The sequence below is a fragment of the Amyelois transitella genome, chromosome 7 (assembly GCF_032362555.1).
Source record: "Amyelois transitella isolate CPQ chromosome 7, ilAmyTran1.1, whole genome shotgun sequence".
In the NCBI taxonomy this organism is placed as follows: Eukaryota; Metazoa; Arthropoda; class Insecta; order Lepidoptera; family Pyralidae; genus Amyelois; species Amyelois transitella.
In genome coordinates this window covers 4,561,779-4,617,365 of record NC_083510.1, presented here as the reverse complement: position 1 = coordinate 4,617,365, position 55,587 = coordinate 4,561,779, and the positions used below count along the sequence as shown (strand labels likewise).

General features: G+C 33.6%; 3 protein-coding genes across 6 annotated transcripts; 1 reads left to right on the top strand and 2 right to left on the bottom strand.

Moving 5' to 3' along the window:
- The first annotated feature begins 13,669 nt into the window (after positions 1 to 13,669).
- Positions 13,670 to 35,390, top strand: LOC106134028 (elongation of very long chain fatty acids protein AAEL008004). Of its 3 annotated transcripts, XM_013333994.2 has the most exons (11): positions 13,670 to 13,903; positions 28,959 to 29,018; positions 30,338 to 30,406; positions 30,703 to 30,785; positions 30,949 to 31,056; positions 31,642 to 31,722; positions 32,019 to 32,102; positions 33,084 to 33,140; positions 33,440 to 33,682; positions 34,032 to 34,184; positions 34,450 to 35,390. In XM_013333994.2, exons 3-11 carry the CDS (start codon positions 30,349 to 30,351, stop codon positions 34,576 to 34,578), a joined length of 996 nt encoding a protein of 331 aa, XP_013189448.2. In that variant the 5' UTR covers positions 13,670 to 13,903; positions 28,959 to 29,018; positions 30,338 to 30,348; the 3' UTR covers positions 34,579 to 35,390. The 3 variants fall into 3 exon arrangements, with proteins under 3 accessions (XP_013189448.2, XP_013189433.2, XP_013189440.2); XM_013333979.2 differs by lacking the exon at positions 31,642 to 31,722 and having other exon boundaries at positions 13,671 to 13,903; XM_013333986.2 differs by lacking the exons at positions 13,670 to 13,903; positions 28,959 to 29,018; positions 31,642 to 31,722 and adding an exon at positions 30,083 to 30,239.
- Positions 35,391 to 35,550: 160 nt separating this feature from the next.
- LOC106131845 (traB domain-containing protein) lies at positions 35,551 to 46,364 on the bottom strand. Its single transcript, XM_060944991.1, has 11 exons — positions 46,069 to 46,364; positions 45,577 to 45,746; positions 44,989 to 45,113; positions 44,700 to 44,826; positions 44,261 to 44,403; positions 43,541 to 43,698; positions 43,221 to 43,323; positions 40,103 to 40,196; positions 39,719 to 39,890; positions 37,476 to 37,635; positions 35,551 to 36,499 (listed from the first exon to the last, which is right to left on the bottom strand). The coding sequence occupies exons 1-11, from the start codon at positions 46,154 to 46,156 to the stop codon at positions 36,484 to 36,486; spliced, it is 1,356 nt and encodes a 451-aa protein (XP_060800974.1). The 5' UTR covers positions 46,157 to 46,364; the 3' UTR covers positions 35,551 to 36,483.
- A 347-nt stretch (positions 46,365 to 46,711) lies between these two features.
- Positions 46,712 to 54,783, bottom strand: LOC106134115 (traB domain-containing protein). 2 transcript variants are annotated; one of them, XM_013334085.2, is made up of 11 exons: positions 54,637 to 54,783; positions 54,113 to 54,329; positions 53,849 to 53,959; positions 53,375 to 53,505; positions 52,500 to 52,624; positions 52,121 to 52,247; positions 51,824 to 51,963; positions 51,193 to 51,344; positions 49,988 to 50,093; positions 49,533 to 49,661; positions 46,712 to 48,587 (listed from the first exon to the last, which is right to left on the bottom strand). In XM_013334085.2, the coding sequence occupies exons 2-10, from the start codon at positions 54,318 to 54,320 to the stop codon at positions 49,547 to 49,549; spliced, it is 1,215 nt and encodes a 404-aa protein (XP_013189539.2). In that variant the 5' UTR covers positions 54,321 to 54,329; positions 54,637 to 54,783; the 3' UTR covers positions 46,712 to 48,587; positions 49,533 to 49,546. The 2 variants fall into 2 exon arrangements, with proteins under 2 accessions (XP_013189539.2, XP_013189546.2); XM_013334092.2 differs by having other exon boundaries at positions 54,137 to 54,329.
- Positions 54,784 to 55,587: the final 804 nt, after the last annotated feature.

Genomic DNA, 55,587 nt, shown 5'->3' with positions numbered 1-55,587 from the left:
GTTTAACTTCTTTAACAGAAAGTAAAAAAATAATTTTAAAAGGCATACTCCCAAGTAGCACCGTGAAAAGAGAGATTATATCAACAACAAGGTACAGATGCAATTTAAAAAAATACTAAATAGCGCCCATGACTCCGCACACCTTTAAAAAACCCTTTAGCTTTTGTTCCGCGGCAATTTCGGTAAATCTTCTTTTACATGTTTATATTTTTGTATTTTTATTTTACATGTATGTTTCTTATATGGTCAATGGGTGCCCCATGAACCATATAAGGTAGGTACATGTCAAATTTCAAGTTTCTAGATTCAGCGCTTTTGTTTGTGAATTTTCTGTCAATCCATCAGTCAGTTTTATATAAATAGATGTACTCATTATATTCAAGTCACTCAATCAATTTTTACCAATATTTGCAAATAAAATATCTACTAGGCAAAGCTCCAAAACAGGATAAAAATCAGTTCTGATTACATTTCCGGTCTCCGCTTCCTAACTTCGATGCGTATTCTCATTGACAAACCTTGTATTTTGATGACACATCATCAAATTTTACATAATATAACCTCCATGTGAGCCTTCGTGAGTTTCGGTAGGTTATATTTTGAAATTCATTTCAATAAATACTAATTTCTCATACAATCGGAACCTATACATAAAAGGTAGAGTCATGTACTTATGTACTTATATTTTTTAAATTAGTTTTCGTAGCGTCTCGAATTTTATATGCAATAGGTATATAGGGTATCGATAAATGACGTTTCATATTTACAGACATAATACTCGTAAATCCCCGTAACTAACTTAACTTTGGAATTCCCTTCCCGGATCTCTCTTCCCCGATACAAACAACTTGGGGATTTTCAAGGCAAGAGTAAATAAGCATTATTTCAGCTTGCGTATCACCTTAGGGTACCACCACCACCTTACAATCTGCCTGGTGGTGCAAGATGAGGATCTTGCTTACCACCAGGCAGATTGAGGTCAAACGCACTTAAATTATTAGAAAAAAGAAACGATACACAAAAATCCAACAACATACTCTGTAGGTATTAAAAATCAATACATAGATTCCTCTAGATAATCTAGGCAAGGTAACTTGATTAACCGCCCTGACCAGAACTGTGGATAAACCTAAAGAAACACTTTTTAATTAATCCTAACCACATCTACCCACAGATCTTCATAATAATCTTTGCGGTATGATTCTAAGTTGTAATGTAGATGTATAAATAAAGTACACTTCATTTTAACATAACAAATAAACTTGCAATAATATTTACCTAAGCAGTGTAGTAAATAGATTTCTTCTTTTCCCTTTTAGAGTTACAAACATCCATGATGTTATTTTATATGTGAAATGTTAACTTTAAATTATATTTTATGGTGTATTTAAAAATTACATAACTTTTATGTAATTTTTCTTAAAACAAAAGTTTAATATATTTTTTGTGTAAGTATGATAGGGAAAATTTTCTTTCAGCGATCAATAAATTCATTACAAAAAGTATCCAAGATATTTTAATAACAATAACCACACTCTCATTTAGTAATAGGTACACATCCCACATGACGAGAGGGATATGGATTAAAAAAGACTATCAAAAGTAAACAATAAAAAGAAAGAAAGAAATTATGACGAAACAACATTATAAGAAAACAAATGACATAACAATCTTAGGACTAATTTTACTAACTGAAAAGTCTTTCATTCTCGAATATTCGTGGATCTTTCTAAGTAAAATTTTTCGTAGTGTTTTTAAATGCATGCATAACAAAAGTCATGACTAGAATTAAGGTAATTATCTAAAACAAGTATACAAATTCAAATTCACTCTCATCATGAACCTATCTATATATCTACTTTTTTAAGCGCAAATCATAGTTACCTACTTGTTGCGCGTCCTCAGTATAAATTGTTTTTAATATATTTTAGTTGTTACTTATGTAACAGCCATTTTTTAAAAGCATCTATTGTTTATTTGTCTAGGTGATCTAAAATTAGAACATTTTTGTTAAGTGTAAAAGGTTATGTAGTTAAGTAAATTAATCTAAAATAAACATGAGTGGATATGTTTTCCTCTTATGTTTCTTTCAGTTTTTCAATTTATTTTCAATAAATTACTGCCTCTGGTATTATTCTAGAAAATACGCTGACAAGAAAATACTTAAGGTGAAACATTTAGGTAAATGTTAGATAAATTAACTTATACCATTCCATTAATTGTTTTACTCTTTGATAGGGGTCAGGTCAACAACCATGTAGGTTAATGTGCCTAAATGTATTTATAGGTAGGTATCCACTTATCAAAATACCTCTAGTTTTATTTTGCAAGCCGGCTCGTAAACTGGATTGCTGGATTTCTTATATATCACAAAAATATGCAAATTTGACCTAGATAATTGAGCCTGTCGTGATCACCTACAAGAGTATATCAAACTTTTAGATACGGTTAGTGTCTTTTATCTCTAAGATCTACTGATTGCTCATATTAAAATATTTATTTCATTACCAAACTGTTCTTAAAATATTGGTAGAGTCAATGTTAGATCTATTTTTAATATAATTTAAAAAAAAGTCTAATATCCCTTTCCACTCGTCTTAGTAAAGGTATGAAATCATAATATGGTGAAATGTGATTGTGATGTGATGATGACTATATTCCCGATTCCACGCCCAAAATATCACACTTCACCATATGTTGTAGATCATTTTGAATTAATATTACGATATCATTTTAAAGATACTTTACGTACCTGTTACCTACCTTGGCCTTCATAACCCTTTCCAATTGAAAACGGGAATAAGCCTGCACGCAAATTATAAACTAAAGGAAAAAGTTCGTCTGAATAGGTAAATATAATACCCCTTCTACTTTTACCATTTATGTTTCTAAATAAGTTTGTATATCATACACACTGGAATATCTCTTTTTCCCTTAGGGTTAGACAAAACCCGGAAACCTCGAAAAGACTGTCATACATGCTTATTTCGTATGTTTGAGGAACGGCCTATAAAAAGCATTTTTATTTATTTAAAAACAAACATATGTTATCCAAAGCAATAAAAATAATTTAATTAAGTAGACATTTTAACATTAAACATAGGTAGAGCAACCCTCCCAATTAAATTGATCGTACGTAGGTACATAAGAAAAGCTCTCGCCTAAAAACGTGCCGTTGAAATAGTAAATGTTCTTCACGCAAACTAGGTTACCATAATCCCAAAAAAACATGTGAGTTACTAAAAAAACAATTATATATAATTTATTTTAAGGCATTACTGATTCTAAATCAGAGAATTTACAGAATAATATACCAGTCTTCGTTATATTTATCCAGATAGTAAGTAGTAATTGATTATGTTTTTATTATGTATTCGTCATTGACATTGTCGGTGGGGTTTTCCCTTCTAGATGAGACATCCAACCAAATTAAATTATTACTTTACAATATTTTATTTTATGAAACATTTACATCAACAGTGTAAATCATGTAATGCACAACCTACACCTGTCTAATTAATAAACATATAATAATCGTAGGTATTAAATCTTAGCGGTCAGTTCATAAAGTCAGGTGATAATATACAGCTAAACTGCCTAGCTGTAGTTGGGTATTGTTTTTATTGAATACTGAAGGTATACCTTTCCTTACTCTTAACCTTCTTCTCTCCCAATTTTCTTCTTTCCTCTTACTAATGTATAAATTATATTTACTTTGACATTCATCCCTTAACTAATAATGATAATTTTAATAATGAGAATTGCTATCAATATTACCTAGCCTTTAAATTGCACCCGCATTTTATACAGCAATTAAAATATGATAATAATGTTTTTAAACAAATTCTTATTCTATAACGTCATGGAAAATATTGGTAAAATGAACAAGATACATACTCGTATTAACATACATCTACTTACTTATTTTTCCATTAAATTCATTCAAGTCATTGAAGTAAAAGACATAATCACCGTCTTATTTATTTAAATATACGAGTATTTTTGAGTAAAAATCATTAGAAACTATGTGAATTTATATAAATTTGAAGATAAGCCGTACAGATTTAAGTTGAATCTTCTTTCTCCTGGCGTCAGTCAAAGAAGAAGAAAAAATGCATTTTATTTGAACGCATTTTATTTTCTTACGCTAAAAATACTGGTTAGCCGATCCCGAGAAATTTTTAGGAAAACTGCTGTGTAGCTTCGTGCTAGCTCATTTCCAAGAGAGATTATCCCAGCTAGATATATTCATGTTAAATTAATTAATATGGCCAAACGTTTATAATTCATCGAAATTGTAGTAGATTACCGAAATATAATTGGTAATTGGTCTATTTTATAATAGTTACAAAGCCATGCTCGTAAAACAATTCCCTAAATATACTGGGTTAACTTGAAATCTGTGCCCATCAATCTGAGTTATTCAAACTTAACTTCGTAAATAAACATTGTGATTTTCACACTTAAAAAAACCTCAAAATTATACCACACACCAACAAATCACAAAGAGAATTTAAAAAATCATATAGATGTTATTTTCTGTATCCTAAGATCCTTTAAAATATTACTAGAATTATAGATATTTTGTCTCAACTTTTCTTTAAAAAAAGACATTTACCTTCTTTTCTCATGTATAAAACTCGTTGATTTAATTAATTCATCGGAAAATGAATGGAATAATTCAACGTCATTGAAGGGACCCGACCTATCGCATCGTAGGACCAGTTTCTTTGACGTCATTCGTTATTCATAGTCAGAGATAAGTATTTCATACCTTTACTGGAGTCCTATTTCTACATTACTTTTATTTATTCCTACATCATATCTCATTTTCGCATGTCACTAGGGCCCTTATAAAATATTGACAAAGTTACAAATAAAAATTTTGTATAATTGCCCTTTTTTATCACTACAACTAAACCATAACAAGTTGTCAAAGATTTATGTTCCTCCTGAAGGTGAACAAAAATATAAACAACTACGGTTTTATAATAAAAATAATAATTTTTAGATAATATATACATAAACCTTTTAGGGTTTAGTTTTGACGGGTTTATCATTAGACAGAAATATATTGGCAGGTCAAACAAAAAAAACACCTTAAACGTATTATTTATCGACGATACCTAATAAACGTTACCTTGCATAAATACCTACTTGCACAGGACTGTTGTATTTATCAGAATTATCAATAGTACTAAATACGTAGTTTAATCAATACAGAATTAATGGATGATTCATTTCAAAAACAAATGACACATTTTCCTCATTAATTTATCACAACTTAAAAGGACCATATCTGATACGAGCCTATTCACCACATTCACCACAAAAACAGGAAGACTATCTCATTTCTGTGGAAAAATCCTTGACAAAATGCTAACCCGTAAATGAATGGAATATTATGATATTTATATATAACATAATTTTATGTTTGTATGAATAGGTTATAAGCTTCGTATTTTTCCACGAAATTCTTGGAAAAAAGTTTACTAACTAAACAAAAATGAATAACAGAATTCCACGAATACTTAAATTCGTATAAAGTAAAATTCTAATAGCGGGCTTGCCCTTGCCCTTAGCAATGAATTAATGGTAATGTGGTTGTGCGTTTCTTGGCTCCCCGTGTTGGTAACTTATATAGTTGTAGATAGAAATAAATACAAAACATGATTATTATAAAATGCAGATAACAAGGTGAAATCTTTAAAAATGAATATTTAAATTAGCTAAATTAACTCGTATAGTTAAATGGAATCTAAATTCTAACTGCTCAAAAAATATAATGCACCACCAAGACACCAATAGAAAAAAGAATAGGACCACTTCTTCTTTTAGGCGATGGGCAAGCAACCTGTCACTATTTGAATCTCAATTCTATCATTAAGCCAAACAGCTGAACGTGGCCTATAAATCTTTTCAAGACTGTTGGCTCTGTCTACCCCACGAGGGATATAAACTTGACCATATGTATGTATGTATGAATGCAAAAAATATTCGCATGTTATTAAATCACGTAAGAATCCTATGTTCTTCAAATAAGTTAACTACCCCTTTTCACCGTAAATATTTTGCCTCTAATTATGGCTGTTAGGATAGGTTGATGTTTGGAATTAGTTAGCTCTGGAATTCAATTACCGAGTCCATCAGGACATCCCCAAGTCGTTCTAGTTTTAAATCAAGAGAAAACCGTATGCATACATACATACATAAAATCACGCCTCTTTCCCGGAGGGGTAGGCAGAGACTACCTCTTTCCACTTGCCACGATCTCTGCATACTTCTTTCGCTTCGTCCACATTCATAACTCTCTTCATACAAGCTCGGCGGTTTCGGGTACTTTTGACCTGACCCTTTACCAGGACGTCCTTAATTTGATCAAGATACGTTCGTCTAGGTCTTCCCACTCCGACCTTTCCCTCCACACTCTCCTTGTATATCTGCTTAGTCAACCTGCTTTCATTCATCCTCTCCACATGACCGAACCATCTTAACATACCCTTTTCTATTCCTGTAACTACATCTTCTTTCACATCACAACATTCCCTTATCACGCTGTTCCTTATCCTGTCACTCAATTTCACACCCATCATACTCCTTAACGCTCTCATTTCCACTGCATTTATTCTGCTTTCATGCTTCTTTTGCCATACCCAACTTTCACTCCCATACATTAATGTCGGGACCAACACGCCCCTGTGCACAGCCAGTCGAGCCTTTTTGGATAGTTTCTGACTGCTCATAAAGGCATGCAAAGCTCCATTCACCATGTTCCCCGCGTTCACTCTCCTTTCAATATCACTATCATACTTGCCATCTGATGTAAACTTTGATCCTAGATATACAAACTCTTTCACTTGCTCCACTTTTTCTCCTCCAATCAAAATATTACATGCTGTCATTTCTTTCTCCATTTCAAAAACCAGTGTTTTAGTTTTACTTACGTTCACTTTCATTCCTTTCTCTTTTAAAGCTTCATGCATACAGTTTACCATCTCCTGTAACTCCTCCGCTGATGACGCCAGTATAACCTGATCGTCGGCATAGAGCAGACATTTGACGAGTAACTCATTCATCCTTAATCCACTTGTAGACTCTTTCAAATCTGTCAAACAGCTATCCATAAATAGGTTGAACAGCCACGGTGACGCAACACATCCTTGCCTAACGCCTTTCTCAATCTTAAACCACTCAGTGTGCGCTCCGTTTATCCTGACACAAGCACTCGAATCCTCATATAAGGATTTCAGTGCTCGTATTAAGAGACTGCTCACCCCATGCATAGAAAGTGCTGACCACAATTCATTCCTCTCAACTCTGTCATAGGCCTTTTCCAGATCTACGAATGTGCAATAGACTTTTTGACTCTTGGCCAAAAACTTTTCGGCTATGCATCGCAAGGAAAAGACCTGATCAGTACATCCCATTCCCTTTCGAAATCCCGCTTGAGCATCCCATATTTTGTCATCAGTTTCATTCCTGACTCTATTAATCAATACCTTAGCATACAATTTGCCGACGACGCTAAGCAGGCTTATACCACGATAATTTTTGCAGTCCAGCTGTGACCCTTTTCCTTTGTAAAGTGGCACGATAACAGCCTTACACCAATCTTTTGGTACTCGGCCGCTTCTCCAACACAAATTGAAAAGGCAGTACAACTGACTAGCTACTACGCCTTTTCCTGCTTTAAGCATCTCGACCGACACTCTATCACACCCAGCAGCCTTTCCCGCTTTCATACTCTTAAGTGCTTCCACAATTTCGAACATTTCAATTTCGCCTTCCATCTCATTCTCTTTTTCTTCGCTATAGCAGAAATCTTTCTTATTTCCTTCCTTTTTTTCAAATAAACTTTCAAAATAGTCCTTCCATATCTTTAGTACACATTCTTCTCCTTTCACAACGCTACCATCCTGGCATCTGATCCTAGTCAGCTCTCTGGTTATAGTATTTCCTCGGGCTGACCTTACGGATTTCCAGAATACTTTCAGATTTGACTGAAAGTCTTCTGATAGCCTTTTATCAAAATCCTCTTTATACTCTTCTTTCTTTCTAATCACAGCTTTCTTAACCAAATCTTTCATTTTCTTATATTCCTTACGTGCTTCATTCACATCTTCATCTATAACCTCTTGCATTCTTAAGTTAGCTTTTGCTGCTAACAAATCCAGCCATGCTTTCTTCTTTAATCGCACAAGTTCTTGCACATCTTTACTCATCCACGCATTTTTGTGATTTTTTCCTTTCCTTCTTCTACTTACACCACACACTTCAACAGCTACTTTCACAATTCTTTCTTTAAATTCCTTCCATCCATCTTCAATATCGCTCATTTCCTCTAAATCTTCAAATTCATCCTTCAGTCTATTAATATACTTCTTACCTACATCCATATCTTGCAAATTTTCTACTTTTACTCTTTCCAAAGCGCTGGTTTGCTCCCTTACCCTGTGCCGCCAGCGATTGAAGATACCCCTTATCCGGGATATCACCAGTAAATGGTCCGAGTCAATGCCAGCACCGCGATATGCACGGGTATCCAGCACTTTGTTCTTCAATCTTTCATCTACAATCACAAAGTCTATCATACTTTTTAAAATACCTTCCACTCTTGTGTAGGTGTGGATCTCTTTATGTTGAAACATTGAGTTCGACACAAAAAGATCCCACTCTAGACAAATTTCTAATACACTTCTTCCATTATCATTCACCTTTTCGTCACCAAACGCACCAAGCACCTTTTCATATCCATCACGCTTTACACCCACCCATCCATTAAAATCACCTAACATAATAATCTTCTCATTTGGCTTGGTAACTTTCAATACTTCTCTTACACTATTCCAGAACTCCTCGTTTTCGCTTTTTGCTGATGTTGTACCCCTCGAACCCACATCCCAAGGTGCATAAACACCTAGAACGAAGATCCGAGTGATTCCAACTTTCAGCCTAATCCATAGAAGACGAGGGCTGACACACTCATACTCATTCACGCACTCAGCCATTCGTGCAGAAAGAATTAGACCGACCCCTTGACAGCCTCGGCTGGTACTGGAAATTCCAGACCAATACGCCGTGTAAGGGCCGTGCTGCGTCGCGTCGCATCCTTTCCGCTTCGTTTCATTCACGCACAACACATCCAAACGTCTTTCATCCATCATCTGGCATACTTCCTCAATCTTATCCTTCATTCCTCCTCTTACATTCATCGTCGCAAAGCGGCTTTCAGCAGACCGCATACCGCTCCCGCCGGGAACGAGACGTGATGGGGTGCGGACACCATCGCCGCCATCTAGGTGCTCTTTCAAAAAATTTGCATCCATGCGATTCCCACGAGACGCTAGGGAAAAATTTTGTCCGCCCCAGCAGAGCCCCGCATGCCAGGGTAAGGCTAGCCATTACCTGGGGGTCGCCCAACCCCATGGCGGAAGTGGCACGCTCGAGACTAGGCTCGCCCCTAGCCATGCATCCATCGGCGCGGCAGACCTTAGATTGGCAGGGATTTACATTAAAGAGGAATCCCAAGTCTATCCCTTAGTCGGCTCTTACGACATCCGTGGGAAAGAGATGGAGTGGTCCTATTCTTTTGTAATGGTGCCGGGAACCACACGGCAACCGTATGGTTTTCTCATTTCGGTAAATCGTTGCACCTAGGTATTTATTTATGTACATTGTTTATTTATTGTAGTTTATATGTATCATAGATACATATTATAATTATTTTATTTTATATTTTGTGTACAGACCCAATGGTTGACTGGTAAATAATCTTTCTAGCATTAAGTCCGCCAATTGTACTATACATTTGTATTTTGTGCAATGATAAACTCATTGCACCAAATGTATAGCACAATTAAATATAGCATAATAAATAAATAAATATATGTTAAAAGTAGAATAATAGTAAAGTAAAATATATATTGTAATTTAATTAAGAACTTAAAAAAATAAGGTACTAAATTATTCATCTAATTGTATTACGGATCGTTCGACATATTATTTTTGGTCGGTCGTTGATGTCTTTTTCAGGAAGAGTTTGGGGTACTACTAGCGCAGCAGGAATTTTTTTTTTTATTGAAATTAAGAATCTATATGTTTTTTTGAATTATGATACAAAAACATCCATTCGTTATATTTAAGAGTGAAAAACATTATTTTAACAATAGCAGGCAAAAAGAGTTTTGAATTAAATAGGCATACATTTTAACCAAACTTACGGCGAGTTAAATTTTGAAATTCTCTCTCTCGTGCTATATTGATATGTATTAATTTACGTAACGTTATTCAAGGTAAATACAAGAAAGTATATTTGATCTCAAAGCAGGTCTAAGCCTTAAAATAGGTGTAAAAAATATCCTTATTATAAAAAATACTAAGGTAAACATACATTGAACTTTGGACAAAATTGTATTCTACTTCAGCAACTACATACGAGTAGGTAGCTATTAGGTAAACTTGAACCCACAATTAACTATAATGGGTACCATAAAACGAGACCATAATCACATTAAAATTAATAGTTGTACTATATTGTAATATCATCATCATCCGTTGCTTCGTTCCTGGCCTGAACTTGCTTCCGATCGTGGCTTCGTTTGTACTCTATACATTATTCTGATATAGCTTTATAATAAACTTTATTATTATAAAGCTATATCCAAATTCATTCATAAGTTTTTAAGAACCCAAACATATTTACATATAGTAGCTATTTACCCGCGACTTCGTCAGTATAGGACAGATAGGTATATAAGACAGTATTTTAGGGTTTCGTAACCAATGGCATTAACCGTAGAAGCTTAACAAACAGACAACATTTATAATATTAGTTTGGATACTGATAAACTTTCGCATTTGTAATATAGCGGTAATTGTAGAACTCTGAGTTTGTATTTGCGCGCTGGTAAACACCAACACTGCTTAGTGTTTAATTTGTGACTGTTACCTGTTTTAGTAGAAAAATATACATACATACATATGTATTACTAGAAAAATATGCATATATATATATATATAATATATATAGTTATATCTTAATCCCTTTCGGGGTAGATAGAGCCATCAGTCTCATATAAAATATAGTCTATATATTTAATTTAATTTTAAAACAAAATCCGGTGTCACAAATGTGATTCCTTCGCAATTAGGCTATCTCAGATGTTTACGGAAATGTTCATAAAGACTAACGTTATAAAACCATTAGCAATGATATCAATAAGCAGATACCCCTACGTCAATATAAACGACAGCGAATTTGTCGAATGCAATTGGTTTTTTTTAATTGACACATCCGTAGTTTTGTTTTGTGACTGTGGTGAGGTGATAGACTAATTGGCTTTGACTAATCGTTTTTTCATTTGATGTCATATTCCACGAAGAAAGCGTCACTTATTATAAGCTTGTGTCCCTATTAATTAATTGCAATCAGATTAAATCAACAACATGTCTAGCTATCTATATATGTCTATCTAGCTAGTCTATCGTTGTTACACCCACAATGTGTTTAGCAAATCCTTCAAAAGATATCTGGCGTTCAAAGTTTAAGTCGATACATGAAAACAATTAATCTTGCAGAGCTATTGTTTCCCTCAGTTTAGGATCAATCCATCAAAATCAAAAGTAAACACTTGATACTTTTATTTGTTTATTTTTATTTATTTATTTGGAAGACCAACAACCATTTACAAAAAATTGCGCCACACATGTAAAACAAATGGTCAATTATAGGTCCTTACAAATACAAAACACTAATACAATAAAAAAAAAGTAACATCAATCTCTAAACAATCAACAATAACAATTTATGAGTTAACGTCTAGTTACTAAATTTAAAAGAACCTAATTCTGTCAACAGTTAAATATATATATATATATATACATATTATTGTGATATCATGTATATACATTGTATCCAATTTTGAAAATAAATCTCTTCTTTTCTATTCATGATGATAACGATGTACCTATGTATGTTTGAATGTTATCTAATAATCAAAGTAATTCTTGTAGTTTTTGTACGGCAGTTTTTTGTAATTTTACGTGCTTTTCACTATACATTGAGAGACGTACGACTCTTTATCTATATCACGCTCGTTCACGCATCAATCCTCTTTTAATCAGCGGTTTAATATAATATGCATACAGTAGCTGGTTTAGTCCGGTTAAATAACTTGCGCATTAAAAATCAAAATCACATCAAAACAGACAGAAGACCGATAAAGTATTTGCACAGATTTTACACATTTTTGAAGTGCAGTCTTTGGCAGTGCCTAGGAATGCAATCGAAAGCACGTTATATGACAAAAGAGAGATTATAGATAGTCTGAATAGAGATAATATACTGTATATTATCTCTATTTAGACATACAATATTTAATATTTTGTGTTGAAAATATCTCTCAACCTTATTTCTATTATCCAGCTAAACGTGACCTTATCAATATTAGCTTTATCTACTCTCATCATCTTCCTGGTATTAGAACCGGTTGCGTCATCACCTCTCTGGAATCTGAATCTGGAGTGGACCCCGATGTGCACCAAAGCAATCTTGGATTGGGGAAAATTCGATATACGAAGCGACTCCCATCTGAGTTACGCAACCTTGTACTGGGTTAGGGATTAACTCGTGATGTGTGTTTTTGTGTTTACCAAATTCATTTCTTCATACGCATATTTAATAAATACAAACTTATTTGTAAAAATAAAATGGGAGCTTGTTCCTCTTTACATAATATTCTGTTTATAAACAGTACGTACATAAATAGTTTCCTACAATAGATTACATACGAGTATATTAATTAATTAGTGACGTCGCTAAGTGAAACATGTATCCTGAGAAAAATCTCAAGATCAACTATTGTTTTTATTCTTTGTGATAATAGGTATTTGCGTTTAAATTTATTTTCGTGTTTTAATAATTGCAAATACTTGTTTCTATATTGATTTTACTAGAACGTATTTTTTTGTTCAGGGCAAAAGTCATAAAATGTACACAAACGAAGTCGCGGACACTAGCAAGTTAGCACGAAATACATGGTTTTCCGCATTTGTTTATCCTATATTGATATATAATTTTCATTTTAGAATAGGATAAATTCATAATCTCTTTCCTGTGGATAAAATGCGATAAGGGACACACAGACACACATTCATCTAGAGTGCAAATTTTTACAGGACTCAATATGGGTGAGGTTGCGAAGGTCTTCCATGTTGTTCTTGTAGCGAAGATAAGCCATAACGTGTGCCAGCTGTACTGTCAGTAATTGAAACTCAATTTAATCACTTTCAGTCTTTTCGGGACCTTGCCATTGCCTTCCCTGTAAGGGATACAGATGTTATTATATGTTTGTTAGTAAGATATTTGTATGAAGGATTGTAAGTATATTCATGCGCCAGAACAATAACCTTAAGGATCAAGATACGGTCAAAACATTTTGACTATTCCAAATAAACAATTTTACATTTTTGCAACCTTCTTCAATTCGCTAAATAAATTCAAACATAGTAGGTGCTTACACCATTACGGAACTAGCAATTCACACATTTAGAACCCATCCAAAATCGATGAAAAATAACGAGGTTTTCCTGCGATCTAAGTAAATACTTCATGACGCGGGAGTCAAGTTGAAGGCGCGTGAATAGCGATGTGATAAAAGCGAAGTGGTGGCCGCCGCACGGCCAGTACTAAACTCACCTGACAGACGAGCGCAGGCGCTTCGTCCGCGCTCACGCCGCGTCTATTCTATTATAAATTCACACGATAAATAGCGCCCCCACTTCGACTATAAATTAATTCCGAAACAGCAGTTGTTCAACCCTCGGGAGTGCTAGTGTTCTTGGACTGAAGCTGACGTGTAAAGGAAGATCACCAAAAATCTTGTCTGAGATCTACTCCTATCAGGTAAGACCTAAGATAAGTTCAGCTAACTATCAGCGGCCTCTGAATCATGTGATGAACTTTAGAAATTGACTTGTCAATAAAATTTTATTAGAGAAGGGATAACAGGTAGCTCTTCTGGTAGCCATTGATGATGAATTAATAACCCTCAACAATCAATGTTTTGTAATCATAAAAATTACTGTTTGAAATTATCAAAGATCATGTCGTCAAGTCATAAAAAATAAATTTTGAATACATGCCATTACTTATGTAAGTTTACATACAAAAAACGCAGTCAAAAAATTTGATTTCCTAATATTTTATTATAACAAATTCAGCAAAGTAATGTATTCATTTAACTCGGCTAATTCAAATAATAGTCATGATTGAGTAATTAATATTAGATAGTAGAGTAGCGTTTCAGGTTAAGTATTATAGTATTACAAAATGATTGACACAAGTCTTAAAACAAACATAAGTACCTAGATAACAATTTCCTTTACTAATAATGATAATTCACGGCAGGCAGTGCTTGGTGGCACACGGCCTCGGGCCAAATATACGAGTACACAGTTTTCCGTAGAGCCGTTAATGAATGACCACGCACTTGATAAGTTGATAGATGCGAGACTCGCGATTAAAGGTCGGATGATAATCAAACTGATTCAATCACTAAGAGGATAAACAACTTTAAAACATCAAATAGCTAATACAGCCTTGAAACTTGATCCTTATATTCCAAATCGTTTAAAGTATGTGATCAAATGATACATCCGCAATATATGTATGTTTATACCTCGTAACTAACTTGTATACGCTTTTGTCAACATAAACTGATAATCGAATATGTTTATGAAGACGGCCTTGTTTCACACGATTTTGACTAGTTTCCTGTGAACATCCAAAACGATGCAGCAAACGCAACAGGCCACTAAGAAAGGAGTTCGGTTTTGAAGCCAAGGATCCACCAAGGTGCCTGCGGGTGTTAGTATTCTCGGCGCGTGGCGGCGCGAGGCGGTGGCCGAGTGACGTAAGGTCGCCTGCCGCTGGACACTGACTTGACGTGAGATTAACATTACAACTCACTATCGCCTAGACACAGTTACAATCCATTTCTAAGTAATTTTACTGCATAATTTAAAAGTAATTTTAAATTTTGTCAACGCCATTCTAAAATAAGTATTCATTTGACTATAGATCGTTGAGTTAGTATGTCGAAACATAAGTTTTTTTTATTCAATATTGTATAAGCTATTCGTCTTACCTGATGGTAAGTGACGATGAAGACTAAGATGTTAAATGTTATTTCAATAGTAGAATTGATTCTACTTTTGAATGTTCATGTAACATCCTCGTCTTCATCGTCACTTACCATCAGGTAAGAATTGAAGAGTTGAATGTCATTTCAATCAAAATTATTGGGCGCTTTTTCAACATGAATTTTATGTTCTGATCTTTACCCATATTAGGTTACCATAATGATAAAAATATACTTGTGAATGAAATTGACCTCGGATTCGGAATCCTATATTTAGCGGAAATCGGATCATCTGACAGTATTACCTACTACCAGACCTATCATCATGATGTCATCTGGTTAAATTTAACATATGATAATCAAATAAATAATCATACATACCTGTTAGAATATCTAAGCGTCATATCCTAATCTTTTTATCTTTTTGAGGCGTCAAACCTAATGATATAAACAAATTAAACAAAGAAAAATGCAAAATTTCATCTAAGTTACAAGTACGGTATCATAGTTGTAAAATGCAGCGACGCCTCAAATAACTCGCCTAGTAAGTAATCAATTAATGCAATGTGCAAATCATCAAACACTCTGACATATAAATCTACATACATATATTGACAAATCGATTTATCAATGAAACGATACTTGATAGGTATAAGCTAATGCTTTAGCTAACACATATTCATGTAAATTTTATTTATGTAGGGAACCTATTTAACTATGTAGTATATCGATAACATCGTACTAATAATTCAAATCACATGATTAATCGGAATGTATATACCTGCTAACTTTATAGACTAACGTTAAGATATTTATTTACCGTTTTATGGAGAATACAAATTAGTTTCCATTAATTTTAAACTACTTGACATCTAGAACTGTAAATAAAAAACACACCGTAAGATTTTATAGTTCATTGAAGAAGTAAGTCCGCGTTAAATTCTACTTATAGGAAAAAGGAAAACACTCCTTTTACAAAAAAAGTGATTCTTCCTTATTCTTAATAATAATAATTTATATGGGATAATAAGTAAGAAATATTTGACAATCTTTATTTAGTCAGTAGCAGAGATCTTTCGCTGCTCTTTATATGTTTTCATATGTTACCTTCTGTTGCAATCCCCGTGAGACTTACACGAAGGAATGGAATAAAACCAACTCATCCGTCCATCAACCAAGACTGGATATTATTACATCGAACCAATAACGTTGCGAACTTGATAATCATTTCCACGGCTATTCGAACCGATGAATTTACAGGCATTGTTCTGTAATCAAACAAACACACGCGAACCATTCCACCACAATAGATGGGCATTGTTTCGAGAATTAAATTATAATGGCCTGGCTAGTGCCTCTTACGGTGAGGGAAAACACAAACAAACAAGAAAACGCAACCTGCACATTCAGGCAACTGCAAGTGTAATCATGATCCAATACAGGTTACTAAAAAGGTTGCGGAGGTCAATATGAAAATGGCTTTGTGTAAAAACCTGACTTACCCAATCCAGGATAATAATCAGAAGGCGTAACCCAGCCCGGGTGGTGAGGATATAATATAGCCAGGAGAAATAGCGCCCAGCTGGTGGGAAGAAGTAAGTAACGCCCTAGATACACATTAGGTTTTCCTAGAAATAAAATCAGGCAGAAAAGTCAATCAAGGGAAAGGCAAATAAACTTCGGATTCTTCTTTTAAGCGATGGGCAAGCAAGATATCATTAAACCAACTAGCGCGTGGTCACAGAAAGTCTCTTTGTAAGACTGTTACTCTGTTTGTACAATAATATATGTTAGAATGTATTAATATAATGTGTATTAATACAAGTGGCGTGGCGTTATCTTGACCTCCTTCGAGCTCCGGAAGGCACGGCCGTTGGTCCCAGCTCTTATCACTTGATGTCAGTCATTAGGCATCAGTCAGTTACCCTAACAATACGGAATTTGTATTTTCAAGACATCCATGTCTAGTCACAGAGATGTAAGGCGCACCTGACCGTAAAATCTACGATAAATAATTTGGCGTAAATACAAGTAAACGTATTATTACTTATATATCCCTTGCGGGGTAGACAGAGCCAAAAGTCTTGAAAACACTGGAATGCCACGTTCAGCTGTTTGGCCTAGTGATAAAATTGAGATTTAACATAGGAGACAGACTTTTACAATCTACACGAGAAGAAAAGCAGCTGACACATACTATGTTTTTCCCGCGCTACCAGGCCAGCATGGAAGCTTTCGCAGACTTGTAGCTTTTAAACCAATAACTCAGTAATGAACAAGGCATTAGGAATTTATAAAGGCTGTGTTATTCTTTACCATTCATCATCATTATCCTACTAACACTAACATTAGTCCCGATCACGCTGATGGTAGGCCTACCTAGGAACCACAACTTCGATAAATTTTAAACTTTAATATCAGCATTTTGGAAGTGTCTAAATCCAGTTCAATATTCAAGGGACTCTATAAACTTAACCATTGAAATGTTATACTAACAGAATACTCTGGAACCTCAAATGGAACCGGTCATACAGAAAGCATTTTGCATTGACGTCAAACGGATAAAAAATTGTGAAGGCGCATGTTTGGCTACCTTTTTTTATTTATAAACATCCGAGTTTAAGCAATGTTATTTACGTTTGTCTTAATATCAGAATAGTAAAATCTTGGAGATTTATTTATTTCATTAGTGCATACCTAAAAGTGCCTTTGCATTGATAAGCCCTTGAAATTTTGCCATCACTTTGCATACAAGTGATACCTTACTTAGGTACCTACAAGCTTTCAGCCCTTTTCTTTTATCTTAAGAAACCACTTAAAAATACATTCTAAACAAGAAAACCTACTTTGAAAGATAATAGAGCGTTTTCTGACTAAAATTATAAAGTTGAATTAATACAGTTACTGTTATTGATACGGACCAGAATATTCAAAACATGGACATTTCTATTGTATATTGATAACTAAATAACGTACTTGGTGGGTAAAAATAGATAGGGTATTCTCAATATAAACTTGTATTAAAAAATATACCTAAAAAAAGTGGTTTCATAAAAAGTAAGCACATCATAACATGAGAAAAAGCAATGTAGCAAGAATTACAAAATTAAGTTGCGAGATTACCTAATACGAAACAACTATATCCTCTCGCAAACCATTAGCATAGTTCAGAAGTAGCCATAAGCACATACAGGATATATTATATATTTCATATCATTGCCATTACACGGAAACGACATAAGTACGTCATATTGATCATACATCAAATATAGTAGTATGTACTCGAAAATTACATAGGTAAACAAACTTAGCTTAGCCGATCCTTGGTCAACGCTGGGAAGTACTCACGCACGTTCTTTTGCCAGTATTTTATGTACATAAAATATATTGAATCAACATATGACGGACTATACTAACAGATTGAACGGTGGGATAGGATTTTGTGAATAATAACTACTACATGTTTGCTGAACTCTACACTAGAATTGAGAGAAAATGGTATGTTCGCACTGTTAAAACTATTTGAACATCGCCAATTTGTTCGACAGAAACGCCAACCGTTCTTCAATATTAACATTGTTGTAACAATATATATTTATAAATTACTAAAAGTTTTACCGGGATAAAAGGAATCAAAATAAAAGGTCCGTCTCCGTACTCCACTTTTAAAAATCAAAAAGTTCGAAAATTTCATGCACAGTGGTAACATCAATCAATGGTTTAACATTGAAGAGATAACAAACACACATTCGTATTTATTATATTAAGTATTGATTTGTATTAGTTTAGCAAAAAATAATTGTTAAGATTTTCCATATTACGTCCTATTATTTTTTAGAAGTTTTTAGGTACAGTCATACATAAAGCCTTGACAGACGCGTAACTACATAAGAATGTGTAAATTGTACGAATCGTGGTGTGAGATGTGCTGGCCCCAGGGTCGCTATGTATGGACAAGGATAGTGGTTTGACGGTGAAGGAGCACGTCCGTGGCGGCCTCGCATGTTCGGCCAGTGCTTGCAAATGTTTACATTTGCGCCGGCGCAGAGCCGCAGGCAGCGCTGCGGGCGGCGATTAGTTGCAAAATGATCGCGGTTGAATTGAGTTCAGGGTCGATCTGCTTGCCTCCGGGTATTGCGCAAACTCAACGCGTCGACCACTGTCTCACCACTACGGTCAATCAACCAAGCTCAACTGAAACCCTGCATCCTTAACTTCCTATAAAAAATCATATTTCTTCACAATTTTGCAAATTGTCACCCAATTTCATTTTAAAGATCTTTCAGTCAAAAGCCTTACCAGCATCTAATCAGACTTATAAACACACAAACATATAAAAAATATTTCCCCTTAAAGTGCGTGAAGTAACAATTGTCTGACATATCAATAAATCGCACATTTCGGCTAATGTGTATAGTAAATCTGGTAAACAGATTACGTCAACATTAAAGTAAAGAGATACGCACATTATATTCTTTATAAGTTCGAGTTCAACATACGTCCGATTCAAAGTCCAACAGCAGACACGTTTTTTGTCAGCGTGTCGTACCTGATACTGCATTCGGCTGCCTCTTCAGGATTTCGTATAAAAAACTACACTAACTAATCTCATGATAGGGCGACTATGAAAAGATTACTTTGAAACGGGTTACTATTAAAACATATGCAAGTCACAATAATACTTTATATTTAGCAACTTGATGGTAATTGCACCAAGCAAGTATGTATAACAAGGGGATTTCGGCAATAGAAACTTTTCGTAACATTTCGTTGTAATAACTAATCGGCAGTGTGTAACAGTGGCCAGTGGCCGAGCAGAGCTGATTCATTAGCTCAACGCTCTACTTTCGGGATGCAATATTACGTATATACGGTCAGACACAAGGCGTACTCGCTCGTCACCGCAACATGCAAGAATTAACATTATTTCATATTTTCGTCATATGAAATAGCCGAGCGAGTCGCGGAGATTTAATCTAGCATGTACGAACTAGATACCAGAAGATGATCATCAACCAACTATAAAAAGCGTTCGGCGGTCCTGACGAAACTTTTAATAATATTTAAATGCTACATACGAAATTATTCGATAGATGACCACGTCTCGTCTGCGATTTCTTATGCTTGCAAGTTATATTACATATTAATCGTCGCGAAAATTCATATCTCAAGCAATAACAGCGTCCAATAAATTTGAAACTGTAATCTAGTGACCCTTAAGTCAATTAAGCAACTTCTAAAGATAGATTAAATTATGGAATTAACACCATTTATGCGACATAAACAGAACTATGATGCGTTATCTAACAGTTGGGTAATCGTATCGTGTTCGCGTTGCTTCGACGTTCCACTCCAGCTGTTATTTCACGGACCCTCCATTCTTCATTCATGCTATTACGATTACGATGTTTGTTTGAAAATACATAAGGTCACGGGCGCACGAAATAGTTCGTAGCGCGCCGGCTACGAGCTACGCCGTAGACAGTAGGCCTACGAAATTATATATTTTTCAAATATTTTGGACTTAAACCGTTTTTAAGGAGTTAACTTTGTATTTTAATGATGCTTTAGAACAATATTCACTAAAAGTTATATAGTTATTTTTAAATATCCGCGGTTTATTATACAACAGATTCATTCAGAAAAAAACAATTTATTAATATATCCATCAGTTTTGTTGTGTATAAGTAAATAAAGTACAGTAATTACATTATTAATAATTATTTTATTGTCCTTTCTAAGTTAAGGTTTGTTAGTAATTAGGTATAGTTTATTTTAATAAATGTTTGATAAATGTTTATTATTGTTAATAATTATAATCAACTGAAATAAACATATAATAGTTTAGTATGCTTCATAATCAAATAGAAGAGCACATTAAAAATATAAAACAGTACAGTAAAAAACAAATAGTATAGTGACTAAAAGACATCTTTAAAAAAATAAACATAGAACCTCAGAACATTACATTTATTTTGACAAACAGTAGAAATTATGTTGCTCAAAAAAGTTTTTAATATATCAACAGATATTTCAATTCACAACATTTTAGACAAAGCCCCCATTCCAGTGATTAATACCTTTGAAACTGCAAATTAATGCGAAAGTCACATGAGTGGTACACCATATGCTGGCCGCGTGGGGACCTTGATCCACCACATTAACTCTATTCAGATTTAGTTAGCAATCACATAGTAACAAAACGTGCTACTGCAAATTACAGAATCAAGGTAGAGATATGATATGAAAACTATGGTTCGTTGTATGAACGGCCTACAAAACAATGTTTTATAATTTTTAACACAAATAATTTATTTTAAAATACATGTGCAAAATGAATTAAATCTATATTTTTTTGTCTATCAATTAGTTTTGTTGACTGTACTTGCTCAATGTACTCGTGTTTCGCCGTGGTTTCACTAGTTATGTTATATTTTCATGGTTCCGTGGATGCGAATGCATAGGCGTACGATTTATGTAATGAACACGCAAGAAGGACCGCAATGAAACATTTTGAGCACAATTTCTGATGAAATATAATTCAAAACAGATTTTGCATCGCTTGGCTTTCTTAATTAAAGAAATTTAAATTAAAAAAAAAACAACTTGGGCGAATACACATTTTTTGTATGTTTGTAACTCTGATATTTATTTAATTTAAAGCGTCTAAGCATCATTCTCACCTCCTCACTTCAAATCGAGATAAATTTTATATCTTTAATATAATACTGTACATAAATTAATATATTCAGAATTTGGTTTGTCACATACCTACGTTTGCCGTAAAATTTTAAATTACATAGTCGTTAGTGGAAACTACTTCGCACATCGATACGAGTAATTACGGCAGTAAATAAGAACAAAGCGATCTAGGAGGAAGTCACCTGCAGTAATGTCCCGTCAGGGTCTGTCATCAATCCTTCAACAACGTTAAACAACATTAGTACCTACCTACATATAAATTAATAAACTGTGTGAAGCCAACTTTATCGTAAATAATGTATTCGCCATCAATCAGTTGCGTGTTTTTTTTAAGTGGCATCAATCTTTATAAAAATATATTGACTTATATCTAAATATTACTCTTACCTGGTACTAGAATCAATAAATATTCAATATTCGTCTTAAAACTGGTCAACTTAAAACTGCATATTACTGCAAAAATGACCTAAACTTACATCCCACATAAGTATAATTTGTGAAAAGTAGAAAGAAATGTCACTAAGCCAAGTTAAACTAGTATTTGACCTCGGAATTTAAAATAAACCGGCTGAAATCTAGAACCTAACGGCCTTTGATTTGCCATTTCATATAGATCTATGAATAGATACTTTTTACCCTTGAACTAATGCTCATTACGGTGAATTTACTTGATTGATAGAGTGGGTTTGAGTTTTCCAAGGCCGGTTGGTGTCAGGCAGGTGGCCAACCATAAAAACATTTGCCAAATCTCTATTCAGTATCTTAGGTTTGATAACATAATAAATATATTAAAAGTTAGTTATTTTGGGTTATCAATGAAACCATGATGCAGGGAAACAAAAAATTACATCACGACGATCACTACTTTAACTTGTTTTACTAGCGTTTGCTTTCACGGTTACTCTGCCGGCGATTCATTCCATTGAAAGTGGATTTCAATAGCAAATTGGAATATTCGTCGCAATGGCGTGCAGGCATGCGCTCTGTTGTATATGACAGAGCGTTATTAGCTATTGGCTAAGATTAAATTTTATTTATCGATTTTATTTTAATTATAAACAAAATAGGCGTTTAATGAAGCTTTTCTAACTTCCTGTAGGTGACAAAGTCTTTTAGATTATCTTTGCGTGTTCCCAGTTGCGCGCGCTACAATGCTGCCGGGCCTGGGGTCCGCTTCCCCTAGCATAGTCCTTGTAAGTAATTAGACGCGTTCATGGAAACCATATGTGTGAAAAATTTATTTGCAACTAGACAACAGCATATCGATATTATACTGAATTGGATTATTTATCGATGACGTGTATGTAATTATTTACTACATATCACCTATTAATAATTACTATACTACCGACAGTTGTAAAGAGACAAATCTAATCTAGTGTTTGATATCATACACTCCTTCATAATCCTTATTTATTACACTAATACGTAGCTTAGTGTTACTGACTCACTTCACTTTATCTATTACAGAAATCTGAATGGGTAATCTTTTTGGTGTTATCGTATGTAGCATCTCCGATATTATGAATATACCTATTTTTAGCCAAAAAATAATATATATATATATATATTCCTTTGTATAAACTTTTAATTCGAGCTGTATTTATTAGTTTATCCCTGCCCGATGTATCTACGGGTACCTTAGAGTAGTAAAATAAATTCATAAATTCGTTGTTCATATACTTTATAAAGAAACCAAGCTATCTATATTTATGTAGATAAATATAAAATTATTTTTTTTTTGTTGGACATATACTTAAGTATAATAAATTGCGTACATTTTCTGCAAGCTTTCAATTTTATTACCTAGTTATTGATTTGCGTCTATCAAACTTTCTACAATTCTCTTTACGTGTTTGAAATTTTTGCAAATTGAAATTAAATGAAAACCAAATAAAAATAAACAGATATGCATTTCTCCTGTGTTTTAACATATTGATCATAGAACTAATTAACTGGAGTTATCATGATCCTAACTAAGTAACATTACCATTATTATCTAATTTTTATAGACATCATTGCTTAAGATTCATCATGATCGCAGTCGCAGGGTACTGGCTCGATGATTTGTGTGGCAAAATGATTACTGAACATGCCGTGCTATAGCATTACTTTAACTGATCTGTTGCAACTTGCATCACACTGCAACTAGCGAGATGATCGATGTTTGCTGATTTCCCTTCTAAATCATACTTGTTTTGGCAACACATTTCAAATTGGCTAGTTGTTTTGCGGGGATTCGGCTTAAAGCAAAAAACATTTAAGTAGTGCCTACTTTATTAACCACCTCTGTAAAATTTAAGCGAAATCAATTAATCCATTTTAACAATTTTCTATTCAATATACAATGAACAAAACCAAACCATATTTTTATAACAAGAAGGTTAGCAGGTGCCCTGTGATTCCCTGCACCAATAGAAAAAAGAATAGGACCACTCCATCTTTTTCAGTGGATGTCGTAAACGGCGACTAAGGCTAGGCTTATAAACTTGGGATTCTTCTTTAAGACGATGGGCTAGCAACCTGTCATCATTTAAATCTCAATTATATCATTAAGCCATACAGTTGAACGCAAGGAATATAGATGTCGTGCACAACACGCATGCCTTGCAAGTAGTTCAGAATTCGCAACAATAGCCACATTTTACCTACAATTTGCTTGTGACGAACTTTTGTTTATCAATAAGTTTGACAGTAAATAGTAAGTTCAGTAGGTACTAATTATTATCTCATCATTATTTTGTCTTCTTGAACGAAGGTCAAAACCTCGATAAATACAATCGGTACATTTTAAACACCAAATACTTTTACATGTTGCTATCAAGTTTATAATGTTTTTGCAAATGTGTAGAGAAAAACTTTTTTAATACATCTACTTGCAAAGTCAGTTCAAAATGACATCATATTAAATAATATTAACCAAAATATATTTTCGATATGTATCGTAACGGTTTTGCGTTAAATGAGTGTATTCCATTCATATTATGTTTGAGTTGATATTATGTGAAGGAGATCTTATCATGAAAATTTATCCCAGTTACCAACTACCTAATGAAATTGCATGTTTTTAATTGAAGTGAATGCTCTAAAAATTTTTCGTTTCCAAACCAACAGTCTGCCATTTATGACGATACAAATTCAAGATAGAATAAACAACCTAATTTTATCAGAACTGTAGATAAAGAAACAACGTCGAGAGTAGAAATTACCTAGTATCGAGTAGAGTGCCGATCGACCTCGCGAACACTTATTTTTTACATAATTGTAAATATCTCAAATCCTACTTGACCGACTTTAATCCCTATGAACTTGAAAATTCTATTTACAAGTCCTACATACAATTTAAGTTGATTGTGGTAAATATTACTGTATAAGTTGGTAAGTACTAATAAGTAGTTAAGAACGAATACCCCTAATAATGAAATAATAAATAAAAGTGCCAATTTAATTTCTATTCTTAGCTACAATTGAAAGCAAAATTATTCGTACATTCCCTAAATTTGTATATTAGACACATGTAGGGTATAAAGCTTAAACTTTGTTCTCGGTTTACGAGATCGATGTTATGTTTAAAACTTAGATTTGTTAAATTAAATGCATAGTTGAGTATCGAGTGAAGTTTTTCCTCGACGCTTTGCGTGTCAAGAATGCGTTCCTTCTTTGTATTTTATTAATGCTACTCGGAGGTACGCACCAGGGACGCCGTCGGAATGCAAATACTAATGTTTCCCTGCGTGTTTCCCCATCGTACATGGTTATTGTTTCATGACCTTGCGACAAACGGCAATTAAAAATAAATTAAATTTCATGATCTTCGTAATTATATAAGTAGATGTAATTATTTCTTGTACTCTGTAAAATACAATAAGGTTACTCGACTGCAAATGGAGAAATTCTTCCGCAAATATTTAAATGGAAATGCATTCAGTGGAATGAAGTGGTCTTTACTTACCTCTCAGGGAAAACCCCATGATGTTTATAATGTAAAATATATACATAGATGCTACAGAAAAATCATATGGGTATGGACATTACAGGGTACACATTCTTGTAACTTCTTAAGTAGGTACCTGCAGTAGTAAAGTGTAAAGTAAATACATGAAAAGTTTACCAGAACAATGTATTCCCACGGGGCGACCTTGATAAAGCATGCTAGGCTGTATACGATCTTTATATTTAAAATAGTAAGTAATCATAATTGTAGTAGTTCTGAAATTTTTCCGCTCATATTAGGTATCATAATGTGTCCCTTAATCCCCCTCATACTCTGCTGGAAACCACACAGCTAAAATAACTTTAAAATAAATAACTTTGCCTTGAATGATGAAAGAAAGATAAATTATGACTCAGCTGTTTAATTGTGGATCTCTACTTACAAGCAACTTACCATACCATAGACTGTAGATTGCTTTGATCTTCGTTTTCGTAGATAGATCAAAAAAGTTTTTCTAATTAAGTACCTATTACACGTGTTATTTCTGAAGAGAAAACTATGGGCACAATGAGCACGAAATTTTATAATTTCGTGGTCATCTTAATCTTTATTTTTTGTAGGGAGGGTATTGATAACGCATAAAATCTTTATTTTTTAAAGTTAAAAAGCATTGTAATATTCTTTAATCATATAAATATTAAAAAATCATTTACTTAAATATAATAAAGAGTAGAAATTATTAGATTGACATAATTCCCTCCTGATTGTGGTGTTATTGTTCACTTTCGATTTCGACGAATAAGCTTCCAACAACTCTGTTGTTAAACACACAACATTGCTGAGAATTGCAACGATAAAAGAAATGTTACATTGATATTATTCCCTTCAATGCTACCTATTTAGATGAATTGGATATCTTAATTTTAACATCTTAAATATTACAGTTTACATTATTACGGTCACTGGCCCAGTAACCACCATTCATTGACCGCATTCTTACTTACATCATACAGAAATATCGAAATTATGAAGCCAAACTTGTCTTATAATCATCTGAGCCTTTGATCGCGTAGAATTAAGGAATTAATTGGAAACCTGAATTTTTGATTAGAGGACATTAAGGATGCGATTTACCTACGAGATGAACGGTTTACGCTTGGCTCTTACATAACACGACGTGCAGCCAATGACCCACTTAAACACAACACGAGGCGATTGCTCCAGCTAATGACAACAACAAATTATATTATAGGTACATAGACTAGGTACTATAACGTGATTGATAACGAAAGTTAAACAACTTTAGATAACAATCTCAGATTACCAATTAATTAATCAGAATAGAAGAAAGTATGGTATGTGATTAATCAGTTTCCAATGAGATAAGAATTATATCTAATGATAAAGATACAAAAAACGTGAATTATACATTATACACACGAACGTGCGAATTCCTTGTTTTCAAAGTGAGCCAATGTAAGTACTAAATATAATACATGTGTGCAACACGTACTGTTCAAATCCTGACCGACTCATCAACTCCCAATCAAAGATCAATTTTATCTTATCTAAATTTTTTATCAATATTTCTTTATACTATTTTCAGGAGAGTTCTAGCTAGCACTAGGGTGGCGTCCTAGTAAGCAATCGAAGTCTATCAGCATTAATTCAAATCAGTTCTTAAAATAGTAATCGAGGGTACCTATAAGGTGGCAAGAGAGGCCCAATCTTACAACAACCGCGTTGCGATTATTGCGAAACGACGGTAAGGTTAACTTGCTACGTGTGTATTCGCGACCAAACTACAGGGTCAGCATAGTTTCGTATGAACGTATATAACGTACGGTCTTCAAACATATCGACTTTGAAATCCATCATTTGGAAGTCGAGTGACGACGGTTACCTTGTACTGTGGAAGGCATTCAACTTGAACTTGAATTTGGACTGCGGACAAATATTACATATTCAATGTCTATATTGCCTACGAGCCTACAACAAACACTCTTAATAGGGTATCTTAAAACTTGAAAAACGTGTTTTTTTCATTCCTTGACAAAAGGAACTTTTAAATATTCAATGGGTTTACTACTACTTCTTTATTGAATTTATAATGAGATTAACAAAACTACCACAGCCACAGCAATGTCTCTCAGTCAATGTAGCTGAAACAATTAGTTAGCAGTTTTAAACACGAACAATCTCTGTTTTTATTTTATGAACTTTTCCGCATTAACGACAACAAATCAAAAATAGTCAATTAAATTTAAAAGTTACATGACGCCACATTCGACTTCATTTCTCCTTACAGTATCTTATCAATGAAAATGACTATCTACATAAAACTTGTATCTTGGTTACCGAAGTCTATCCCGCATTATCTTATCATTAAGAATGAATCCACATGTCTGAAGTATGTGGGTCATATTCCAAATGTCGTGCTTGATCATAGCCAAAGCTAACTCCCAATTATAAAAGCAACTCTATGTCACAACTACAGAAACGTAACTCAATTAAACTATCCTGATTGACGAAATTGTAAATTATTTTCTGTAGCTAGATTCTTTGACAAAGTGTTTATAACATAACAAAACCTATTTTACTAGAGGAATTTTATAGGTACTTATTGCTAATGATTACCAATCAATGATTTATATGACTAAGCACGATCCTGAAGAAAGTACTTTACTTGGCAACTACGGATATGTAAACCATTATTATTTGGCATGCCTTATCATATGAATAATCTAGATAACTACTCACGTCGGTGCCTAAATGTAACTTGTACCTTGTACCTAAAAATGATGTAGGTAAATAAAAGCTATCAAGCCAATGCAATGTACGTTATAACGACTACTTTAGTATCAAGTGTCGGCAGGTTATCTGAAATATCCCATTTACTTTTAAATGTATCGTTTTATTATCTTTATGATGACAATGACCATCGGGATTCAAATTAATTACTTAACTTGTAGATATTTGCCGCCTTTGTAGATACATAGGTACATATAGTGGTTAAACTTGGACCTACATTTATAGTAAAATACCTTAAAGGTCGTGCAACCTATATATGTTTTAACAATAGGTACCTAATTGGGATTCTATGCTCTTTTTTAATTATTTTTCCCTTTTATAATAAAATAATGTAAATAAAAATTGTTAATATTTTTTTCTGTTTGTTTCAGAATAAATTAAATTTCGCTGCTCAATAACAACTTGCCCTTTGCCTCGCGAAACATATTTAGGTAAGTTTATAAATATTTATGAAATTAAAACTTGGTCGTTCTTCCTATAATTACTTGCAGGCCACATCAGTTAAAAGATTTTCAAGGACCAGGCTTTTCATAAAACTATTTAGATAGGAAAAAAGAGAAGTGTAGAGTAGCCAGACACTTCTACTTTGATAGCTAAGCCAATTAAACAAAACTTGAGATATTTATATAAAAAAAAATTCACACAAGGAATGTAGTAGGTACATTATTATCCGTGTGGTATGGAAATAAGTGTCATGAGGCCAAAGGCACAACCCCAATACTAGTCAAATCCTTCCATCCGTGGTGATCCATGTATAAATATCCATAATTACCAAATAATAGTTCTTTATAATTTAATTTGTGCGCCACAAACAGAAGTTACTATCAGAACACTGTGTGCCAGTGTATACTTTTAGCGAAGGATCCTTCCCATTTTTTCGCCATGGATGCCTATTAACCACAATAAACTTAAAACATACAAAATAACTAAGACACTATATTGAATTATGTAAGTATATTATTACAGCGGCTAAAATAAGTCACACCTAAACACCTGCCGATTTTTAATAAGGCAGATTATTGACCTTGACCCAAATACATAGGTTACAACATTAATAAAATAATAAATATTGTTCAGAAAGTAGGTAGGTAACTAAGTACCTATTACCTAAGTTACAAGGTGCTATTATGACTGGATACTTAGCACGGGTACAGCTACCAATGTAATGCATTATAGCTGTTACGTGATAGCTTCCTTTGTGAATAATTTTATTGCATTCTAAAAATATTATTATAAAAGCATCCGAAAGATTCACTTAGCCTAAACGGTCTCTTTGTGGCAGGACAGGACACAGTCAGAATAGACCATCGTAGGACACATGACAGAGATCTTGCTTGTGTAATATCTAATATTTTCACCCTATTATTCCTTTCCCTATTAATATATTTCCTGTTATTATTATTCCTACTCTCCTCTTGGTTTCTTAAATTTTATATCAAATAAATCTGAAATTTACCTTTTAATCTTGAGAATGGCAACACTGTTCAGTCTTGTCTTTAGTAAGATTCTAGTTGGAGGATGTCTAACCTATTTTTTCATTTTAATATTTCCTAACATCCAAATTTGTATATTTATTAATTTGATATCAATTAAGATTCACAGTATTAAAATGTTTTGATGTAAATATACGTGCAGAATTCTTTTTAACCTAGGTAACCACCTATTATAGCGCCTGAACTGGTTACATTTGGTGACAACCTATTTTCTCGTTTTATTTCTTTTGAAACTCATTTAAATTTTGTTTTTTTAGGAATCATTACAATGGCGCTAATACTACAGTATTTAGATGACATGCACGTTTTTATGGACAAATATGGAGGTAAGAATTAAACCAAATTAATTCTAGCCTAAATAAAGTACCTACAAGGTATTTCCTATTTAGTAACTCCCATGGAATGTCTTGACATTACTATTATATGAACCCTATAATGTTACCTAGCATCAGAGATAGCTTTATGTTAAGCTAATTTTTAGGTAATGAAGTAAATGATTTAAGTTTATTGAAACAAGATACCTAAGACAAAAATGCATTTATTAAATATCAGATCATACTTTATAATTGATTTTTATTTTATTTATTACAGATGTTTATGCTTTCCAATTATTTTATTTCAGATCCTCGAACAAACCCTTGGTTCCTGATGAGTTCCCCGTTTCCTACACTCATTATTTGCCTTTCATATGTATATCTAGTCAAGGTAAGATGATATTTTTAATATTTTTACATTTATTATGTTTGAAATGTTATGATTTATTATAATTACACAATGTAGAACTCAATATTATTTTACAAATAATGACACACTATTATTTTTAAATCTGTACTAAAAATTTAACCTTTTTTGTTTTACCTTATTTCAGGTTTTGGGCCCTCGGCTTATGGAAAACCGAAAACCATTTGAATTAAAAAATATTATTATAGGATATAACTTTTTACAAGTAATCTTCAGCGCATGGCTGTTTTATCAGGTATGTAACTTTAAATTATAAACAACTGTTGATACATTTTTATAGTAAAATTCCTGTGCAAAGCTTGACTGATGTTAAGCTTGTTTAAAAGCCTGTGGAATTGATTTCAGTAACATAGCTAAGGTATTGCAAAACCTTAAAACAAGGCTAAAAACGACAGCAAAATTTATTTAACATGTTATAATTTTCTAAGAGCTACTAAAACATTCGTTAATTTAAAAATAAGACACTGCTTATCCCCAGAATATCCCCAAAATAATATTATCCCTTAAAAGAACACATTTGATGCACCTCATATTTTTAGAACTGATTATCTTTAACTAAGTTCACAAAATGTTAAATTTATGGTCATGGTACCTACCATGACCACATATACCACATTACCTACCAGCCTATTATCAACAGAAAAAAGTAAAAAGCCACAATAACATAGTTTTCTTTCTTCTTTGTCAAAAACTTTTCTCACTTTTTCCTTTTTTTAAATAAAGAATTTTTTTTATTTTGATGATTTTAATTAATTGAAAAAAAATTACAAATTTTTAAATACAATATATATTTGATTTAACCTTAATATGCCTCGTCCAGAGTTTGATGGGGGGTTGGCTGAAACATTACAGCCTAAGATGCCAACCTGTGGACTACTCAGACAATCCCGTAGCCACTAGAGTAAGTGAAGAACGGGTATTTCATTTGCCCGAAATCTTGAATGGGACTAACATAAGCTCATTGTATATATACACTATTTAATATTTCAGGACTTGTATATAAATACATTGTGTATTTCAGGGATAAAATTATAAGTTAGAAATGCTGCTTTCTGTTTTACTTAATGATGTGTAGTTTATATACCATTGACACTAACATTTAGTGACATGTATAGCAAAACAGAAGAACTTCATCTTTACGTCATGTTTGTAAATATAGTTAATTAATTAGGGTTTGGTGATGGTGTATTGTTTCAGATCGGTTGGTCAGGCTGGTTCACAGGCGAATATAGTTATCGGTGCCAGCCGGTCGACCACTCGACTAAGCCACAGACAATGAGGGTGAATTACTTGTTGTGTTTGTTGTTATTCCAACACTCCCATATACACATTTTCAGAATCACTATCTGTGAGTGTTTCCGGCTCCTCATAATCTTATTTCACGAATTTTTCCTCACTTAAAATATTTTTGTGTTATATTAACAATGATCATTGATTAACTAACAATCTCATTTATCAACTTCTATAATCAGTACATACTACCCTTCAATTAATCAATTACCCTAGTCCATTCATTTGGGTACATTAAATCTCAAAATCTTAATAATATTTTCACTATCATTACATAGTAACTTATTTAACACTTTGGATATAAGCATCATTTTACATCTAAACATGGTATTACCTCATACAATATCGATTGATTCATTCAAAAAAATATTTTTAAATGAATTAAAGTTGATTTTTAGCTAAGTGCAGATTGCATTTCCGAATGTTTAAGCCTATTATGATCTTAAAACTAAAAGGGTAAAGATAGTCTATAATCTTCCGGGCGTTTATCTACGTCACCCCTCTTCCCTCGAAAGAAAATAAGGTGACTATGGGTAGGTATTTGGTATAAAATAACAGTCGATAACACGATCAGGTGCAACTATCATCCGCCGTATAACTTCAAAGCAATACGAGTATATTTAGATAGAGATAACAAATTATCCGGATTCATTAAATTAAATAGTAAAAAAATATATATTATAGAAGTAGGTACATATTTACAATATTTTATTGCGTGACATTAACGTTCAACCGGGAAAGCTTAAAATGTGTTGAATGAACTTAACATTTGAATAGCGATTTTACATTTAGGACGATTAAATTTGTATAAGGAATATTTTATTACTTAAAAAAATTGTAATCTGCAATAATGCCTGATAAATGGAAAAATATTATTGTACCTAGGTATGTAAGTCTGTAGCATGCTCTTTATATTTTTAATCCAAAATGTTTATGACGTTAGTATATTAATTAATCTCTTAACAATTTCAGATGGTGCATGCTTGTTGGTGGTACTATTTCTCAAAATTTACTGAATTCTTCGATACGGTAAGTTAACACAAATAGGTACTTGCTGTATTTTTTATCTCCCCTATTGTAAAATGAAACGAATCTTATTCGGGGATTTGCTTCCGTCGAATTTACATCTTTACTGCTCTGAAAGGGACGCTCGGGTGCATGTGGTAGCAGCTGCATTAGATAAATGTGCCTATTCGCTTTTTCGTTTTTAAAGAGAAAGAGATGTGGTGGTCTTATTCTTGGAATGCACCCAGCAGAGCTTTAATAGAATTATTATTTATTAATCGTTATAAATGCTTCTCTGAACATGTAACAATCTCCTTTTCCAGTTCTTCTTTATCCTAAGAAAGAAGAATGACCAAGTGTCAACCCTGCACGTGATCCACCACGGCGTGATGCCCATGTCGGTGTGGTTCGGCGTCAAGTTCACTCCCGGGGGCCACTCGACCTTCTTCGGGCTGCTCAACACATTCGTACACATTATCATGTACACGTACTACATGCTGACGGCGATGGGACCGCATATGAGGAAGTACCTCTGGTGGAAGAAATACGTTACCACATTACAAATGGTAAGTTATTCCCTGCTGACAAGAACAATGAATAATTTGATGATTTTGTATGAGTAATTCATGCTAATATTAAAAATGTAGTCGCGCGCGGTGACGTTCTAATTTGTTTCGGTAAAGATGTAGATTTCTCTCACCTATGACATATTGCTTATTGTTTTACATAAAATTTGTATTGAGTAGTGGAGGAGTACACGAACATACTTGTCAGTTTAGATGTATATTATCTATCAACTATGACCTACCTATGTTGCTAAACGTAAAACAGAATTTGTATCGAGTATGCAATAGGGGAAATCTTTGGTTTTATAAGTTAAACCATTGTTTCTAACAAAATAAATCTATATTTCAGACCCAGTTCGTCTGCATCATCGTTCACGCATTCCAGCTGTTGTTCATCGAGTGCAACTACCCGCGGGCGTTCGTCTGGTGGATCGGAATGCACGCCGTCATGTTCTTCTTCCTCTTCAGAGATTTCTACATCAACTCTTACAAAAAGCCAAAGGTATTTTTCCCCCTTATTTGGGGCATATTGCTATAAAATAAATAACCATTTTGAAAGGGTTTATGAACGAAAAAATGGCGCTAAATGTTGTTCAATGCTAATCTCAAATCCTTTTATATGTCCATCCCATTATGGATCACTGTATGAAACTGGAATTTTCGCACATATGGTAATGAGGATTCTAGGGATCAAAGCGTATTAGTCTTCTTTCTCGAGATATCGTCGACTGGTTGCAGAGTGATCTAATATGTTGTAACGTTTGCAGAAGCGCGCCGCGTCGCCGCCGCCCACCGCGCTGGAGGCGCCGCTGTACAAGAACGGCGTCGTGAAGAACGGCTTCAGCAACGGGCACGCGTTCGTGCGCGCGCGCACCGTGCTGCCCGCCGGCAACTGACGCCCGCCCGACGCCGCGGGCTGCTCCCCTTGTACATATTGTTAGCGACTATCGATGGTGTACATTTTATTCTATTTATCGGTATAAAAACTATAGCTAGACTTGTGATCGCATAGCGTTTTGTACTTTTTTTAGGTTAGAGGAGTCGCTTTTAGATTTAGACGTTTGAAACCGGACGATACGAATTGAATTTCCGGGACCGCTGACGAAATTCCACTTGTAGATATTCGACCGAATGAAAAACCTTGCCGCATTTCAGAGTGATTTGTTTTACGTTATGCTGCAGGAATGTAATTTTGTATAAAATGTATTGTGTGAATATTATTATAGAATATAATGTTAAATCAAATATACATAAATGTTACTTTAGTAACATTTGACTGACGACAGACGTTGTGGTTGGTTTTACACTTAGCTTATTGTGTTTAAGTACAGTTATGTACTAATTGTATACATTGATTATTCAATGTGATTTTAGATTAATTATTATTATTTTGTTGAAGTGGTTGTGTTGGTTATTTATTTTGTTTAATTTATCTTTTATTTAAAACCAAAATTATCTATATATAAGTTGACATTAACGGGTTTGTAGAATAGCCATCGAAGTTCTTCCTTTGTTTAGTCTTCCGTTTTGTTTTTCTTTTTGTACTTATCTTGAGGTGCTTTCTTACTATGAACTACTATTTCGTTCATATAGATAATGCGAAAGTTAGCCGTATTACAAAAATGTCTCATTCACAATGAAATTGTTTATATCTGTACCTATTATAATTTTTATACAAAAATACGCAAATAAATAAGTACAATAATTATCACTTGGTTTTCCTTAATTCGATGAAATATGATGTTCTACTTAGCAGATAGACAGCTACTTAATTCAGCAAACCTGCCTTCGCATCTCGCATTACATAATAGTGATGCACATTTCATTAATTTAAAACAAAACATACAACTTTAAATAAATTAAGATCATTTATCATAATAAAAACATTTATTCAAAGAAGCTAATTATTGTAATGATTAAGTAACAAATAATCACATGCAAACGAAACAAGTGTTAACTTACATTTCACTTTTCATTTACATACATTTGATCTTTGAACTCTTAACTTTAACAATATACATAATTAGAATGGTGTGATATTTTTTTCTGCTAGTTATTTGAGAGTTACAAGAGCAGATCACATCTCACAAATAAAAATCACAGTCTTTAATTAAAAATATAAGTATCAAATCCCTTCGATAATTGAAAGGTATGGAATGCGGAGTGAATTCACAAAATTTCGCAAGATTCAATTTCTTACAAAACTGGCGAAGAAAAAATCCATGCACCGAAATCTCTTATTATTAACTAAACACATTATTTTTAGGAACTTCATTATTATACATATATTCTAAATAAAATACGCATGTATTATTTTATATGTTGCAAAAATTATTCCACCAAATCAAAAATGCTTTTTTAGAGTAGCACTAGTATGTCATATAACTGTTGCAATGATTTATTATCTGATGGGCCATATTGACTCTCCATTTTAGTAAATAAAAAATAATTCCAAATCAATTTAAATACTATCAATGAATCTTTAAACTTGATATAAAAATAAAAGAATAATTTTTTTTCATGATATTAGGTTAACTTGAAATTTCAATTGAATTATAATTAACTTATGTAACAGACTCTTAATATTAAAATCTAGCTTTTAAATAATAACAACATAAATCCGTTCATTCCAAGTCAACTAAGTACTTTTCAGGTAACATATGAATAAAATTAATTTTACAAAGATTTTGCACATCGAAATCCTAGATTTCCCGTGGAGCTGTCGGCCGTGTTGTGCGAGCGTGCCGAGCACCTGTATCGGTAGCAGTAGGAACGGTGACACAGGTACGATCCACCTTTCTTCACCTTCTCTTGTGGCTGAAAGAAATTGTTACAATCACTCAAGTGTTCAATAACCATAACTACATATATATAATATTACTAGCTTTTCCCTGCGACATTATTCGGGTCAACTTCATCAAAATCGGTTCAGTGGTTTAGGCGTGGAAGCGTAACAAACAGATAAACTTCTTTTCTTAAAATTATAGTAGGGATAAATGCGAAAGTCTGTCCATCTTTTACTATTTAGTAACTCTACTTCTTCGAAAATACATACATATAATTACGTCTATATCCGTTGTGGGGCAGACAAAGCCAAAAGTCTCGAAAAAATTGATAGGCCATGTTTGGCTTAGTGGCAGAATTGAGATTGAAATAGTGACATGTTGTTGGCCCATCTATTTATAAGCCTATCCCTTAGTCGCCTTTTAGGACATTCATGGGAAATAGATGGAGTGATCCTCTTTCTCTATTGGTGCCACAGCAATTAATTAATACTATATACATACTTTCATATCTAGTAAAAGTTACCAACTTTCTCCCTTTGCAAATGACATGAAAATTCTCAAAATATGTGTGGATATGTTGATGAAATCATAGTCAAAAATGTTCACACAGGCTCCTTTTCCGAGGTGAGAATGAATGTAATGTATCTGGGACTAACACTGGGAGTGTAAGAACACTAAACCACAAAGCGCAATTTCCATCCATACTAATATTATAAAGCTGAAGAGTTTGCTTGTTTGTTTGTTTGAACGCGTTAATCTCAGGAAGTTCTGGTTCGAATTGAAAAATTCTTTTTGTGTTGAACAGACCATTTATCGAGGAAAGCTTTAGGCTATATAAAATCACGCTGCAACTATTAAGAGCGAAGAAGTAATGAAAAATGTGAAAAAAAACGGGGATAATTATTCATCCTTGAGGGCTTCAATGATGCCCAAAATAACTATTCTACGAGGACGAAGTCGCGGGCACAGCTAGTTTTTTATATTTATAACCTTAAAATACTACTCACCTCAGTTTCAGACCAAGAATTCTGAGTCCATTCCCAAACATTACCAGCCATATTGTGAAATCCAAAATCATTCTGTGGGAACATGTGAACTGGATTAGTCCCGAGATAGCCATCTCTAGCAGAATTGTGATTAGGAAATGTTCCTTGCCAGATGTTAGCCCTGAAATCAAACATTAACATAACATATAATCACGTCTATATCCCTTGCAGGGTAGACAGAGTCAACAGTCATCAAAAGACTGAAAGGCCACGTTCAGCTGTTTGGCTTAATAATAGAATTGAATTCAAATATTGACAGGTTGCTAGCCCATCCCCTAAAAGAGGAATCCCAATGATATACGCCTATCTAACTCGCCTTTTACGACATCAATCGGAAAGCGGTGTAGTGGTCCTATTCTTTTTTCTATTGGTGCCGGGAACCACAGGGCACAGATATTAACAAAATAAAATTACAGTAATAAGCACAGGTCTTAACTAACACAACTAAATGAATTTGCCTAGAAATATTAATTACCTACCACATAAAAATTTTTGGCAAAAATAATAACTTTTAACTAGAAACAATGAGAACAAATCTATAAAACCCATATACATAAAAATTTATCAAAATAATTTGAAATGTCGGAGATAAAATAAAGGTACATTAACCCTTTCCATGCGGAAGCATTATTTCAATTTCGCCGTCTCTATACGGGCGGTTTTGTATTAAGGCCCTGCTATAAAACGATGGGCGAGATATTACGTCATAACAAAACTGGTTCTACTGTACGGAAGGCGTATTATTGCGTTCTGTAATTTCTTTCGCTAGACGCGGATGGCGTATTATTTCGTTTTCAAAATTATATAGACAATTTTGGTGTTGCCATACCTTGAAACAATAACGTCTTTATAAGCAGAAATGAGCAAAATTGAATTATGATTAAGAATAATGAACATTTGCTGCAAAAATACAAAAAGAATATCAAATATTTATATATAATTACTTGCATATATATTTTTTTATAAAAAACTGAAATATGTAGTAAATTGAAATCAAATTTTTATTAATCATAATAATTTTTTGGGCAACTGGGTATGAGCAAGCATATAAGCAAATTAACACTCAGTTTTTTACATACTCATTTTACATTTTTTTATATTATTTTATCATGCTTTTAAAAAAAATATCTATGGTTATAATAAAATGTAACGAGGGTAGCTTAAAATTTAATTTATGAGGGTACAATAAGTAACTGGCTAGTTGACATATCTTGTACATTGTATCGTGCTTTTATTGGACATGGTGTTATCGGATTTGGAGAGTCATCATAACATTTCACTTTATTTTGTAAAATTCGTTGCGGTATCTTAAATACTTGAGATTCTTTGACCTCGTCAAAAGTTTCGGGAGAAATTTCATTGTTTCTTCCTCGTTTTCTAGATAAAATACTTTGCGACATCTCATCATCGTCGATAAAATTTGGTTGCGAATATGGTTCATGCTCGTCAATTTGAGTCTCATCTGAAGATTTATCTTTAAAAATATTATCGTCGAGGTAAAACACATTATTAAGAATTATAAGTAATAAACTTTCCATTTATATTATTCTCCTTTTATTAGACTTTTTATATAAAAAGTTTACAACACTATCGGCGTAAACCATGCACTCGTATCTACATAATAATAAGTAAGTATTTTTCCACCGTTTCACGTAAGGTTGTTGAGTTTATAACTACAGTACAGGGGAACCAACTTTCATATTGGTCTAATCATTTAACACAAGGAATTGTTTTGGACGCAATAATACGCCCACCGTGTGGCCAACGGTTTTTAGTTATACGTGATATTACGCCAGCCGCATGGAAAGGGTTAAGTGCGCATTTAATACTTGTATTATTTATTTTAAAAAACTTTCATTTTCCTGCCTATTGTGTTCTATAAAAATCTTCAGCTGCATTTAATAAATTATGAATATCTGTATCTGTGTGTATTCTCGGTTGCATTGTTAGCAGTATTTCTACACACTCCACTGCCAAATCTGTGATATAATAAAATTTATTTTTACACAGGTCAGCAGTTTCGTAACCTCTTCAACCTAAAGTCTAGACTGGCACTATTCATTGGATAGGTAATATTTGTTGTTGGATAGGTAATATTTGTTGCTTTGCTTAAATATTTATATTCTTATGATATACATTCTGAGTGGTGCACAGCAACAGCCACTGTTATTTATCTATCAAATATGTGGGGCTCCAAAACTTACATATGTTTTTTATTAGGGAAAAGTTTATTGCCCCAGGGATAATTTGTGTTGTGGTGACCGCCACGGCAAGCAGCTTCCCATTCTGCTTCACTAGGGAGCCTGGCGTTTCGCCATTTGCAATATTCAACAGCATCATTCCATGATACATGTACTGCAGGATGGTCCTCAATACCTAAATAGAAAATAATTCAGAATATATTTAAAAATTACTGATATCATTTTTTTAAACTTCTTTGATATAAACTCCACAAGTGTTTTATGTTTAAGAACAATTTCTGAAGACTGCAGAATAAAATATATAATGTTTACCTACAAGTAATTTATTTTTATGTAAATTTACTATGAAAATTATTTATAATGTGACTATAAAATTCAAAGTTTTACCTTCAATATTCGAATCAGGTCCGTATGGATGCCACCAATTTGCACCATCAACCTTGTACCACCATGGGGCTTGAGCAACACGAAAATCGTGTAACTGTTGTTTAAAAGTACTGTTAAGAAACAATGTAAATACAAAACTGTCTCCAAAAGACTCTGCCTCAGTCTTGTAATTAGTTAAAGTAGTAAATCGCTTAAAATCGCTGTTTGATACCTCATATTTATCTAAATAGAAACTGTCTAACTTAACAATTCGCTGTGGGCCTTCCATATCCTTTTCTATCATAACATCGTTAGTTCCAAGCTGATAATCACCAGCAGGCACAAGTATCATGTTCTCAGTAGAAATATATTTCTCTCCAGCAAAGCATTGCGGAATTTGGTGTAAATTTTGTAAAAAGGTACTGAAGATATTTTTGTTTCCATATTTATTCCTATCGGTACTGCAACCGCAACTTGTTTCTTCATTACGTGAGTTTCTGAGTATTGTTAAAACAATTATGATATGGATTAATAACATAATTTACATTGAAATATTTAATTACTTTCATTTAATTAAAATTACCTCTCAATATACAGCAATAGTTGTACAAAAACGAAAAAAAAATTAAAACAATTTCTTTCAACCTTCACTTTGCTAGCTATGATAATATGATAATGTCAATTGTCAATGTCACCAATATTTTGTCACGTCTAGGGATGCTGCGTATTTACGTACGCGACCAGGTATTGAGCCCTGGTTACACGTACAACAAGTACGTTAACCAGGTATTTACTTTATTCTTGCATTTTTCCATTGCTTTTAGAGTACCTACTTTTTTTGTCGGACGGCTCACTGGGCGCTCCTAACGGGGTATGGGAAATCACCTAACCGGCAAGTGATTGCGAATGTAATGTCCGTTTATGGACATCATTGTCAATATGATAAAATGATGCTATAATGTTTTACACGTTTCGATTGAATGTCTTATCGATTTAATTACTATTGAGATAAAGTTTTTGATTATATTACCTACTTACTTAGGTATTACAAGAAATTTTGGTAAACAATTTTTGTTGTGGATTTTTTATGGTTCAAAGTTTGTTTATTAAGGGTTTTTGTTCCTTGTTACAATAACTGAAGGATATTTTCCTTTGAAAATATTGCAAGTATTTTAAACCTCGGGTACAACATGGTAAATACCAGGCGTTTAACGCTGGCATTTACTCGACAACGAATAAAGTAGTACTGGTACGCGCAATTACAAGTGCGACCAGACTATCACGTCTGATTCGTCACGTCACGTCCGTTCCTGTGTCCATGACAACGTCAAGTATTTTAAGGCACAGGGAGACAAGTTATTCATACCTAAATCGAAAAAAATATACCTATAATCCGAGCATCGCGAATCCCGCTGAAGTGGGTACCTAATTGTAGACATTTATTCGAAGCAGCATCAGTCTCGCATTCCTGCCGTGGAACATAACAAAGCTTCATGGTTACATATCGTTGTAAGACATACCTACACACATGTCCATTGATTGATTCAATTCAAAACCCGTTGATTGATAACTGGTTCTTCAATGGGCCATACTTGATCGAAGTGGGCGAAATAAAAAAGTACTATACCTACCATGTTTAAACTCCTACAACGCTTGACAGTTGACGCTACAGGGTTGACAATTGGATTGTAAGGCGGTAGATTTTTAGAATCATGAATTAAATTTGGCGAAAGTTCTTACGACAGGAGCGAATTCCTCTCACGAAATTTAATTTGTGGCGTGGTGCCATGTTTACATAGCGCCATTTCGAATGAGATGAACCTTTTATGCTTGCAATTAAGCTCAATATGGCGCGGCACCTATAGAGTACTTTTGAAAACCATCGACAATAAAGGACATTTTTAGTAAAGGACAATTTATTTTATGGCAAAAGGTTTAGCCAAATAACAGTCTGTAAAAAAAAGAAAAGACTAAAAAATAAAACGTAAATTTAAGACCCTTTCTTAGTAGGACAGTATAATATGGTCGTGGAGGAACACTGAAAAGAAAAAGAAAGGACAATGTAATATAGGTACACTTATATAAACACGAACCAAAAACCTAAATTTACTTTATGGAAGCATTAACTAAAGATATTTTAATTTCGAAAATATAAAGAAACATTATCGAAGTTGAAGTAAGAATGATTGTGGATATAGGATATTTAAGTACCTACATATTCATTTTGTTGGCTAATGCATCTTGTTATCTCAGCAAATGGAGAGGTGGTACCCAAACCTAGTTGCTGCTGAAATAGCAAAAAATGACAATAAGAATTATCCGTCTTTAAATTATTTCATTATCTCGAGAACATAGCTACCAATTTATGTGGGTACTTAAATATATGTACATATATCAATATATAATTACTTGGCTTAATTAGCAGTAAGTAGTTAAGTCAATCACACAAAATCTCAAATCAAACATACGACATAATGTAAGTAGATATGATAGAACATCAGCTATAAAATATGCCTTTATGAAATATCATATGGCTATGTACCAAAAAGCAATAAATAAATTCTCTCGTCGTAATAAATCGCTCGCATAGTCTAAATATTATAGACAAATTTGACAAAATAAGGTGAAGGTCGCACTGGCCATGGCACTTAAGAGTTACTTTAGCATACTTACTGCCGGCTTCCCAGGTTTCATGTGAGTACGCTTAGGTACGCACCACACCTCGAGCACATTGAACCACGGCTGTTGGCATATGCGTATAAACGAGGGTTTACATTGGCATACTCGACATCATACGCTAATTCCTCAGAGTATGGAGTATTGTCTCTGAAAAAACGCACCTTGGGAAGCCGGCTTTATATGTACAAGTTTGAAAAAAATTGTTTTAACTTTTTTATGTAATTAAGACCAGGTAGGAGTAGGTACTAATAGTGAGTTTAAGGTACCAACTTACTACGACTTGTCGTACGACGATATCCTGACATTTTAGGATATTAAAATGTCAAACGCTTTTATAAAAACCATACTTCTGAACAAGTATCATCAGATCACCTACTACGAAAGTCATAACTTTACTTAAGCATTATTTAATTGTCAAATTAATTTTAAGTAAATCAAACTAAGCATAATAGTTACTTACAATAACAGAGGAACAATGTCTTCTTGTTTCATTCTTCCATAATATTTGACTATCCCATCAACATGGCCCATCCCAACAACGGCCAGAACTCGGGGATTATTCACTAAAGAGAAAAATACTAATTAAGATACTACTGTGTCTTAAAAAATATAAAACTAAGAAAACAAAAACGCTGGCTTTATATACAAATATTTATATGCCCATGAAAATAAAATAGGTACGGTGAGTGAAAATATCGTAAGAATGATCCAAAATACGCCCGAGTGATAATTAAATATAAGTATATATAAAAACTTACGTAAATAGTTTAGAAAACATACCAGTGCGCACACACTCTTGCAACGAATATGCAAGACATTTATCACGTTCGTCGACGAACACATGAAAAATCTTCTTGAATGCCGGTACATCCCTCGTGATTTCTTCGAACTGAGCTTGCACGAAATCTCTATCTTTATACTTCTCCAGTGAATTTCTACTGCAATGGAAATTATATATTTTTTTTTAATTTTTGAATTTGGTTATGTTATCCCACGGATGTAGGTACCTACCTACAGCAAAATGTAACCTTTTAAAATGAAGGTTGGTCTCCATTATATTTAATTAACATATTTCTCTATCTATTTAAAGCTGAGATCTTAAACAAAAAGTAACGTCCTTACTAAACTAAGGTATTTTACAGATTTTCCTACGGCATTCAAAAAACTCATTGGGAATGAGGAGTTTTATATTTATTTTAAGATTCATTTTCAAACGGACTGACAAATTTGTAGGTATGTTTCGTACGGTTTTCAGCTGAATATGTGCTAATCGTTTATATATTTCATTTAAGCTGGGATGTAGGTATGTTAGTTGTTTATAGTTCATCTATAAATATATACGGCCAATCAGAGAAAGTTCGTTTCTCATCATGCCCTGGCCGGGATTCGAACCCGGGACCTCCGGTGACACAGACAAGCGCACTACCGCTGCGCCACAGAGGCCGTATAATCTATGGTAATAGGATGTAGGTACTTAGGTGTCAATAAATAAATACTTACTCTAATGGTTTTGGATTTGAAGTAGTTAGGTGATAAAGCACTTGACCTAATTCATAGACATTTAAAGACTGAAATGCTCGTGCAATTGTTATTTGTATAGGTCGATCTCCTAAGAAAAGTTTGCAACCAGGTATCCTTTTCATCTGAAATACGTTATTATTTATCAATTAATCTAATTATAAAAAAAACATTAATTGATTCCTCTCTTCTTACTACAGTGAACCCGAAATCTGTCTGTGACCACGATCGTTTTACAATGTTATTCCTCTAATGAGCAGAGTTTTATATTTAAGAATTGTGTGCTTTATTGTAATACATTAAGATCCATTTTCTAACGGGCGGATGAATTTGTTTGTTCCGAACACATTTTCGGCGAAATTTTGAGTCTGTTTACTTATTTTAATCAACATGTCAACATCAACAAATCACATGGAAACACCTCTTGATAAGCTCTTCTGAATTCTCCCCCTGGTGCAACTCCCAATTCTTTTGCAATATCTGCATAAGTCTTGAGTAACATAGCGTGTAACATGCCTGAGACCAAGTTTTGGCCTTTCACAGCATCCCTGGCAAAACAAAAATATGGCTTATTTAGCTTAGGTCCTATACAAGATTTCAATTAATTTCAATAATTAATTAACAATATTTACTAAGCGGCAGATCCTATACAAACATTTCACCAAAAGAACCAAAAGACTTTGATAGCCATTAATTATTTTTTCACTTACTTCATTTTCCTAGCGTCAAACTTTTGGGCATCTTCCAAGAACTTCTTGTCATCTAATTCCAACAGAGACACTCTTTGCCGACATAGTTCTACAAGTATAGCGTTTGGATTCAACGTCTTCACTATCTGTTTTATGAATTAAATATGGTATATCAATAACAATTCAACAGGGAAAATATGCTGCAACATACATAAAAAGAAAACCTGTGTTCTCGCCATGCTTTCCACAAGTTAATCAGCACATTGTTTTGTCCATAGAAGTCAGAATAATATAATACAACCAACCAACCAACGCAATCTTGCACCGCAATTTTCGGCTCGGTCACAAATATTTGAAACTCTTTTTTTTTTTAATTTTAACTTTACATTACTACTTCTATATTTTTTTATGTATTAAATCATAGGGCCAAACCATAACCATTTGGAGTATCCAAATGGTTATGGTTTGGCCCTATGATTTAATATCTAATGTAGAAGAGGGTACAAGTGATTTAATTTAGTAGGGACCTTAAGTAGGGATAAACAGGAAAATGTGTGGGGCTAGCAAATTTGTTTGATTTGTACTATATAGGTAATTATATCTATTAACCATTGAAACATCTTCAACTGATTGTTTACTGAAATGGACGGTGCCGAGTAACACGACGGTCCCTTGGCTATCATTCTGAATGAGAGTGGCTGCTGGAGGCAATGACAATCCTCCGTCACTCAGATATCTTTGCGATGAACCGAGTAAAGAGTTAAACGTTCCACGTTTTCCTGGAAGGGAAGATGAAACGTTATTTCCAGTTTATAGTTACTTTTCTTCATTTACATTTTACACGACTTTAACCTCTCTTGCACCCTCCACAGAAGTGTTTCGGGGTCCGGGGTCGGCCTTCCGAAGATATACAAGCCTGTAACTCTATACTTTTATTTCCGTGCATTTATTCAATCTGTCAAGGAACTGGGCTAGATATAATTTTCAAAATAAGCGATCTACCACTGTTTTAAAGCCCAACAATAAACTTGTACTCTGTATTGTTGTCAATACTTAATTGAACATCTACTCAGGACGTATAGGACAGCTTTGAGTACTTACTGGGTGTCCTAGTAATTCTCTTCGCGAGCACGACAGAATCAATCACAGTGTTGTAATATCTGATAATGTTACATGTCCGGTTTATCATATTTCAAAGAGAATTTTTTATATACTATAAATTTTGTCATGTTAAAATGCGTTTATTTAGAATTTTTTTATAATTGTTGCTTTCGGTCTGTCCATGGTTTTGAGTGATATTTTACTGTCAATTTTACATTATAATTTTTACGCAGTGTATTTAAAGCCAGCGTCAATTGGTTTATTTAGTTAGTTTTTTCGTTTTCACACGATTTCTACTAAACCAATCTTCTTGAAACTTCGTGTACCTACTATATATAATTTAGAGAATCTGAACCTGCTTCATAGACATGGACATAGGGTGTCCTTTATCCTGGTAAAATCTATAATTCTAATTTCCGCGGGATTTGCGTAAAACCTTTTTGTGGGTGGCGCAAATTCGCGCGGGCGAAGATGCGGGTAAAAGCTAGTAAACGCATTGTACTTAAACTTAGACAAAAGCAAACACATTATTTAATTCGCTTCAGGCATTATTATTATTTCTTAAAACCTTACCTCTTTCAATCAACCCGTAATAAAATCAAGGGAACAACTTACAAAAGACACATAAGACAAACACAATAGATAATAATAATAAATTTATTGAAGTAATCGTTGGAGTCCTAAGTTGTGACCACCAATATTTCAGATCAGCACATATTTCCATATTAACAAAGTCATATGAAAATTACACTCTTATCAACTTGTACATGTTATTCATATAATTAATAAAGGATGGACATGTGTGTTGCTCATTATCACAGTTCTCAAGAACATTTGAAAATGAACATTAATCTAAGCATTTTAAGATATTATTTATTAAATTGCATGAAACTAAATATGTTTTATGAAGATAATTATTATTGAATCAAATTAAAACTGATCATGCTATTCTGGCTATATCACGTACCTGACATGAATAAAACTTAATAAATTTTCTACATACATTAAATTCCAATAATTAAAGTCTAACGATAAAATCGCTAGACCGAAATTATAAAGTAAGTATTAATATTACATATTTACACCAATATGCAGTACTAATTACATAATTTCAATGTCATTTCAATAAAATAAAAAAAAATATTGCAGTTTGCATGGTTACTCAGTAGAAAATAAATGAAATTATAGTTATATAGGTATTTGTTTCCTTCTTAAACGAAATTCGGCCTTTTTGTGAATAATTAGTTTAAAAAATAAGTAGTAAGAGTAAGCCAAAATGAAATCTTTGTGTACCTATTTTCTTGAATAAGTTTCCTTACTATAGTACAGTGATATCCTTATTATATTTTATTCGGCATTCTAAAGACAGTTAGAAAACTCTTAAGTGAAGATACCGGTAGTTACAGGATTAAGGTAATTAGTTTTGGAAAAATCATAAATAAGCGAGTGCATCTAATATATTTATATCTAACAGCAAGCGAAGCACAGAGTGTCTAGATGTGTTTCTATGTTAAATAATCAGAGATCTGATAAAAGATGGGAAATGTTAGGTAAAAGCCACTATAATTTTATCCTACGTAGAAGAACTACGGTAGAAGAGAAACAGCAATAGATTTGAACAAAGATGGAATGGCATGTGTCAGGGAACATAAAAGGTGATAAAAATAAATTTTGAGCCATGAACAAAAATGGTTATGTAAATAAGATTGTGGCTATCATCCATGTCTTGCTAGTTGATATACATATAGATGATGTTGGATATAATAAGTGACTTTGTTTGAGAGGTCAATCTACACACTTTGACTTCGCTTGTATCGTATATTAAGGTGTTTTTCTACCTCGTAAATTTTTTTTAAAGGTAAGACGATAATGGACATGTAGATAGAGGCTGGCAACGTATATTGTAGCCATATTGTAGGGACCGTTTGACAAAAAGTTTTTAAAATTATTAGTAGTTCCTTAAGTTCAAAAACAAACCACGAAATAATATGACACCTTAGACTAAAAGATCATAAAAGAAGATAGTAAAAATAGACTTTGCGGTACTATCTTTGAGACTAAGATGTCATATTATTTCGTGGTATAGTTTTTGAAATTGAGTAACTAGGTACTTACTCATAATTTCAAGTAATACTTATATTTTGTCCAATTACCCTACAATATGGCCAGATATATGAATTGAAAAGGCATTACGGATAACACTATCGGCAATTCTTACTAAAGACATAAGGCCTTAAAGCTTTTAATGAATCAGCCACTTTAGTAAATAATAATTAAGTAGGACAGAAACATAGCAGACATACGTAATGAACATAAATATGAGCTACAAAGTAAGTTGATAAAGTCATCTGAGATAAAAAAATTAAGACTATACCTATTATTTTAAGATAAATTCAATAACTGTGTATAATTATAACAATATATTCACCATTAACAATTACACTTTATCACACAAACATTCGTTTTCAAATTGAATTCTTCTTACCTATTAGTCTTTAAAAGAATTATGCAGAAGAGACCTGTAAAAAAATTAATTACAGTTACTTGATTCGTTTACCTTTTTCTTCCTTCTCTCTCTCTCTCTATAATCTATTTTAAATAGTAGAAATGTGCTATTTACAAACATTATTGTAACATTATTCGAAACGTCTGAGATAAAATAAAGGTATGTTACATGAGAATACATAAGCGGGCTAATACTGTCTATATAACTCTCTCGCCAGCAAAATAGCAAGAATACCATAAAACTTTACGACCGTAACTATATCGACGGCGAGCGAAACGGTAAGAAGTGCATTATTTGTATTTTATTGGTACGAGTGTAGAAATATTTTATTATATATAGAGTTTCATAAAGTTAATACATTTAGAAAACATTGCTATTGTTTAGAACCTTAATCGACAGTGGATTAACTGGTGATTCCAAAAACAATGAATCTAATAACTATTTTGTAATTGGTTATATTTATTTTTATGTGCAATAAAGAGTTTACAAACAAACAAACTGACATATTAGGCATGTGATAGTGACTTACTAGGCAGGGAATCGACAAGATGCCATTTTAAAAATATTTGATACGCATATGGAGGCACGGGTTCAAATTCCACCTTGGCCATGCACCAATGACTCTTTTTGTGAGTTATGTAGGTATATCAGTTTCAGTGGTAATCGATGCTTTTACAGTGAGCGATATCATCGAGAGGAAACTTGCGCATTCAGGCAACTTAATGTGTAACCATGATCCAATACGTGTTAGTTTCCCCTGTAAAGGTCGCGGAGGTCAGACGCGAGTCGCTCCGTGTTAGAACCTGGCTTACCCAATCCAGAAGCGTGATCATTGGCGCACCTGGAGCTCCTCTCCAAAGACGCGAGGATGTAACCGGGACTAAGAATAGTCGACAGTGTAGCCAACTGGTGTGACAATAAACGGTAGACTCATTAAACTGCGGAGATAGTGACTTACTAGCGTGTGCGTCATCATGGCAGCCAGCGGCGCGGCATGAGACGCGCGGCCGCGTACACGAGCGCGCCCGCCAGCGCCACGCGCACCGACACGCGCACCACGCGAGTCGTCAAAGATGGCGGCGGCACGCTGCAAGAATAATTACGTCTTTGTCATATACGGGGGCAAACATGATAGTCTTGAATATACATAACGCACGAATATATACATCTGAATGGCTTACTAGTGGTAAAATTGATTTTGAGAATGTGTCAACATATAATCACGCCTTTATCCCTTACGGAACAGACAGAGCCGATAATCTCGAAAAGATTATCTGTTATGTGGTCTAAAGTAAAAGAGGAATACCTACCCAAAATTCCCGCGGGAGCGGATTTGATCAATCCAATAACAACATCCAATAAAATGAACACACAATCGTCGTCAATATATAATAGTATTTAACAATAACTTACTCTAGCAACGGTGGTATGTCCTGTGGTTTTATCTTGCCCCAATGCTGCACGATACCATTCACGTGACCAATGCCAACCACTCCCACTATGCGACAAGGCTCTCTACCTGTATAAAAATAAAAAAAAAACTGTTTTCTCAAGTCATCGACGTAGTATCTATACCCTATACCCACAATCTTGCTGAAAACACAACCGAACCAAACAAATTCGTCTGTCCTTTCGAAAATGGATGTTAATGTATTGCAATAGAGCACACTATCCTTAATTATAAGCAAAATAATTACTGTTATATGTATAAACATTTAAATTAAAAGAAATCTTTCAATTTGCATCAAGGCTTGTTGAACATTCGCGTCCATGGACACTATGCGGAAATCAGGAAACAGATATAGTGAGAGCAGAATAAGGTTAGTTCAATTATTTATAGCGTTTTTATTGTGGTTCTGTTGTGTGTGGTTCCCGGCACCAATATAAATAGGACCACTCCATCTCTTTCCCATGGGTGTCGTAAAATGCGACTAAGGGAAAGGCTTATATACATGGTATTCTTCTTTTAGGCGATGAGTTAGCAGCCTATCACACACAGGATAAAGATGTGTATGTACATTATGTATGTTCAATTATTTTTTCACTCTCATATGTTTACAACGTTTGTAGGCCCACCATCAGTTCCTTTCTGAAAATTATACTAAGCGATACATATCTAGATTACCTAAGATAATATGATAAGATGACCTATAAAAGACTCTGAAGTGTACCTAGTGATTTTTTACTGATGAACATCACAATAGTCTCTACACTATCATCAGGTGTTTTTTGCAAATACCCACACCAATACCTAATATGTAATATCTATACTAATATTATAAAGCTGAAGAGTTTGTTTGTTTGAACGCGCTAATCTCAGGAACTACCTACTGGTTCAAATTTAAAAATTATTTTTGTGTTGAAAAGGCCATGAATCGAGAAAGGCTTTAGGCTATATAACATCACGCTTCAACTATTAGGAGCAAATAAATAATGGAAAATGTGAAACGACGGGGAAAACTATTCACTCTTGAGGGTATAAATGATGAACCAAAATAACTTATCCACGCGAACGGAGTCGCGGGCACAGTTAGTGTTACATAATTGCAGGACAAAACCGTATTGCAAATCAGACAGAACTTTTTACTTTTGTTGTTATTTTTTTTTATAATACTGACGTGGCTGCATTGCGGCGAGTTGTAGCGAGTGACACAGAAACATGTCCCTCTCGACAACAAAGACTCGCTCTAAAGCGGGAAACTCTTGCGCCATTTCCTCCAACATGTCCTCTAGCATCTTCTTCTGTTTGCACTTTTCTACTTCCTCAGCGCTGTGAAAATAAAAAAAGAACTGCGCTACTGAAAGGTAAAGCTTCGTAAAATATTATTTTGTGATTTAAATAAGAAATTTTTTAGGCCAATAGTAGAAAAATATGCACTTAAGGCCCAGGTTATAATACAAAAACATTACTAAATTTTAGACATAAGACAGAAGATAAATCCATAAAATGTTATGAAGAAAACTTAAAAAAATAATGCTTAACACACTTACAGCAATTCACTTCGCTGTTAGATACATGACCATGGTATTATTTTATACAGAGATCTTATATGGGAAAATGATTAAAGGTGAACCCAGGGCAAAAAAAAACGATCTAAGCTAGGTCCTACGTCTGTAATAATTCCAATTTCCCATATTTTCACCCAAATTATATTCCCGTATAAGATAGTAATTTGAAACAGTTAACAAAAACACTGAGCTCTGCTCGGTCACCCAAGTTCTACTGACAAAAACAGGACTGTTCTTTACCTTATACTCTTATTTGATGTGAGCAAATGCCAAATGAAACGTATAGTCTGTCCCCAGGACAGTGATGCAATGGCCCTATGCAAAGTTATGTCGATCGGCCGGTCGCCGAGTTGGACAATACAGTTCGGAATTTTCTTCGCCTGTAACAAAGTTTCAATATGAGAAAAGAAAAAGTATGTTGAGACAACAAACAATCAGTGTAAATTTTTCATCAGTCCCAGATGAGCATTATATTCTTTTATCTAATAAAGCTTACTCTTAACTAGTTATTACTGTAAGATAATAAAGTATAGGTACCTCAGCCATAGCACGTCTAAATTCTCCACCAGGCGCCATGCCCAGCTCTCTCGTAATATGGGCGGACATGTTTAATAGTAAAATGTACATAAGGCCATTGAACACACCATTCTGAGCCATAGTTTCCCTGTTAAAAATAAACTATTTTATAATGTGACATTCAAAAAACAACTATTCTTTTTCTTAAAACTTCTGTTTATAACATTGTATGATTTATAAGTTCCTTAAGCTTAGTAATAGTACTTTGTAGTATTACTAAGCTTAAGTAGTATACTATTTTCTATATTTTTGCTTCCCAAAATTTAAAGCATTCCATCAGCAGAATTTTATAAATATCTTTCGCAATTATTAAAAATATTCATTATTTCAGAATGCCCACCTGATCTTCTTAATATTAATATTTTTGGCTTCTCTGAGTATAATTTCTTCGTCTAGTAGCAAAATATTAGTTCTTTGCTGGCACAATTCCACCATTACGATATGTGGATTCACTTCTTGAATAACCTTAAAAACATAAAAGTAAACTTGCAAAACAAATAATTATGAATGTGGATGAGATGAAATAAGCATGCAGGGATTATGGCACAGATGGATTATGGAAAGATGTACTTTTTCCCTACCCCTCCGGAATAGAGGCGTGATTTAACTGTATAGTATAGTTCATTCCTTACTACTAAAACAAAAGTAAACAATAAAAGAGTTTTTTGTTAAAATTACATTTCTAAGATTAATAAATGAGTAATACCTTTCAAAAGTAATTTATTATGACATCTGTTATTTCATTTTGCTTTTTTTTCACGGCTATAAATTAATATAAAACATTTTTCAACAAAAAGACATATCAAGATTGTTACCTTTATTCAGTACCTAAAGCAATAGACTATCACTATATTTATGTTCGAATCCCAGTCAGGGCATGATGAGTAACAAACATTCTCTGATTGGCCTGGGTCTTGGATTTTTATCTATATAAGCATTACATACATGCATAAGCTGTACAACTGAATGTGGCTTTTTAGTCTTCTCAACACTGTAGGCTCTGTCAAATCCGCACGAGATATAGACATGACTATATGTATGTATATACAAAATAAATACTTCTAGAAACAAAGAATTTATTATTGAACATAGCATTGTTGAGTTTGTACCACATAATACAAGTTTCAAACTTACTTTGAGGCTAACTCAATCTGTATTAATTGTGCATTCTTTTCTTATTTTTTAAGTATTTTTTTGTAATAAAATCAAAAATACCTTAGAAACATCCTCTTGGGACTGCAAACTGAAGTGAGCCGTGCCCACTACATAAACTTTGCCTCCATCTTCAGCATTCAGTACTGTCACTGTGTCGGGGAGGCCATCATCCATTGGCAAGTCCGGAACATCTAAAGAATGAGACTTGTTTATGCAAATTTTCCTACATGGAATATTTAAAGAAGTCTTCAATAATGAGTTAGTTTATAAATACCTTTCACAGGTCTAATCTTCTTTGAGTGTAGAGGTAGGTATTGACTATATATTTTAATAAGTTAGTACTCTATGACTACTCTGTATTGGCTTATGAAATGACCACATACCACTATTATCTATGCATATAAGAAAACAGTAAAAATATTGTTTGTACTCTTAGTATTTTTGACTCTTAATGAATGGAGGGGCACTTAAAAAAGTAATTTATTGTCCATCAAAGTTTATTTAAATGTTTTGCTTAAAACTGTAAATCATTACCTTCTATATGAGGATCAATAAAATCACATTCAGGATTGGAATCAGCTGACAAATTATCAGTTGCACTATCCTTCTTTTGATCAGGTGTTGAAGTAACAAATTTTGGACTCCCTAAAAAACCAAGAAATCAAATAATGAAACTTATTTTATCTCAAAAAATGAGTAAAAAGCATAACTTCTTGAACAAATGTTATTTTATGAAGATTTGCAATGACTAATGATGTTAATAAAAATAAAATTCATTTATGATTAATGAAAATCTACCTATGAATATTTTATTATAGGAACCTTTTTTACTAAGCACAGCCTTGTCGGTCACATTCATGGGGGCATCACCACTTCCATCTTCAGCTTTGATAAAAATCTGACATTCATTCACAATGTCACACTTGACTCTGGATGGTTTAATATTTGCTGATTGTTTGTCTTTACTCACACCACCTGTACCCAGCAGGCGATCACTAGCTTCCATTCTGGATCACTTAAAAATTAAGAAATATCAATGAATACAGGTAACGAGATGATAATTTATTTCCTTGATATTAATACAGAATAGCGATATGTTAATTGTTCTTTGTATATGAAGCTAACAATATATAGGCAGAGAATAAGGGTGCTAGGGGTGAGCTGAGGGAGAACTCAGTAAATTCACGTGTAAATAAATTCTTTATCATTAGCACATTAATACTTATGAAATGATAAATGAACGGTAAACAAAATCATTATCAGTAAAATCGAAAACACTTTAACGTAAAAGTTTATAATATGCAGCGTATTAATATTCCTACATTGGGACGTTGTCGCTTTTTACAAACACTCTTGAGAAATTAAAATTCTTAAACTGAAGATATCACGAAGATGAAAGCAGCATGCAAATATTGCAAATGCAACGTAGCGTAGGTACATGACACATGAAATAATATAAACTGTGTACACGAAACACTATCGTAGTTTTGACGTTCTGGCACGTCATGTACTTACTTCTTAAAATCAATTTTAATTAATTGAAATAAAGTTCAATATCGCGTGAGTAGATTAATAGATTCTTCAAAATTTGTTCTTCTAGTTTGACACTGACAGACGCTAAGGAAAGCACAAACAAGATGTGGATAACGTACCTGCTTTTGTATAAACAAAAGCAGGTACGTTATCCACATCTTGTGATTTTATGCATGTATGTATAAACATACATGCATAAAATCACGCCTCTTTCCCGGAGGGGTAGGCAGAGACTACCTCTTTCCACTTGCCACGATCTCTGCATACTTCCTTCGCTTCATCCACATTCATAACTTTCTTCATGCAAGCACGGCGGTTTCGGATACTTTTGACCTGACCCTTTACCAGAACGTCCTTGATTTGATCAAGATACGTTCGTTTAGGTCTTCCCACTCCGACCTTTCCCTCCACACTCGCCTTGTATATCTGCTTAGTCAACCTGTTTTCATTCATCCTCTCCACATGACCGAACCATCTCAACATACCCTTTTCTATTTCTGTAACTACATCTTCTTTCACATCACAACATTCCCTTATCACGCTGTTCCTTATCCGGTCACTCAATTTCACACCCATCATACTCCTTAACGCTCTCATTTCCACTGCATTTATTCTGCTTTCGTTCTTCTTTTGCCATACCCAACTTTCACTCCCATACATTAATGTCGGGGCCAACACGCCTCTATGCACAGCCAGTCGAGCCTTTTTGGATAGTTTTTGACTGCTCATAAAGGCATGTT

Coding starts and splice junctions, on each gene's coding strand:
- LOC106134028 (XM_013333994.2), top strand. CDS start 30,349: ATGGCGCTAATACTACAGTATTTAGATGACATGCACGTTTTTATGGAC. Junction 30,786..30,948: donor CATATGTATATCTAGTCAAG/GTAAGATGATAT, acceptor ACCTTATTTCAG/GTTTTGGGCCCTCGGCTTAT. Junction 33,141..33,439: donor TTACTGAATTCTTCGATACG/GTAAGTTAACAC, acceptor CTCCTTTTCCAG/TTCTTCTTTATCCTAAGAAA.
- LOC106134115 (XM_013334085.2), bottom strand. CDS start 54,320: ATGGAAGCTAGTGATCGCCTGCTGGGTACAGGTGGTGTGAGTAAAGAC. Junction 53,960..54,112: donor CTATAATAAAATATTCATAG/GTAGATTTTCAT, acceptor TTGGTTTTTTAG/GGAGTCCAAAATTTGTTACT. Junction 53,506..53,848: donor TATTGATCCTCATATAGAAG/GTAATGATTTAC, acceptor CTCATTCTTTAG/ATGTTCCGGACTTGCCAATG.
- LOC106131845 (XM_060944991.1), bottom strand. CDS start 46,156: ATGATAAACCGGACATGTAACATTATCAGATATTACAACACTGTGATT. Junction 44,827..44,988: donor TTTGACGCTAGGAAAATGAA/GTAAGTGAAAAA, acceptor TTGTTTTGCCAG/GGATGCTGTGAAAGGCCAAA. Junction 40,197..43,220: donor GACATTGTTCCTCTGTTATT/GTAAGTAACTAT, acceptor TTTAAACAACAG/TTACACGATTTTCGTGTTGC.